At 42.1% G+C, this 72,089-nt stretch overlaps 1 pseudogene across 1 annotated transcript; it reads left to right on the forward strand.

Annotated features, from left to right (window-relative positions):
• Positions 1-20,221: 20,221 nt before the first annotated feature.
• LOC308104408 (tripartite motif-containing protein 16-like) lies at positions 20,222-32,708 on the forward strand (annotated as a pseudogene). The gene is made up of 5 exons: positions 20,222-20,292; positions 21,780-21,858; positions 22,528-22,610; positions 31,187-31,343; positions 31,510-32,708. The product of its transcript is annotated as a tripartite motif-containing protein 16-like (transcript).
• The last annotated feature ends 39,381 nt before the right edge of the window (positions 32,709-72,089 follow it).

Below are 72,089 nucleotides of genomic sequence, written 5' to 3' on the forward strand. Positions count from 1 at the left end.
CTCTCCTACGATTCGTTGCTCAACCTCGGCCTCTTACCTCAGAACTTCCCATCAGGGGACATCGGCAGGGGACCCGAAGATGAGTATGGGCCCGCCATTCCGCACACGCCAAACCATCTTCTGTCCATCTCTGCTGTGAGGTCCACCAGCGGCGGCTGCACTGACCAGAGTGACCCTCATGGTTCCCAGTGTTCATGTCCCCAGCGTACGGTCCCTCCATCACGTCCTGCGGCCCTACCATTCTCTTGCACACCGGAGAACAACAGCCAGATGAAGGATTGGCTACTCCAGAGATACGCCTCGTCCACCTTCAACACTTGCCCACATCGGGCATTGCCGTGCATGGAAGGGCCACCCATCGAAATACACATGGACCCTGCAGCCACACCGAAGGCATGCCACACCGCAGCCGTGGTACCTCTACACTGGCAGCAGAGAGTCCATGATGACCTTCTCCGTGACGAGGCCCTTGGTGTCATTGAACGTGTGCCATATGGTGTACCGGTGTCGTGGTGCCATCGCATGGTGGTCACTCGGAAGCATTACGGCTCCCCCCGCAGGACTGTGGATATCTCACCTCTCAACAAGTTCTGCAGGCGTGAGACTTTCGCCACTGAATCTCCATTCCACCTCGCGCGTCGTATCCCGAAGGGCACCTGGAAGACTGTCACGGACGCCTGGAATGGCTACCACAGTGTGCCCCTGCGTGAGTCGGATCGTCATCTGACCACCTTTATCACACCCTTTGGCCGCTGGCGCTACACGAGGGCGCCACAGGGTTTCCTGTCGTCGGGGGATGGCTACAACCGCCGTTTTGATGCTGTCATCTCAGACTTTGAGCGCAAGGAACGCTGTGTGGACGATACTATCCACTACGACACCGAACTGGAGCAGCACTGGTGGAGGACGATTGACTTTTTGACACGTGTCGGCCGCTCAGGCATCGTGTTGAACCCGGATAAGTTCCAGTTCGCGAAGAGAGACGTTGATTTTGCTGGCTTCAGGGTGTCGGACGCTACTATCGAACCACTCCCTAAGTACTTGGATGCTATCCGGGACTTCCCTGCTCCGGAATCTACGACGATATCAGGAGCTGGTTCGGCCTTGTCAACCAGGTGGCCAACTATGCCCAGTTGCGCGACACAATGGCCCCGTTCAAGCCGTTTCTCAGCCCACGCTGTAAATTCTCGTGGTCGCCCGAATTGGAGGAAGCCTTCCAATTATCCAAATGTGCCATCATTGAAGCCATCCGTGAGGGCGTGGAGATCTACGACATGCGGAGGCGTACCTGCCTCCGTCCCGACTGGTCCAGGCGTGGTGTCGGTTACTTTCTGCTCCAACAGCATTGCAGCTGCACCTCGGGCGTGCCGGACTGTTGCCCGGGAGGATGGAGGATCACCCTCGCCGGTTCACGCTTCCTGTCCCCTGCGGAGCAGCGTTATGCGGCCGTTGAAGGAGAGGCGCTGGCCGTGGCCTGGGGTCTGGAGCAAACACGGTACTTCACGCAGGGATGTGACAACCTTGTTGTGGTTACCGACCATAAGCCTTTGGTGAAGATTTTCGGCGACCGCACGCTGGATGAGATTACGAACTCACGTCTGTTTAGACTCAAGCAGCGCTCCCTCCCATGGCGCTTCGACATTATGCACCTGCCGGGCAAGAGCAACTGTGCTGCTGATGCGACCTCCAGACATCCCTCTCCCTCCGGCTCGGCAGATGGCCTCTCGCTGGGGTCACCGGGCATGCCTGACGACGTGGAGTCCGCGCATATGGCTTCCATACGCAACGATGCATGTGAGCTCGGTGCCATCTCCTGGTCCCTCCTTGCACGGGAGACTGCAGCCGACGCGTGCTTCAGCCGCCTTCTGTACTTGATTGAGCACGAGGATGAGATCGACGCGAACGACCCCGCCCTGACCGATCTGTCGCCAGTCTGTGGCTCCATCTACGCACAGGATGGCGTCCTACTGTATTGTGACCGCGTCGTTGTCCCTCCATCCCTTCGTGACAGAGTCCTTCGCAACCTCCACGCAGCCCACCAGGGGATTTCGGCGATGGAGCAGTGCGCCCGTGCCATCGTCTACTGGCCTGGGATGTCAGAGGCCATCCGGGCCACTAGGTACGGGTGTGCGGACTGTAACCGCAATGCACCATCACAGGCTGCCACGCCCTCTTTGCCGTCCTCGCCACCGTCCACCCCGTTTGAGGCTGTGTTTGCTCACTTCTTTGACTACGGGGGCCGCCATTATCTGGTTGTCAGGGATCGTCTTTCGGGCTGGGTGGAGGTCCTGTGCTCCACAGCGGGCAGTGTTATGGGAGGCTCAGCTGGCCTGGTTTGCTACCTCCGTTCGTTCTTCGGCTCCTTTGGTGTACCGGAAGAGCTTTCTAGCGATGGTGGCCCGGAGTTCATGGCAGGCCAGACACAAGACTTCCTCCGCTTGTGGGACGTCAGGCATCGTGTGTCCTCTGTCGCTTTCCCGCAGTCAAACGGGAGAGCGGAGGTCGCCGTGAAGACTGCGAAGCGTCTCCTGATGTCCAACACTGGCCCGACTGGCAGTCTCGATCATGATCGCTTTCTGCGTGCAATGCTACAGTTGCGCAACACACCTGACCCTGACTGCAACCTCTCGCCAGCACAGATCATCTATGGTCGCCCGCTTCGAGGTTCGCTTTCCTTCGTCAACAAGCTTGAGAAGTTCTCGGACTCTCGTGTCCGTCCACTCTGGCGTCAGGCGTGGGCGGCGAAGGAGGATGCCCTCCGGACTCGGATGTCCCGTACCACCGACTCGCTGAGGACTCACTCGAGGCCGCTCCGCCCGTTGGCACCTGGTGCGAGGGTGTTTCTCCAGAATCAACAGGGCCCCAGCCCTACCAAGTGGGACAGGTCAGGAGTGGTTGTGGAGTCGCTTGGTCATGACCAGTATCGGGTTAAGGTGGATGGCTCAGGCCGCCTGACTCTGCGCAACCGGCGATTCCTCCGTGGCTACACGCCGGCCACACCCTATGCCCCGCAGCAGCCTGTGGCGGCGTCGCCTCCGCCCCCTGTCTGCCAGCCTCTGCCTGTCCGCCCAGACCCGATGGTGCCCCGTGGGCTCCTTCTGCAGTCAGGGGATAGGCCTGATGATGCAGGTTTGGGCTCCTCCCCTCCGCTGCTGTCTGATGAGCCGGCCTCCGACCTCGAGTCCCGGGGCGACCCCATTCCCTCCGGTGTCGTCCCGGCCGCATCTCCCCGGGTGGCACGTTCGCCGCCGTCTCCGCCCCCATCTGCGCGGCCAGGCCGCATTAGGAGGCCGCCTAAGCATTACGAGCCTGAGACTGGCTGCTGGACACTGGACTGAGTCCTTTATTCTATTATGGTTTATAGCTTTACGGACTGGGGGGGATGCAGGGTGCTCCGCCAGCCACTAGGGGGCTCCATTACATTGGGTTGACTGTCTGGCTGAGTTAGTAGGCAGCCATTGTTGTTTATGTTAGCGTCATGAAAAGACAGACATGTCATGTTACTATGCTTGGAAGCTGTTCACTTTATTATTGTAAGTTTGCCTTCTTTATACTTACATATGAGGCTGTACACTGTATTATTGCAAGTTTGTCTTCCTTAGCTACATATGAAACTATGTCGTTTTTGTTACTTTGTTTAGTTTGCCTTTTCTTTAGAAATAGCCTACTTACTTTTGCATTTGTTAATTAGCCTATGTCTTTATCTGCTTGTTTGTTACTGCAGGGCTTCTTCATCTCTGTCATTAAAAACTGATTATTGACATTGAGGAGTGTATTTCTTCAGTTACCATCGCTACATTCCTGCGCTGGAGCAGGAGAGAGAGAGAGAGAGAGAGAGAGAGAGAGAGAGAGAGAGAGAAATTGCTTTTCTATTATTCATTCACAAAAATCACATTTGAAAAGTATTTGTTAATTTATTTCCTTGGCCTGCTGGCAGCATGCACAAGAAAGGATGCTGATTAGCTTAGACAATAAAGTCAGTCAGTCAGTCTGTCCACAGCTGACAGCTAATATTGCAAACTGCTGAGGCGGGGTGAGCTCCGAGGACTTTTCAATTATTCTTTTGGATGTTAAAATTTCAACACCTGCATAATAAGAATATAGACTCGTATAGGCTCGAAGACAACCCCAAGATGTTCAAAGAGATCAAGTCTTTCTTTGAATGCATCTCACTTCACTCCAAGCTCGTTACAATTATTCTTTTGGATGTTACCTTTCAAAAGCTGCAAGTTAACCCATTAAGACCTGGAACACATCAGTGTCATTTTTTGATTTGAGCTAAAAAGCATTATTTTACTCTTTAGCTATTTTTGATTTTTTTTTTACTCAAATCTTTGCTTCTGGGGGGTCCCTGGAACAAAATATTTTGAGATGGGGTGTTTGAAAGTATAGTATGCAATATATATAGAAGGATGACAGACATAGTGGTCAGGTTCAGGCTCTGTATTAAACTGAATGGTGAATGAATACAAGCCCCATACATCCGGGCTATATGTTCTCAGTGATACATGCAGATAACCTATCACATCGATATGTTAAACCAAACTGGGCCCCATTGTCCATAATTGCCTTGTCTGGCTGGCTTTGGCGTGACAACTGCGCCTTGCAACGTCTGATAACAGTCTCTGCGGTCAGATCAGAGAGTAGTTCAATTTCCCAAAAGTCTGAGTAATGATCGACAATGAGCAAATATTCCTTCCGCCCGTAACTGAAAAGGTCCATGCTGACAATCTGCCATGGCCTGGTTGGCAATTCGTGTGAGAGCATGGTCTCTTTCTGCTGGTTCTGCGCATACTCATTGCAAGTAGTGCAGGAGCTCACAAAGTCCTTAATCTCTGCCTGCATGTTTGGCCAATATAAGGTTTCTCTAGCTTGCCGATAACACGCCTCTCCCCCTATATGGCTGGTGTGTATGCATGCAAGCATCTCCGGGCGCAGGTATTTGGGGATAATAACTCTTGGCCCTCGGAAAATAATCCCATTCTGAGCACTGATTTCATCCCGATAAGGCCAATACCCTCTGATGATGAGAGGTGTCTTGTCTTTGACGTCTGGCCAGCCCGCCAGAACTGTAGATTTCTGTGAAACTCATTGCAACTGGCGGGGGAATGTTAGCTGCCATACTAGCTAGTTAGCACGCTGATTAGTGCAAAACCAACTAACGTAACTCGCGTCTATTGATTAAAAACGCAAGCCACCACTTCTGATGCCATGTTTGAAAGTATAGTATGCAATATATAGAAGGATGACGGACACAGTGGTCAGGTTCAGGCTCTGTATTAAACTGAATGGTGAATGAATACAAGCCCCATACATCCGGGCTATATGCTCTCAGTGATACATGCAGATAACCGATCACATCGATATGTTAAACCTGTAACATGGGGGTCGGCGGCCAAATATCATTTTGGGGGTCCTTGATATGAAAAAGTTTGAGCGCCACTGATAAAGAAACATATGTTTTTCAGAAAACTGTTGGGATCTAAGACATGTGTGGTGATCGGCTTCAGGTCTTAATGGGTTAAGGGCTGAGGCAAGACTTGAATACAACCTTACAAACTGTTGCTCTACCATTAAGCTACTGACATTTTCTCCAGCCACTGTCCCATTGTCCCCTGACTGTTGACTTTCAAAGGTGACCTCAACATCTTGTTAGGATTGGGCATGTCAGTGGTTCTCAAATTTTAATTGCAAGGACCCCGTAACTCTCAGAGTTACAGACCTGTAGCAGGGATCCATTTGGAATCCCCTCAAGGAACCCACTTCGTGAACAACTGGTGTATTGTATTGTATTTTAATGTATTGGAGTTCATGCACTCTGTGCTGGACAGGTTAGAGCAGCCAAGTACTTAAAGTGATATTTCACTTCCCCCCCAAAAAATATCATTTTGTGTCATTTAATTGTCTACTCAGGCTTTTGTGAGCACCCCAGACAGTTTTTAAGTTGCTCGATTCAGTATTTAGATATTTGATGTTAATTTTATCAGACACGCCCCCTTCCTATACAAACCCATTGTAACTTCACACCCCATTTTAACCATGTTAGATTCATCGAAACACCCGTCCTCATACTGTCCTCCTAATAAGTGAGGGGGCCGTGTTTCATGTTTCATTTATTTTTACAAATATTTTGAAAAAATTAAAAATTAAAAAAATAAATCAAATTAATGAAAAAAGTAATCAAATAAACACGGGCCCCTAACGTATTAGGAGGGCAGGATGAGACACTAGAACCAAGGACGGGTGTTTTCGATGAATCTATCATGGTTAACATGGAGTTTGAAGTTACAATGGGTTTGTATAGGAAGGGGGCGTGTCTGATCAAATGAATAATCAAATATCTGAATACTGAATCGAGCAACTTAAAAACTGTCTGGGGTGCTCACAAAAGCCTGAGTAGACGATAAAATGACCCAAATGTGTTAACAAAGTGAAATATCCCTTTAATTCCTTTTTGTAAATATACATAGTTTTGTTCCTGAAATGTGCCCTTCCACATAACAAGAATGTGTGCAGGCATTAACACACTGAAAAGGTAGTGAGGCATGTGATTACCAGTTGTAAATGGTGTGTACCATTGTTGGGCAAGTGCAGTGAGCTATAACCTACCAGTTATTGAACATTAAATGAAGCTTCCCTCACACCCTCCACCCCCCTGGGAAATGTAGCAAGCTAGGCCACAGCAACATGATAAAAGGAGAACCTTTAAGCCATTTATTTTCTTCAACATTGAAACCAACTTCATTCAACAACCACTCTCAGTCAAATTGTTTATCAAGTAATAACCTGTGCGCTCTGGTCTCACAGTTCCAATTAATGTAAAAAAAATTAAAAAAAATAGCTTCATATAATAATAAAAAAAGTGAGAGACAGACAAGAGAGAGATTGAGCGAGTCCAAAACCTCTAATGACCAAATGTGCATCCTGTCGAAAAAAGCCACTTTGAAAAATGAGGGAACTGCAATAAAAGTATGGGTAGCACTTTACAATAATGACCCGTTATAAAGCATTTATAAACGTTTATAAGCAGTTTGTAGACTATTAACAAATCATTAACAACCTGTTTGTTGACATTTGTAAATGATTATTAAAACCTTTATAACTACAGTTACAAATCATTTATAAGGTATTAGTAAGTAGTGACCATTCATGAATAAGACATTTATATACATCTGTAAATGATTATTAAATCATTTGTAACTGATGTTATAATATATACAAGCTATTTGTAGATAAAGAACTAATCATAGACAAACTATTTATATACATTGGTTAATGATTATGAAATCATTTATAATAACATTGTAGAACATTTAAGAATAATTTAAACATTATTTAAAACACACTAAAACAACTAGATTTTCTTCATCATTAAATAATGTAATATAAAGTGTAGGAAATCATTTGGAAATTATTCATATAGTGGTATAAATTTAGTTTTTTAGGGAGTTTTTTTTCATGTTTAGCAAATGATGCTAGACATTCGTAAAGAGTATGTAAATCATTTGCAGACGTTATCATGGGCCTGAGCCTAGTTGCTTCTTTTGGGCTTGTTTTCATAGACGCTTGTTTCTTTTGCAAGTAGCATTATGACCAGGGGGTATTTTGATGGTGGCCGTTTGTATCCACAATGTTTGTTTTGATGTGTAGGCTAGTAATGTCCTCCATGCTTAGCAGTTTAGCTTAGCAGCTAAAGCTAACTTGCACTGGGAGGTGGTGACTGCAGAGGCTCCAAGCTGCTACTCTGTGATTATGTTGTGATGAATTTCTTTGTTTAAATGTCAGTGTGTGTGCTGTGGCCAAGAGTTGCTACATTTTATATCTTAATAAATTGTTTTATACTTTTATACTCTATAACGTTACTTCTGCCACTTTTAGATGTCACATGTTTTACTAATCAATGTTAAACATGAAATAATAATGCATAGTCTTCACTTTACAACAAGGCCCATGATAACATTTGCAAATGGTCTACATACTCTTTACGAATGCCTTACGAATCATTTATTAAACATGAAAGTTAATTCTAGTAATTGTTTGGTGTCTGCATTCATGAAAGCCAGGTAGTTTGCAACAGGTAAGGAGAAAGTCACATTAACAGACAGTTGTAAATGATGAACTGTCTTCACTTTACTATAGGGCACATAATAACATGTACTAAGGATTTATAGATATTTAAGGAATGTTTTACAAAGCATATGTTAAACATGAACAAACACATTAACAGACAGTTGTAAATGATGAACTGTCTTCACTTTACTATAGGGCACATAATAACATGTACTAAGGATTTATAGATATTTTAGGAATGTTATACAAAGCATATGTTGAACATGAACAAACACATTAACAGACAGTTGTAAATGATGAACTGTCTTCACTTTACTATAGGGCACATAATAACATGTACTAAGGATTTATAGATATTTTAAGAATGTTATACAAAGCATATGTTAAACATGAACAAACACATTAACAGACAGTTGTAAATGATGAACTGTCTTCACTTTACTATAGGGCACATAATAACATGTACTAAGGATTTATAGATATTTTAGGAATGTTTTAAAAAGCATATGTTAATCATGAACACATTTCCCAAATTACAGACAAGTAAAATTGATCATGTGAAAATAATGATCTGCAGATACAGAAACAGGTTGTTAATGATTTGTTAATAGTCTACAAAATGCTTATGCACGTTTATAAATGCTTTATAATGGGTCATTGCAAATTATTTAATAATCATTTACAGATGTATATAAATGGCTTATTAATGAATAGTTTACTACTTACTAATACCTTATAAATGATTTGTAACCATAGTTAAAGGTTTTAGTAATAATTTACAAATGTCAACAAACAGGTTGTTGATGATGTTTTAATAGTCTACAAACTGCTTATAAACGTTTATAAATGCTTTATAACGGGTCATTATTGTAAAGTGCTACCAAAGTATGTCACTATATGCCACCCTCACATATAGGAGTGAGGTATCCTACAGTACAAACCCATAAACAATACTGGAAAATGCAACTGGACAAGGTAAGGGTCCCCAAATGCGTATGACCAGAACCAAGAGTGTCCTGTTTATTTAATAATTGCCATTAAAACCACAAAACAATATAACAATGCAAAACCAATAAGTCTAATTAAAATACAAAGGAGAACTGACTGGCTGCTGGAAGGGTCAGCTAGGCAATGACCCAACATACTGTACTATCATTGAAAAGAAATGTCTAAATCTATTATAAAAATATGGCACAGGTGGGACAAGCAGTGCTAGTGTTCCTGTTTCCCTCCTTCCTACAATAAAAAAGCACAACAAGAAATATCTGGTTAGCCCTCTACACAGACTCATACCAGACATTACAAAATAGAACAAAAATACAACAACAATAACACAACATGCTGTACCCTACCCTGTCAAAATATATCCTTAAGGCGCAGATATCTGCCCACAGCATTCTAGAATGGAGCTAACCATTTGAAGGACCTCTAGAAACCTAAAATAAATGAACCAAACAATGTGCCTAACAAATATATCAAAAACTCACTTAAAAAGACAAAAACATCCCCCTACCAATTACTGATTCAGGCAGTGTCCCAGTTCCCCCTCACAGGAGATACAATATATAATGCCACAGTTAAAGCACATTGTCACCATATTGACAAAATGTATAATTATATATATATATATATATATATATATATATATATATATATATATATATATATATATATATATATATATATATATATATATATATATTAATACACTCAAAATCAGGCTTTGGGGCAAAAGGGAGGCCGCAAAACTGCTCAACCCCTTTACGGCCTCCTCTTAAAAGGGTATACTGTAGCAGCTACACTGTCTTTTCTTTCTTAACCCCACAAGGTCATTGAGGTCTATACTTGTGGTCCCAAAAACAAGGCTGAAGACCAGGGGAAATTGATCGCTTTCCACTGTAGCCCCCAATTGTGGAACGATCTTCCACCCCATGTTAGAGCGTCTTAAACCTTGCCTGTGTGTTTTTTTTTAATCTTTTCTCATGTTTTTTTATTCTTTTTATTTTACCCTTTATTATCACATTTACTCAGTTTTTGTTATATTTTAGTATTTGTACTGAGCATACAGTGTTTTGGTTCACCACTAGTTTTTTTTAAATGCTCTATAAATAAAGTGGTTTGGATTGGATTTCTTTCTCTCCAAACAACAATCCTTATCCACCCTCTCTTTTTCTCCGGTGAATAAAAGGTCAGGAAGTGGAAATGAAGTGATGAGAAAGGTGCAGCATTTGAATTGGAGATTAGTCTGACCAAATAATGGAAACAGGGCAGAACTTGTGCACGCGCGCACACACACACACACACACACACACACACACACACACACACACACACACACACACACACACACACACACACACACACACACACACACACACTACAATGCATTCTCTCTCTTGTAGTTCTGATCTCTCTCCTAAAGCAGACCCCCATCTCAACATTCCCTCCTGCATCCCAGATGAAAAGCTCTTTCTATTCCATAAGACATCAGGAACCATCCAATTCAAAAGGCATTGTTATGCACAATTGCACATGCAAATAGTTGCTGGTGCAAGACGGAGTGTAAAAGGAAAGACAACATTTGCTTCGAATAATATTCATTGCTTGTGCAAAACAAACTATTGAGGAAGACCATTTATCGTCGGAATGTGGTTTGCGTTGCACAGGTAATACAGTAAATATGGAGCATACAGATGCCTGTTTAGACTTTTTCCTTTTCTTTTGATCAGAAACCATCCAGTCATGATGAAATGAAGGACTTCCTAGAAGTGCTGATGAAACAAAGATGAGTCAACTTTGAAACAAACAAACAAACAACAATAAATCATACTCGTTTATAAAGGCGAACTTTGTCACACTACCCTTTCGCTTGCAAGGATTTTCAACACAAAAAGGGACTATGTCATTTTTGTCAAACGATACTTGTCAAAAGGGACGTGCCACAAAGATGATGAAATCAATTAGTGTGAAATACTCGCACAAACTGTTATCTGATAGATCAGCCCCAAATGGATAAACATTTTGGAGGCCCTTGACATCATAGATATAGAAACCTAGATACCTCATTAGCCTCTGCAGTTCATTGGAGCGACCTGTATCGCGGCCGCCATTTTGAGGCAAGCTTCCTGACTACTGGCCAATCACAGCGGGTCTTTTCCGGGACTTGTCAGAATCTAGTTGCATACAAATATCCAGTTATCTTTGTATACACAACCAAATTCTGCCAAGTCCCGGAAAAGACGCGCTGTGATTGGCCAGTAGGCCAGTCTATGCTTAGCCTCGATCTCCAGGCTTTTATTGTTTAGTTTTGCTAAAAAATAAAAGCCTGGACCAGCGCGTCAGTGTACCCGATATAGGAAGTGTTTCATTTCCCCAATCAACCAGAGTGCAGTGGGCGTCGCTCGTAATGTTGTGTTGACGGGGAGGGGGCTGACGGACAGATAGGTGAACCAATGGGATCACACGCATTCTCTAGGTACGAAAACAGGTGGGCTGGTGCAGCCTAGTCTATGCTTGACATGACAACATATGAGAACCACTGCTATAGACAGCATTCCTTCACATGGGTAATGCCATCGTCTGACCTCAGACCAGTTAGAAGTTCACAGAGGTCGTATGTGACATCCCTCCAGATAAGATTATCTCTGACCTTAGATCAGTCAGAACATCCCAAAGGTCGTATGTGACATATTTCTTGATAGATCTCTGTGGTTCTTTCTTCAGCTGACCTTTTTCTCTCCAACTAATTGACAGGAGAGCCCGGCTGACGTGACAGGAGGCAGACCACTGTCATTAACCCATTAAGACCGGGAACGCATCTGATAGCGTGGCACCGAGTGCCGCGATATGAGCTTGTAGATCTGCTATTCGTTTTTGCAAATCTTTGAATATATGTATTTTTAAAGCGAACATTTGAACTCAAATCTTTGCTGGGGATTCTACAAATGTCTTCTAAATCCTTTTTCATGTCAAGGACCACCAAAATGATATGTATTTGGCTGTGGACCCCCAGCTCAAAATATGTTGTTCCAGGGACCCCCCAGAAGCAAAGATTTGAGTTAAAAATGTTCGCTTTAAAAAAATAATAATATACATATTCAAAGATTTGCATATATTTTCACGAATTTTCAAAAAATAGCAGATCTACAAGCTCATAGCTTGAGCTTGAGCTATGAGCTTGTATATCTGCTATTTTTGAATAGCCGAATAAATCTTGAAATGACAAAGGCTCCCGGGCTCAATGGATTAAGAAACACACAGTGTCCTTTCCAGGGGGGGCTTGAGAGGAATGCTAATGCTAAACAGCCAGCATTCTGACCTACTTGACAAGGACATTTCAATACCTGACACAGTGAGAAGGTGACTACATTTAGACACAGCAATAGAGGTCATTATGCTACAAGCTTTGTCTCTTAGTTTTCAACATATTTTCACTTATTCATTTTTATCAGCCTTATGTGAAAGGACACATATGTTGACACATTTAAACGTAGCTTTGCCAACATGCACAAAAGCAGTGGTGGAAAAAGTACTCACATTTCTAACTTAAGTAAAAGTATCAATACTGCATTATAGAAATACTCTGTTACAAGAAAAAGTCTGGAATTTTAAATTTACTTGAGTAAAAGTACAAAAGTATTGGTATCAAAATGTACTTAAAGTACCAAAAGTAAAAGTAATAAAATGTTTGAAAATAGCTACAAGCTCGCAACGCGTCGCAACGCGTCGCATCGCGACGCATTGTGAGCTTGTAGATCGGCTATTTTCAAACAGCCTAGGTATAAATAGGGCTGAAGTGGTTAATGCATGTTTTATAACATAATAATTTATATCTGAAAAGTAACAAGTAACTAAAGTTTTCAAATAATTGTAGTGGAGTAAAAGTACAATATTTGCCTCTGAGATGTAGTGGAGTAGAAGTATTGAAAATGGAAATACTCCAGTAAAGTAAAAGTACCTCAAAATTGGACTCAAGTACAGCACTTGAGTTAATTACTACTTTACACCACTGCACAAAAGACACTACTGCTGCAAAGTCATGGCCTAATCAATTATCTAATAGAGGAGGGTACCAATTACTCTTAATGTAATAATCAATATGATAGCCTAGTGATACTGTATGTGCGTGATATAATTCAGTCACAATGTGCAGCATATTCACGGGTGGTTTGACATGAATAAATAAATGCAATTCACCTGGTATCATTGTTGGCCAATGCAATAAAACATTTGGAGGAATTATGAATAGGAATATTCACTGTGAACTATCCTTTACAATATCTGATAGCCCCGAACAACACAAGCGATACTGTTGTGACATCTCATCTTACTTAGGGGGGCGGCCATAGCTGAGTGGTTAGTGAGCCCGCCTAGGGAGCCAGAGGCCCTGGTTGCCCCAAGTACGATTCCAGGCCACGCCAACATATGTGTCGATGAAATGAAATTTGTCCCTGAGCAAGACTCTTAACCCCTAATTGCTCACAGGCCCTCATTGGAAACAAGCCCGCAAGGACTTTCATGAACGTCCTGTTAAAAGGAATTATCCTTACTGTATGCACTGTTAAAAGTCTCATGCTAATATAGAAACTTTTTTTCTTCTGGAGTTGCTCAAAATAATCCCATGAACTCAGGCCAGGAAGACAATCTCAGTAGAAAAGCTGTACTTGACACTCAGCACATCGCTGGGAATAGTCTCACATCTTCAGACCATCAGAGATCTCTGTCTACTGATACATCTGGGGAAATCTAAAATGTATTGAATAGGTGGCAGAGAAAACCAGCACTACCAAACTCACGTCCACTGCTTCGAAAAAACAATCCTGATACCGTCCCATATGAATGAAAGCCCTAAAGTATTTACATTGAATCTGTGATGCTGTTATTTATTTATCTTATTTTCCCAGATTTGTTCCACACCCTTTCATTGAATTTAGATGTCACCAGACATATCAGTAAGCAGAGATCTCTGATTGTCTGGATACATGCGACTACACTTGGAATTACTTGATAGTAAGGATAAGCAGTGAGTACAACAGTGTTAGAGGTCAGGAGGAAAACAATGTGTCTTGCAGGCTGGCTTGGGAGTCCCAGCAGATCAGGGGGGCCTTGGCCTGCAGTTGCCCCAACAATGATGTGACTTTATCAGGGAATGTGTTTATATGGGAGGTCATGGTAAAGATCAGCGGTGGAAAAAGTACTAAATTGTTTTATTTAAGTAAAAGTATCAATACTGCAATGTATAAAACCCATTTGAAAATAGCAGATCTACAAGCCCACAATGTGTCACATCGCGACGCATTGTGAGCTTTTAGATTGGCCATTTACAAATGGACGAAATGTATATAGGGCTGGGAAATTCTCCTTTAAAGCCTAAGTCAAGGAGCTTTTTAATACAATCTCCCCCGTCTCTCCTACAAGCCAGTGAATTGTATGGCTTCATTGTGTGTTTCTCCAGTGACTTTCTCCCCCATGAACGTCTCCTATTAAACTAAAGTGTTCATTTTGACACAGGGTGGTCAGGGTGGTTCTCCCACTGCAAACATGTCTCTCTGTCCTCTTTGTTCCTTCTGGACAGACCTGAACTGGCCATCAGGAGGGTTGAATCCCAGAGGACCGGTCCGTTCCAGTCTGAAGTGGATCAGTGGTGAGTTTAGCCATTTAGAGTTTAGTTTAGTCTCTAAAACAGTGCTCAGTGGTGCTCAAAGTGGGGTCCAGGGACCTTTATGGTTCCTGGAGGGCTTCCAAATGGACCCTTACAGGTCTGTAACTCTGAGAGTACACAAATGGAACTCGCATAGGGGTCCTTGAAATTCATCTGACTCTGCTCTAACACAAACTGACAACATGGCCAGTAAAAAAAATGCACCTCAACTTGTATGAAACTTTCTGAGACTTCCTTGACTTGACCTTTGTCTGCATAAAACAGCAAGTCTATCTATGTACGATCACTGCATGAACATGCAGCTAAATCACTGAATCATTGTGTTGTGTTTATACCATCAAGCTGGACTGCTTCTAGACCAATAAAACAATAGTCAGCAGCTAATTGAAGTGGATGAAGTGGTCGTTCGTCTGTTGATGCATCGTCACGTCCAACACTGACAGCACCAGTCACTGTGTATTTAAAGGGTAAGACCACTTTGGTAGATGTTTGGGTTGTGTAGTTACCTTGCCATGATGTAACTCCAAAGGTGGACTAGAAATCAAAAATAATTGTTCCATTGTTTAGAAATTGATAATTCAAAATATGCTCCTCATTGACTTACATTGTGCGATAAAACAGCTCTCAAAGTCACTCTTTTAGCATGTAAACGAACACAAACAAAGCTGATTCAGACAATATAGAACATCACCAAACCCAGTACTGTTTGTTTTTTTAATAAAAATGTCAACTTCCTGTTGATTTTTCTATTTGAAGATCCGGATCCGGATCCGCGGATCCAGTCCGGGTTTTCTTCTTAATAAAAATAGCAAAATCAACAGGAAGTTGACCTTTTTATTAAAAAAACAAACAGTACTGGGTTTGGTGATGTTCTATATTGTCAGAATCAGCTTAGTTTGTGTTCATTTATGTGCTAAAAGAGTGACTTTGAGAGCTGTTTCACTGTACAATGTAAGTCAATGAGGAGCATATTTTTGAATTATCAATTTCTAAACAATGGAACAATTATGTTTGATTTCTTGTCCACCTTTAGAGTTACATCATGGCAAGGTAACTACACAACCCAAACCTCTACCAAAGTGGTCTTGCCCTTTAATCTGTTCCCTGATTCATTACAGTGGATCATATCTCTCTCTCTCTCTCTCTCTCTCTCTCTCTCTCTCTCTCTCTCGCTCTGTTAGTTAACTAAACCTCCTCTTCTAGCAGCTATTTTTTTATGTGAATGATTAAATCCTATCAGAGCTCTTCTCATGCACACTGCCTCATGGGCGACAAAACCAACAGTCATACAATGACACAGGTCTGTTGTCATGGAAACATGGACCGTAACACTGACAATATTTGTCCACTCAGGATTGTGTGTAGATTTTACTGTCTAATATGAATATTGTTGCTGTCGTGTGGAAAACATGTATGTCCAAAACTGTTACTTTTCAGGAAATTGTGATCAACTATGTCTGCTAGTTTTGCACACCATTAAGTTTTGTATGACCGTCTGACCACTTAACACGACTGCTCTAAGACTTTATTCCATTTCCTAAAGGACGACATAAAGGTAGCAGGGTGACAGAGATAACGGGTCCTGTCTTAGCCGATATACTGTACATACATGCATACATATAATAGCCGATCTACAAGCTCACAATGTGTCGATGTAGATCGGCTATTTTAAAATGTTTATCAAAATAGTAAAATATGGCTAATACGTTTAAGGGGATAATCGGTAAGGCGGCGTGCAAGATAGGGTCTCCTTCTCTTGTGTGAGAAATGTTTCTATCACAGTTACCTCCCCTGCACTCAAGAACTTAGTGGATTTATTTGTTCTTTCTTCAGGGACTAGATATTCATAATATTTGCGTAATTATTAACAATCCTTAAAATCTTGGCAGCCTGGGGAGCTATATGAATGTTTAAGTGAGAAAAACCTCCTCAGCGCTGCATCACAGATGTAAAGTTTTTATTATCAAAGCTGCTGCATTCCAGATCCTGTCCTGTGTGGGTTTACCAAAATCTGTTAAAAGGATCCCTGTTTAATACGCCTTATATGCCTTAATACGTTATAATTGCCCTCTACAACTAAAATTAAAAATTAAAAGCACCTTAAATATTGTATTAATTTTAGAAATAGTTCATCTTTTACTCAAGCGGGACAATGCCCGTCGCAAGTTGATGATGTCATTTGTGCATGTGTGGCCTCGCCCTATGGAATTTATGGAATGCATGTGCAAATAAAAACGTAATACTTCCTAAGGCTAATATGAGCATCAAATCAATATTTTAAATGTTTTATTTTTACAGAACCACAAGAGCTTGTAGATCTGCTATTTTCAAACATTAGTACTTTTACTTTTGGTACTTTAAGTATATTTTGATGCCAAAACCTGTGTACTTTTACTCAAGTAACATTTTGAACACAGGCCTTTTACTTGTAACAGAGTATTTTTATATTGTGGTATTGCTACTTTTACTTAAAGATTCATTTCATTTTTAAGTTTCAGTCTGAAGCGTTGTCTCAACCTGGTCTCAACCAATCAGAAGGTCCCATCCCTTCAGGATATGGGACGTTGGAATCTCAATCACTGCAGCCGTCAGCAACAGGGCTAGTGTTTGTTTACAAGTGAAAGAGAGGCGGCCAGTTAAGCACGTTTGCTACTACGTGGCTTATTTCTAACCTATAATGTTTTTCAGATACATATTTTAGTGTGCAGATTAAGTTTAAAATGAGTAATACACCGTCTGGACTCTGGATGTCATGGTGCATCTTGAATGAGATTCAAAACAGAGTATCTCTAATTAAAATCAGCTGTGTTTGAAGAACGTGCAGCTATGGGAATCAAACAGGTGGATGTAATCAAGATTCATTTATACTAGACCATACCCGTAGGGGGATATGAGCACCCAAGCCCTGGTGAAGGGCGCAGGCGAAAGTACAGACCTTGCTGCCTGTTTCTCGCGCGAAACCTGGCAACGTTATCTCCCATTGTTTGACACATAATGGCTGAGATTTGATGAAATTGAGAAACGGGCTTCACAGTTAAGTTCAGATGGTAATGGGCAATGGCTGTGTGCAAAATCAGAGCAATTGCTTCAGCCAGTGAGGAGAACCGGGCAGCTTCACCGACGACTACAGATGCGACTACTCATGAACGTTGATCTGCAGTATGTCATCACGCAGCACGTTTTCCTTTACAGGAAGTAATTAAGATTGGCTTTTTAGGGACTACAAATACACAAAAATGTAAAGAACGGATATGCTCTAAAAGTGCTCTAAAACATATTTTTTATTTCACTAGATCGTATCTGAGTTCTTCTTCCACCACTGGACCTCAGGCCCCTAAGGCTATTAAAACACCATGGACAGGTTTGCCATCATATTTTAATATAGTCTGTCTGGTTCCAGACAATTATGGATCCTGCTCTTTTAATATATTTGTTGCTTCTGACTGTGATGCATTTCCACCAGCAAACTATACGGCAAAGAACAAAAACACCGTATCCAGAATGCTGTGACACATGCGGGAGTTTCCTACTGACACCAAAGGATGTGAATTAAGCATCTGACGTCTGTGGGTGGAAACACCATCAGACCCTGCAGCTTTGTTGGCTTAAGACGCCTTAAAGGTTTAATGACATTCACTTTTACACCACATTCAAAGTCTATGTCATGGTCCTTCAAAAGTGTACAAAAAGTTTTAAGTGAAAATTCCATTCCAGTGATCCATGGCAGGTGTTTTTCTCTCACATTTCTAAAGCCTTTTCAACTGCAATGAAAAAAGAAATCTTTGCCTGCGGGTGTCGCTGGTGAGGGATTTTGCCTGTCAATCATCGCCTCTGCTCCGCCCCCCCCCCAAAGGAAAGGATAGGGGAGGAGAGTGGGCGGGATTAATCGACTGTGACCTCACTGTCGAAGGGCCAAGCTCAGATTACTTTTCAGCCTAATTATTCAGAAAAGCCCAGACCACAGAAAATCCACTGAATGTTCTAAGTTCAGGTTTTTTGGGTGTAATTGAGGTCATAAAACCCCAAATAAAACATTGAAAATAAAAAAAGTGAAAATGAATGTCATGATACCTTACAGAAGGCAGACTGACACCATTTAGATGTGCTAGTGTCATCCAGGATTCTCCCTAACAGGGTATAACTATGTTCATGGACTATTGAAAAGTCATGCTTATTATCCCTACTGGCAAAGACAGCCTTCTTTCTGTTGATAGCTGCTATCACTTCACTGGTAACCCAAGGCGTGTTGTTAGAAAAGCATGTAACACTTTTGACATGAGATAACGATTTCAACAGTTAATATAAGAGGCGATCTTATCCAATACACTGTACTGCACTGTCCACGCCACTGTTATCTTCCTGAAAAACACTCCACTCAAAAGCAGTGGTGTAAAGTAACTGAGTACATTTACTCTTATAAGTACAATTTTGAGGTACTTTTACTTTACTGGCGTATTTCCGATTGTCTATACTTTTACTACTCCACTACATCTCAGAGGCAAATATTATACTTTTACTCTACTACAATTATTTGAAAACTTTAGTGAGTTACTTTGCAGATATAAATTATTACAATATAAAACATACATTAACTACTTTAGCCCTATTTTCTACCTAGGCTATTTGAAAATAGCCAATCTACAAGCTCACAACGTTGTGAGCTTGTAGATCTGCTATTTTTAAACATTGTAGTACTTTTACTTTTGTTACTGTAATTACATTTTGATACCAATACTTTTGTACTTTTACTCAAGTCAATTTTGAATTCCAGACTTGTAACAGAGTACTTCTACATTGCAGTATTGATACCTTTACTTAAGTAAAACATTTGAGTACTTTTTCCACCACTGCTCAATAGACAAGTGGTTATCTCTTCACATGCGTCATGGGACCACATAGGTACTGATTTGATCTAAACAGGCTGTTTCTGGACCAGTGGGGGGTGTTTGGCAGTCAACAAACTCACAGTGTGGTCTGCTGATGGACCGTGAGTCAATAGTGTTGTTGTTCCTGGTTGGACAGCTTATGGATTGTTTGATTCATGGCAGGGAAGAGGAAAGAGTCCAGTGATTAAAATCCCCATAGATGATGACCGGTGCATCTGGTGAGTTGTGTTGCAAATCATGTCTGTCTCGGTGGTCAATTGGAAAGGAGAGAGAAAAAAAGAAAATCATAGTTATTTCAATTCAAATTCAATTCCTAAGATAATTTTGTGCCAGTTTCACCACTTTCAACCTGGCAGACCTATTTTAGCCATGTCATTATTGTCTAAATCTTTAAAAAAAAAAATGTTTTAAAGATAATTGAAAATAAAAACATGGTGTTTGTCTGTTTTAAAGCCATTTCACAATTGAAAGGTTTTAGCCAGAGGCTATGGCTACAGTATGTGGGTGTCCTTGGCATGGAAGTATTTGGGAACCCCTGATGTAAACATGCACTCTCATTCACGTAAAGGCTGACACCTGCACAACATTTCTTGCCTGACTTAACATGGTCTCTGAGAAACACAGAAGCCTGCCCTCCAGGAATGAACGGTCATGCTTCATGTACTGTATAGGCAGGTAGGTCATCAACCTTATTTACCACAAGAACGCACATATAGACCCCTTAACAGACGACGTCACACTGGTTGCAAGCGTCATACTGGTTGCAAATGAAACCCATTCTGTCAGGTCTCGCTAGGGCGCGCAGCACTAGCCAACACACAAGAGGCGGTTGGGGTGCACCCCGAAACAACAGGTTGAGAATTGATTGCATGAAACAATCACCTGTGCATCCAGTCTCAATGTTGGTAAACAAATAATTGGTCTATAGCAACAGTAGCTAACTCAGGCTTGTAGCGCTGTTGTCTGCTGGTTCTAAATCCGGTTCAATGATTGAATCAAATGGACCGTCACTTTACGGGTCCATTTATACACTGTCAGAGTTAAATTGGCCAAATGCATCTCACACCGGGGGTCCTTGAAATGAAAAACTCCAGTCTGCCGGTCACATCAGGCACAAGTTGGAGCGGTTCCTGTCAGTTGTAGGTAATTAGTATGGATCACTCCTCCCTGCACTTGTAGCACTCTGCACACAATCATTACAAACAACCACAATAAACGTCCAAACCGTTTAATCCAAACATGATTGCACCACTTACAATGCTACTCAGCAGAGATAACACGCCAATCAGAGTGCTTTAAACACATCAAAACAATGTTGATACAAACAGAGACAAAAGCACAGGTAACTTAGTCACTGACAGGGGCAGTGCCATCCAGGTGGAGACCACTGCTTTAATGACAGACATCTTTAGACGAAAGTGACATAATTCTGGATGCAGGCTGGCAGCAAATTAGACCATTTCACAGTCAAATGGAACATAATAGATCTTCACTCAGGCTTACATGTCAAGTACATCTGCATCTCTGCATTATATATTATTTTATGCATGTGTTTTATGCATGTGTTTAACCTCTTAAACCCTATCCTCCATATTGTGGGCATGTCATAACAGTCGAACATTCTGCAAAACTAGCGGTGTTGGCCACGCTACTTTAACAAGTAACTGGTTATAGTTATTGCTCTCAAAAAGTAACTGGTTACTTCACTAGTTACTGCATTTTAAAAGTAACTGGTTATGGTACTTTTGCTTTAAGTGTATTTACAATTAATGTCGCCTGAAGAGTCGGAAAGGCACATCTGAATACATGTATGTTGCTGAAGCACAAGATGACAACTCTCAACTTGAAGCTATAGCTCACTATAATGAAAACTAGTACACATAGGTCTTCAACAACAACATTGAAATCATGTCATTTTAGTTTTGCCTGGCTAAAGACTGGAGCAGACGGCTCAACATGATCTTGAACACGCCTCCATGTTGAAGAACGTGCAGTGCATGCATGCAGGCGGGCTAAAAACCTGGTTTAAGTTGTTTCAACCCATAGACAACTTTTCCCAGACGTTGGAACTTCAGGCATTGTAGCATGAGGGATTGCATTTCCTTTTTTGATAAAATACAGAAAAAGGTAAGAATTGATTGCGCTGATCGTCCCCTCTTAAGAACAACACAGAGCGAGCGAGTAGTCCTGCTGTTCTGCAGCATGTGGCATGTGGAGAGTGAAGTCGCAGACACAGCTAGTGTGAGAGTAGAAGTCGGATCATAATGAACATTTAATCCTCTGAAGTTGTCGGCTCTTTATACATAAAGTAACAAGTAACGCGGCCATTAAAAAGTCAGAAACTATAGCAAACTGGAAAAAAGTAACTAGTTACATTAAGTTATCGCAAAAAGTAGTGGCGTTACTTTGTAACACGTTAGCCAACACATTGGAAACTAGGAAAACATTCAGTGAAAACAGTAGATCAAGCTCTGAGCTTGAGCTACAAGCAAAGAGATTTGGTGCAGAGTAAAAAAAATAAGGGGCCAAAAATAGACCGTTGGGGGACCCCAGTCACTGAAGTATAGAAAGTAAAAGTGCAAATGTCTGGATTTTTCTTCTGTAAACAGACCTTATTAACATGCTGTCTGGGATAAAAAAGCAAACATCTTTGACATCAAGGTCATCATTTGAGAATTAATCAATGTCCAAATCTGTCCTTACATGAGTACTTCCTGCATGGGTTTAGCCTGACATTAACCACACTCTATCTCACTTTCAACTTGAAACGTCTCTCTTTGACCATGTGCCACTGAGGATAATTGGGATGTGGTCATAAACTGTAAGAGAGTCTAAACCACAGAGAAAAACATAAAGTTGAGAGGATGCTCAGCCAACAATCCTTCCTGCGTTTAATGTGTCCTGGAACAGAGCCAGCACGTCTCTTATGAATATGGAAAGAGTGGCATTCATCCCTCACTGTTGGGACTTTGCCATCAGGACCATGATGAGAAGTGTGGGAGGAATGTGTTGATTTAGAAAGTCTCACCTGAAATGAATCCACTGAGACTCACAGTAATGCTCGTAAAAGGCTTTCACACAACATTGGATGCATTGGACAAACACAAGTACTGAACCATTGAGGATGTCCTGAAATGCATGTAGATGCATCTATCATCTGTATATTTGGCACTACCACTGGATTTGCAGGTATTTACAGCTATACGTGTGAACCTTGTGTAGCTACTAAACAGATGACTGAAGACACAGTAAAGAGGAGTAGTTCTAGTGGAAGGGATGATTTAATCTTTACTGAGACACCACTGTTTATGACCACTGCATGCACCACTTGCAGTATGGACTAACTTATTGTCTCCGCCAGGTCGAAAGGCATGGCACGAGAGCAGGGCCGGATTTATAGGAGTTGAGGCCCCTGGGTTGAGGCCCCCCTGCGCACGCGAAACATTTTTTTGCAGGCTTTTTTCCTTTTATTTCGGGTTTTTGTTACTTTAATTCGGTTAATTCGGTAGGGTTACTTGCCCCACATTTTTCAGATCAGCCTATCATAGCGCCACCATGAGGCAGGCTGGAGATTACTCTGAGAATAAAACACCATGCTATCTACTTAGATAACGCCCAATGCAAAATCCTTCATATTAATATATCGTTGCTGTCGGGCAGAAACCAGCTATCTCCATTTTCATGTCATGACGTCACTGCCAGTAGAGGGTGCTTTCCGCAGGTTCATGGCTTTACTTTTTGTATTGATATTGATGTGTATATTTCATAAACATAGATACAAATCTAGGTCATATATTCACTCTACAAGTAGCCTACAGTCAGACAGAAGAAGTGGATTGAGACAGAGAGGTGGCTGTTGGCTGACCGGGGTGTGGGGTTAAAATTAACATTCTCTTTGTTGTTTACCTGGGAGACAGAGGTCTACTATGTGTCTCCCATTCCCCCTTCCTGCTTCATACAGGTGCAAATCGAATCAGGGACTCAAAGTGTGATCTATTGTTTGTCTGGGTGGGGTCTTACTTTTCAAGGCTGACCCCCACCCACTTATTAAAAATGTGGTCAATGCTATAAAGACTATGACATGTAAGCTTGTAGTGTGTGTGCCACTCCAGGCCGTTAGGCTGTGGAGATGGTTGGCTGTTCTGTACTGTCTGTACTGTCTGAATAAACTGGAAGCAAAGAAACCTCACTGACTAGTGAAGACTCAAATTCATTCTACAACCCTTCATACTCACCACTGGAACAACGAACTGTCTACAATATGGCGTTGTTGGCAACTACAAAAGTGCAATAGAGCCTTTAAGTCTGTGGTTTTCAGATACCACATATGGGTTGTCGGCAGTGGAAAATATACCACATATGGCGTTTAAGTCGGCAGTCGCGTTGGTTTGTTTTTTTGGGTTAAAAAAAGTCTCCAGGGATACTGAGCCAGGCGTCGAAAGAACGTGCGGCGGGAGATGTCTGAATTTTTTGCCTTGCGGTGGGTGGACGGATCGTGTTTTCTTCCTGAGACGTGGGGGGACCGCCGTGATGGTGATTATGGACATCGGCACGACATGACGACAACTTTTCGAGAATCTACAGGGAGAGGACCTCATGACCAGATCTAGGACGGCTGCACGACTCATCTGGCTACACAACTTATCTTCTGCGATCGCTAGAAGGGCGCGCTGCGGTGCTGACGGCAGAGCGGGGAACCTGTGGATGGACGGGGTTCTTCGTGGCGGGTATGTTGTGAGGAGAGGACAGCGGGTGCCAGCAGAGTGGAGAACTTGCAATGGAGGGGTTCTTCGTGGGGAGTGTGTTATCACGTCTCCTGCGGTCGCAAGTAGAGCGCTCTGTTGTAAACATGCAGCTATCTGTTGGACAATCTGGGAACGGCACTGGAACACGGCTGGGGTGAGAAAATGACATTGGGGGAGACTGCAAGAGAGACAGTATCGAGCGGAACGCTGCGCATATGGGACCTGAGGTTATGTTTTTGTGATAAGGGTGGTTTAACCTATGGGGCGATGGTTGCCATGGGAAGTGATGTGGGGATGTTGTTTCACTCTCTGGTCTCTTGTGTTTAATGTGAGTTTACTTTGTGGGTTATTGTTTCATTGGGGCAGTGTTGGAATAGTTACTACAACATAGTAATATGTTACTTATTACATATTACTTGTTTAAAAAGTAATGTAGTTACTTTACTTATTACTCCCTGCCAAAAGTAAGTAGTTACTTATTACTTAGTTACTTTTTTTTTCTCGCCCCCAGTAATTGCATCCTTTCTCCCCAAAAGTCTGACTTTGCATTTTCAACATTAGCAGTTGTTTTTTTTCTCTTTTCTGCAGCCTACGTTGTAAAATCCTCATTGTTGATTTAACTCTGAAAAGTGTTCTGTACACATGACGGGTCCATTTGGTTCTATTTGTACACTCATTTCAATTATATTAACACTAAGACTTTTACTGTGTATGAATTCATAACTTACAGACTAAATGAAAACCATTTGACTATGAATTGAATACTAAGGACCTCAATGGAAACAAGACCGCAAGGACTTTTTTTGAAGTATTTTAAATGTATTTCATGTATTTTTTGCCTAACAAAATATTCAAATTCAAACACCTGGGCTCAAACAGATAATGACTCATCATGAGACACAATCTTTGAACAACTTCTGTTGTTTATTAAACAAAATGTATTCTAATAAAATACAAAAATAAAAAGGCTCCCATAGCAACACAGATCATCGTGGCAGAATGTAGGAGCAAATGCAAGTAAAAAAAAATCAATCATTCTGTATGACTGCTGAAAATAAAGTGCTTAATTTCTTTGTAAACAAAAGTAATTCTAATAGAATAAAAAGGCTCCCATAGCAACACGTATCATCCACCTTAAGGCTCGTGAAAAAAAGTAATAAATTACTTTTTGAAAAAAAGTAAAGGTAATAATATTACTCAAAACGTGAAAGTAATTAGTTACGTTACTAGTTACTGGGAAAAAGTAATAATATTACTTTAAGTTACATATTACTTTAGTTACTTTCCAACGCTGCATTGGGGGTACACTGCCTTCTTTTATCCGTGTAGGCGCTTCCGTTTGTAGTTGTCATATGTGCTTGATGGTACGGTGTAAAACTTAGGGATAAGTATTAGGCTATCTTTGAGTATATTTTGGTGACTAGGCGGGGGGGACATTGATCTTGGGGGGTGGTGTTATCGCTTGGTGAGCGTAATTCGACTGTATGCTGTCAGTGTTCTCACTGGCACACTGGTGCCGTGAGAACAACCTCTCTCTTAACGTCGACAAGACCAAAGAACTGATCGTGGACTTCAGGAGGCCGCGGAGAGACCATGCGCCCATCCTCATCGACGGTGCTGCAGTGGAAAGGGTCAGCGAGTTCAAGTTCCTCGGAGTACACATCGAGGAGGACCTCAAATGGGAGACGCACTCCACACACGTGAGGAAAAAGGCTCAGCAGCGACTGTACTGGCTCCGCCGCCTGAAGAAGCTCGGAGTAGGACGTCGCATCCTCAGGCTGTACTACAACAGTTCTGTTGAAGGCATCCTAACAGGCTGTGTCACGGCCTGGTACGGGAACTGCACTGCCCGAGAAAAGGTCAGCCTACAACGAGTAGTGCGATCGGCAGAGCGGATAATGGGAATCGAGCTCCCAGCGCTCCAGGAACTGTACAAAAAGCGGTGCGTGGTCAAAGCCAAGCGCATCATCAAGGACAAGCACCACCCAAGTCACAGACTGTTCAACCCCCTACAACGACCGCGACCGGGCAAGGGGCTCTACCGCATTATCAAGAGTTCCACCACCAGATTTTGGTGTAGTTTCAATCCAGCTGCTGTCAGAATGCTGAATGGGGCATAAGCCTGGATGAGTTCAGCAGCCTGACAGCAGGCGGCGCAGACTTTTCTGGCTCTTCCTGAACACACCTGTGGATTATACCAGGGACAATGACTTGGACTTTAGCCCCCCCTCGGACACACCTGTGGACTACACCAGGTACAAATGACTTTTTGTTGCACTCCCTCATGGAGCTACATGCGGATTATACTAGGGTCAGTCCACTCTAGGTGGACACGCACTGACCTTTTGCACCTTAATCCCTTGTATAACGCACTGACTTTTTTTGGGTCTTTTTATTGTGCTCCTTTTCCTCTAAGCACCTTAACGTCCTTTGTCTATCATGCACAGTATAAGTATAACATGCACAGTATACAATACATTGCTGCTATGCTCAGGCACCTTAGTTTAGTTTTTTAGTTTTTTTATTATCTCAGGTTTTGTAAATATGTAGATAACTTGTCTGGCCTTCTGTTGCTCTCTTGTTTCTGATCTCCTTCCCACCTGCCCCCCACCCTCTTCTTCTCCCCCCCCCCCTCTTCTTTCTATGGAAACTAACGTTGCGATGGGAACGATGTACAAAAAAGAATTTCACCCACTTTTTTACCTTGTAAACCTGTGATGTGACAATAAAACTGATTCTGATTCTGATTCTGATTCTGATTCAGTGTCAGCTTCCACTGGGTGGTGGCTGTGTAATGTTTTATCCTGGAGTTTAAAAGACTAACAGAGGGATCCTGCACGCTAATTGGACTTGGGGAATACGTTTTCTGAAATGTATTGTAATTCACCGTCTCGCTGTACTATGTAATCTTGGTTCTTGTATGTGCATTCTTCTGTATTGATGTTGTTTGCTGTTTTGGTCTTCCTGGATGTTTTATTTTTGTCCTGGTTGGGGTTCCAGTCGCTTTTCATGGGGGGCGGTTCTTTGTGGTTCTTTTGAAATATATGTGTTTGTGGAAGACGTTTAAGGTCTCCCATGGGGGGTCTGATGTGTATATTTCATAAACATAGATACAAATCTAGGTCATATATTCACTCAAGTAGTGAATATACAAGTAGCCTACAGTCAGACAGAAGAAGTGGATTGAGACAGAGAGGTGGCTGTTGGCTGACCGGGGTGTGGGGTTAAAATTAACATTCTCTTTGTTGTTTACCTGGGAGACAGAGGTCTACTCTGTGTCTCCCATTCCCCCTTCCTGCTTCATACAGGTGCAAATCGAATCAGGGACTCAAAGTGTGATCTATTGTTTGTCTGGGTGGGGTCTTACTTTTCAAGGCTGACCCCCACCCACTTATTAAAAATGTGGTCAATGCTATAAAGACTATGACATGTAAGCTTGTAGTGTGTGTGCCACTCCAGGCCGTTAGGCTGTGGAGATGGTTGGCTGTTCTGTACTGTCTGTACTGTCTGAATAAACTGGAAGCAAAGAAACCTCACTGACTAGTGAAGACTCAAATTCATTCTACAACCCTTCATACTCACCACTGGAACAACGAACTGTCTACAATATGGCGTTGTTGGCAACTACAAAAGTGCAATAGAGCCTTTAAGTCTCATTGGGGAATCTTAGATCGCTTCATATAAGAACTGTGTTCCAAAAATAAACACACCACCCTGGCGTTTTTACTCATATGGATATGAAACATCGACTGAAGGTGTAAATGTACACATTTACCCACAGAGTAACACAATATAAACACTAGAAACGAGTCAAACAACCCAAAGACTACATTTCCCATGAACGCGGCTGCTGTGGGGACAGGGATTTCATACCCGGAAGTAGTAGTTCTTAAGACTTTTAAGGCAGAATTAATTCCATTTTCGCCAGAAACAGGCTGTATCAAATATGAATGAATATCATAAACGATGCAGAGCCACCCCCCTGACAAAAACGCCAGGGTGGTGTGTTTATGTTTGGAACACAGTTCTTATATGACGTGATCTAAGATTCCCAGAATGGGGATTTCAACACAAAAAATAAAGCCACAACCTCATGGAACAGCGCCCTCTAGTGGCAGTGACGTAAGACTTCGGTGCTCTATAGAACACCCTTTACATCTGTGTGTGTGTTTTACAAATATTGAACCAATGAAATGTATTAATAAGTGCTTCTGACTAAACCTCCTAGCTCCATTGGATCCTCAAACTGTTGAAAAACCACCTAACTCTGAGTTAGTGTTTTTTTCAATCATTGATTAGAATGACGAAGTCAGACGGGAAAAAAAACTATTTCCAATTCAAAAACCTCTCCACCTGAGCTGTATTTGGGTAAAGTGATGATAATATAAGGACACATTCAAGTATCTGACAATGTATAGTCACCATACCAACTTTAATGAGGCAGTATTGTGTTGTTCTAAAAACATGTTTGTTTTTTTCATTTCCTGAAAAGTTAATATTTTTAAAGCTGGTTTCTGCCTGACAGCAGAGATATAATAGTTTTGTTTTCAATTTGGCTTTTGTATCTTACACAATGTCCTAGTTATTTGTATTTTATTTAGGCTATATCATTATGAAATCGTATTTTTTTAAATATTTGAAGCTTTTAAGAAAAAAATGGTCAGGATTTAGAAGGCGTTTTTAGAATCGGTCTCAGGTCTAAGTGGGTTAAGAAATCATTGACAGCTTCTGAGAAACTTTCTTTATGATTGTATGGATTACATATCATCTTTCTCTCTCATAAAAAGTATGTTAATCATCTCTGAGTCTCCAACACACGGCAGATAACAGGGTTGTAATGGCCTCCAACGGTACACGTCAATGTGTGCAAGGTTTAAGGTTCAGGGTTTTTATTGTCTCCGCCAGGCCGAAAGGCATGGCGAGAGAGTATGTTTTGCACCCTGTCCGTCCGTCCGTCCACGCGTGTGTCCGTCCGTCCGTCCGTCCGTCCGTGTGTCCGTCTGTGAACACGTTATCTCCGGCACTGTTGGCTTGATCGTAGCGAAACTGTGCACACACACTCCCTGGATGCCAATTCAGAACATTTGCCCCGCTTTTTGCAAAGCACATTTTTTGTCCAAACGTCACGCAAATCGGTACAGAGTATCTCTATAGTCATTACACAAAACGGGTCTTTCAGATTTTTCATATTCCATCCTGATTGGCTAAAAATGGCATCCAAAGTTTGCAGAAGTGCTCCGTTTTGAACAAAATGCCTCAAATCATGAACACAGCTTGCAATTCCTGTGAAATGTTGCACACACATTCCCACTAGGTCGAGGAAGACATGCCACTTGAACATTTTCAAATCAGCCTCATGGTGGCGCTACAACATGCCGATTACTGTTTTTACCTATAACTGCACCGATCTGTGTAAAACTTTGTATGTGCACTCCCTAGGGGTCAGGGAAAAACCTTTGCCCTGCATTTTTCACATCTGCCTTTTATAGTGCCACCAGGAGGCCGACTTGTATAAAACATTTTTTTTTATATTACTCCTTTTATCCAAATTTCACGCAAATCGGTAGACATGATCTCTATAGTCATGTGATCAAGACGGAGCTGTTAAATTTTTCATATTCCATCCTGATTGGCTAAGATTGACATCTAAAGTTTGCAAGAGTGGCCCTTTTTGAACAAAATGTTGCTAATCATGAATGCAGCGTCCGATTGCGGTGAAACTTTGCACGCACATTTGCACTACGTTGACAAACAAATGCCACCCTTTCAACATTACCCTATTATAGCGCCACCAGGGGGCCGACTTATATAAAACTTATATATATATATATATAAAATATATATATTTTTTTTTTTATATTACTCCTTCAGATTTTATCCAAACATCAGACAAATCGGTACACATGATCTCTATAGTCAACTGATCAAGACGGATCCGTCCGATCCGCCTGATTTTTCACATTCCAGCCTGATTGGCGAATTCCGAACATTTCTGCCCCACACTATCCTACCTGACCTGGTGGAGACCTGTGCTCCGAGGAGCACTTTTTCTAGTTGTCATATGAACTTAAAATACAGCTGACTTAACAGTGCAGGCAGTGAAATGCTTGTTCTTAGATTCTCCTCAACAATGTGACAACCATTAAAATAACATAAAAAATTGTCATAATAAAGAAAAACAAATGTTTGAAGGATAGAGGATTTTAATTTGGAAGTTCAGTGATTAAATCATTTTACTGTTAATATTGGGCCCGATTCACTAAGCTGTTTACATCCATATTTTGAGTGTAAACAGCGTTATGGTCTTAATTGGGGGCATGGAGCAATGTAAAGAATCTTCCATATGAACGCACCTCTGACCTTCAGGCAAAAATGAGGAACAACTGTGATCTGCACATATCAGGAATTTACACATGCCTTTGTGAATTGCACGTCGGTTTTTGCATAGAGAAAATACACCCTCCTTTAGACATTTTATTTACACCCATCTTTATACTGATATTTACGACCCATCCTTTAATGATATTTGTTGCTTGCCCTCCCGCCCTCTCTCTCTATTACACTCACAAACCACCCACACACAGACAGACACACACACACACACACACACGCACGCACGCACGCGCGCGCGCCACACGTCAGTTACAGCCTCCCATGTCACGTGATTTCTGGGAAAGTAAAACCAAACTAAACTCAGTCTGTTCATCAGTTGACTGTAAAATGGCACACCAAGCAGTTCAACTGGATCAGGATCAGTTCTGCTGTTCTATCTGTCTGGATCTACTGAAGGATCCAGTGACTGTTCCCTGTGGACACAACTATAGCAGTAGGTGTATTGAGGGATACTGGAGTCAGGATGATCAAAGAGGGACATTCAGCTGTCCACAGTGCAGCCACACGTCCAACCCAAGACCTGTTCTGAAGAAAAACACCATGTTGGCTGACATGATGGATATACTGAAGAAGACAGGACTCCAAGATGTTCCTCCTGATCACTGCTATGCTGGACCTGGAGATGTGGCCTGTGATTTCTGTACTGGGAGAAAACTGGAAGCTGTGAAGACTTGTCTTCAGTGTCTGGTCTCTTACTGTGACACTCACCTCACAACAGAAACACAAGCTGGTCAAAGCCTACAGCGAGCTTCAGGAGAACATCTGCTCTCGTCACAACGAGGTGAGAAAGCTTTTCTGTCGTACTTATCAGCAGTGTATCTGTTCTCTGTGCTCCGTGGAAGAACACAAAGGTCACAATATTGTCTCAGCTGCAGCAGAAAGGACTGAGAGACAGACAGAGCTTCAGCAAAACATCCAGCAGAGTATCCAGGAGAGAGAGAAAGACGTGAAGGTGCTTCACAAGAAGGTGAAGTCCATCAATCACTGTGTTGATAGAACAGTGGGGTACAGAGACACCATCTTTAAGGAAATTATCTCTTCCATTGAGAGAAGACGATCTGAGTTGAGGGAGCTGATCAGAGACCAGCAGAAACGTTATGTGAGTCGTGCTGAAGCACAGAGGAAGCGTGTGGAGCAGGAGGTCACTGAACTGAGAAGGAGACATACTGAGCTGGAGCAGATCTCACACACAGATGATCACTTCCATTTTCTACACAGTTACACCTCCCTCTCAAGGATCAGTGAATCTTTGCACCCAGTCAGCAGCAATGTCCGTACTCTGAGATACTTTGAAGACGTGACCATGGCTGTGTCAAAGATGAGGGACAAACTAGAGGAGACAATGAATAGAGTGGATGTTTCACTGTCAGCACCAGCAGAACCCAAGACCAGAGCTGAGTTCTTACAATATTCATGTCCAATCACACTGGATCCAAACACAGCATATCACCTACTGTCTCTGTCTAATGGGAACAGAATAGTAACATGCATGGAAAAACAACAATCATATCCTCATCACCCAGAGAGATTCACTGTATGCTGTTAGGTTCTGAGTAGAGAGGGTCTGACTGGACTCTGTACTGGGAGGTAGAGTGTAGTGGAGTCTATGATATAGCAGTCTCATATAAATATATCAGCAGGACAGGAGGTTATAATGAAAGTGGATTTGGATCCAATGATAAATTTTCGTCTTCAGTGTCGGACAGGACGTTATACTTTCAGACAGGACGTTATACTTTCAGACACAGAGGCATTAGTACTAAAATCCCAGGTCATGTGTCCTCCAGAGTAGGAGTGTATCTGGATCACAGTGCAGGTACTCTGTCCTTCTACGGAGTCTCTGACACCATGACTCTCCTCCATAGAGTCCACAACACATTCACCCAGACCCTCTATGCTGGATTTAGGTTTTGGGGTGGTGGACACACTGCTGAGTTGTGTGTCCTCAAATAGATCAGCCTTTGAGTTTGTCTCTCGACTGATAATGACTTGATAATAATTTATAATTCAATGATCAACATTTTCAGTTTTTGTTAAAGGGTAAATTAAATTGGATTTGTTAATTTTGTTGTTTGTTGTTAATCTATTGTATAATTTGTTAATCATCTCTCATATTCATGACAATACATTTTTAGGTACCAGTTTCCATCATGCGGTTGATATGAAGTCATTTTATTTTGTGGGTTTGATATTCCAAAAATTACATGTAATTATATTGATTCATGTTTTCATGTTTAAACATATCTGAATAAACATAATGTACAGACCTTTTGAAATGAAATGATTCTATTCAATTGAATGGACCAATAAATGTGTGTATACGACTGTATGTGCATTGTGTTTAATTATTTCATGACTGTACTTTAACCTGCTGTCTTACTATCTTTATTGTCTTCGCCAGGCCGAAAGGCATGGCGAGAGTGTGTGTTTTGCCCCCTGTCCGTCTGTCCGTGTGTCTGTCCGTCCGTCCGTGTGTCCGTCCGTCTGTCTGCGACCAGCTAATCTCCGCCACCGTTGGCCGATGTGTCCGGAATTTCATATTCCATCCTAATTGGCTAACATTGGCTTCCAAAGTTTGCAGGATAGGTCAGTTTTGAACAAATGCCTCAAATCATGAACGCAGTGTGAGATTTCCGTGACATTTTGCATACACATTCCCACTAGGCCGAGGAAGAAATGCCACCCTTTTCACATTGGCCTGTTATAGCGCCACCAGCAGGTCTAATTTAGCAAAACACATTGTTGGAACAAAAGGCCTCAAATCATGAATGCATTGTCCGATTGCCGGGAAAGGCCTAAGAAGAAATGGCACCCTTTTCACATTGGCCTATTATAGCGCCACCAGGAGGCCACAATAACCTACCTGACCTGGCGGAGACTTGTGCTCCGAGGAGCACTTTTTCTAGTTTTTTTATGGCTTAACTTTAGTTGATATTGAAATGTGATGTTTGTGTTATTTGTTCTTTTGTAGCATGCACCATAAATAAAATATAAAGAAATAACAAAGAATTGACATTCAGTTTGTTCCTACAGCACCACCAATAAACTGAGGCATTGTTGGATTCACGCTCACTTCTTTTCATCAGAACACCTCTCTTGGAGATACTCTGTAATGTAATGCAGGCTTATATTGTTGTGGAACTCACAGGGCATGTGGCAGCAGGCCTGGCTTAACGGAAGGGCTTTAGGTGCTGAAGCACAGGGCACCAACCTTGGGGGGGCACCAAACGGCTTGGAGAAAGTGAAAGAAGACTGAACTATCAACGAAAAGCGCCAAAATGTAGAAGCAGCGGCTGCTGAAGGAGCGCTAAAACAGTGAAACGCGATGGTGAAGCGTATCTTTTTTCAGCGCTGCTTTTCTCCCCAATGTAGTCTTTATTATGCCAATTGATTCCTCCCCCCCACACACATGTCTGTGTTGTCACTGCTGTTGTACTGACTCACCAGTGAGGAGCCCCCACTGGGAGGACGTAGAGCCTTCGTCCTACTCCTCCCGGCCAACACTCCCTTGTGAGCTCGTAGATCGGCTATAATTGTGTGCACGACACAGCACTCAATTGGGTATAAGCTTTACTGGAGATGCAGCGTACAGCATGGATTTATACCGAGGGCAATTCTTTCAACATAAATTTGTGTTTTTTTCCCCATAATAAATGCTGCATCCATGGTCTGGAGAGGGCACATTTTTACCGACGGGTAAAAGGGCGAGGGCACGAGCCCCCTTTCATGTCTGTGTGCACATGCCTGTCGTGCAGTGACAATTATTACCCTCCCCATCCGGCTTCCCTTTCCAAAACACGGGCCAATTGTGTTTGTGTAGACACTCGACGAAGCCGGATACACCACGGTGGATTTGAAACCACGCTTCTATACTTACTTAGTTTTACAATGAAATGAATTCTCACCGGTTTAAATATTCCGCCACCATGTCTGTCAACAGCTTCCTGCAGGTGCTTATAGACATGGCCTCATGCATCCTCCAAACAGATTGTACAACTTTTATTTAAATGTAAAATCAGAATACTTTTTCTAGGAACTGCCAGCTGGTGCCAGGGATCAATGCAGTGGTCAGTGTGCCACCTGTCACACTGACAATTTTCAGTGGCAAAAAATAGAAGTGTAAATAAGAGACACTTATTACCTGAGGCGTCTCCATTTAGACAGAGCTCTGTTGACAGTCTGTGCCTGTCACCATCAGACTGTCTCCATCATGCAAGCCCTACTAGGGTTACATGTCGGCAATTCTCTAATCTCTAGTGGATACCAAACATTCACGGGAACATCTCCGGTGTCACATTTGCATCGGCATGTTTATTACTCACAGGAGCAGCAGCAGCGTGAGCGAGCAGCAGCAGCGTGAGCGAGCAGCAGCAGCGTGGAGCTCCCTTGGGAGTGCTAGCTGTGCTAAGCTATCCGGATGGAATACAAACAAACAATTAAAGAGTAATAGAGTGCTGCTATGGAGGAAGAATACACCTTTAACAGTATACACGACTAATAGTAATAGTAAAGTCTAGCTCGGTGTGGCTCGTTTTTAGCCAGGATCCGGGTTGGATTAGGCGGGGCTTCTACCGCAAGAGCAGGGAACACTCCATCCAAGAGCCCTGAACTCTCTACGGGACCAGTCTTTCATAGAGACATGTTGGCTGTTTGTAGAACAAACTTTTCCTAGCTCGGTGTGGCTCGTTTTTAGCCAGGATCCGGGTTGGATTAGGGGCTTCTACAGACCGCAAGAGCAGGGAACACTCCATCCAAGAGCCCTGAACTCTCTACGGGACCTGTATCCTGCATGATGGCGGCAGCAGCCGGGCGTGGGGCTGCCAGCTTCTCCGGCCGTACTAAGCCTGAAGTTTACCGCACGACAGATAATAAGGTGATTGTGGAAGATGAACTATTGAACTTCCTTGTCATCAAAATTAAAACTTTGAATCATGATGACATTGTCTTGCTGGCCTCAAATAACTTCAACTCGGAGTGGATCGAAGCCTCGAAGAAACTACTGTTTGAGATGTGTCCTCAAACGGTGCAGCGCTGTGTTGCTCATAAAGGAGCGCAGAAGGATGCTAACAACATAAAAACATGCTTGAAGGTGCTAAATGAATGTGGGGAGAATATACCAAGATTCGTATCCCACTACCTGGATGAACTCCCACCAGTATCATATGACCACATTGATGTTTCAACATTGCTGGGGCGGATGGAACAGCTGAATAAAGATATGTGCTGTGTGAAAAAAACGCTTGAAGCTCAAACAGATGCCTGTGAGGGGCTACGGGCGACAACCATGGCCATCGACGACCGAGTGTCGGCAATCGAGAGGCCCCGTGGACAGACCAGCGTGGACCCAGGGGCTGGGTATGTGAGGCCATGCAAGAGACCGAGGCCAGCAGCTGAGAACGCCGACCAGGAGGTAGCAGTGGCTGGAGGAGGCTCCAGCAGCGTAGTGGGAGTTGTGTCTACACCACAGGCACCTAAGTCTCCCCTATGGTCCCGGGTCGTGAAGGCAGGACACCGACGCAACAAGGCGACACCAGAGCAAACGCCAGCTGCACGTCAACGTGGAATACAAGTGTTAAGTTAATACATTTTCCTGTGAACTATGACCAGTGTAAAATGTGGTGCACTGTGAGGTATTCGGGAACTGTTATACTGAAAGGGAGACCGGAAGGGGAGGGTCCTCACTTGATGTCTGTTTGTGTAACGTGCAAGTCGAAGCGGCGAGAGAGCCGGCAATAAACAATGTGTTGAACCGACAAAGTTGTCTTATTCAGTAACATTGGTAGCAGAAGATGGCTGGTAACTACAGAGTCCCACCAGGCTTCTACGAAGGGAAGCCATATGAAAGTTGGAAGAATGAAATCGCAATTTGGGCCAGGGTCACAGAGCTCGCGAAAAAGAAACAAGCCCTTGCGGTGGTTTTGGCGCTATCGGGCAGTGCAAGAGAAACGGCGATGGAAATACCCGTGGATGACCTAAATAAAGACGATGGTATGACTATTTTGCTTGCAAAGCTCGACAATTTGTTTCTCAAGGAAGAGAAAGATCAAGTCTATGAAGCTTACTCGAGCTTCGATCGGATAACGAGAGACAACAGCGTGTCCATGGCAGAATATATCATTGATTTCGAGCAACGCTATTCTCGGATGCGGAAGTACAAAATGGAGCTTCCCGACGCAGTGTTGGCTTTCAAACTATTGGATACTGCTTGCTTGGATATGAAAGATCGCCAGTTAGCTCTCACAGCATGTACAGATCTAACGTTTGCGTCCATGAAGTCAGCATTGAAGAGGATATTCGGAGGAAAGACGGCAGCCTCCAGCATGGGAATCAATCAAGACGCTGCGTTCTTTACGGCGGAGCAGAGACGACAGAAGGGCAGGCCTTGGCCTCAAAAGGATCAACAGAAGCCAGTGCCTGGCACAAATCCTTTGGATAGGTACGGTCGTAGATCAAAGTGCGCTGTCTGTCAATCAACTTTTCATTGGGCAAAAGATTGTCCGAATAAAAGTGAGTACGTCAAGCTAACTCAAGAAACTGAAAGTAATACAGATGCGTTAGAGGAGTGCAACATTACTCTGTACGCTAAAGAGCCCGCCAGTGGAGCGCAAATATCACCCACAGCAGCAGAAATCTTTATGACAGAGTGTTTTGGTTCAGCAATAATAGATACTGCATGCACACGCACTGTGTGTGGGCAGGGGTGGCTAGATGGTTACGTCACTAAACTGAGCCAGAACGAGTTAACTGATATACAAAAAAATGAAAAACTCAGTCATAGACCATTTAAGTTTGGAGATGGAAAAGTGGTCTATTCCACTAAATGTTTGAAAATTCCTGCTAAAATTGGACAGACCAGATGTCACATTGAAACTGAGGTAGTTCCAATTGATGTTCCACTGCTTTTAAGCAAAGCCTCAATGAAAAGAGCAGGGACAGTACTGGACATGGAACATGACAGTGCAGTGATGTTCAACAAACCTGTACAACTTGACTTCACAAGCTCTGGTCATTATTGTGTGAACATAATAGACAACAAAAGTGAGAAAAACATTACAGAGGAGGACCAGGTCCTGGCAGCTACAGAGGACAACATTCCTGAAGAAAAAAAAGAAAGTCAATATGAGGATGAAAGTCAAAGTGAGGATATACTGATCATTTCAGAGAACATGAGCTCAGCTACTAAACAGAAAATGACACAAACTTTGAGCAAGGACAGGACATAGCTGACAATGACATGGAGGTCATAGAAAACAGCATACCTGTGGTGCAACAGGGACTGAGACAAATGGAGACAACAACACAAATGGATGATAGCGTGCAAAATGAAACGGGACACACAACTGACAATACAGGTACACATCATGGTGGTATTGAGCACAGAGCAGGTGTCAGTCTGAAAACAGGACAAATTGTGAAATACACAGACAGAGGTGTTTTACACACAGCTACAGTTTTGGGGCGTGCAGGCAAAGCCATGGGCAAGTACAAGAACTGGTACAATTTGCTTTACATTGAACCCACTAATGTTGCAGGCACTACAGATTCAGCTGACATGTCAAGAGTTGAGAACCTTGAAGTAGTAACAAATGATGTGCCATATATATGTGATGATGTTTTTGAAACTATGATTTGTCACTGATGCTAATGTCACACATGTATGTGAGGATGTGTTTGTAACAAAAGATGTATCATTTGACTTTGCAAAGCATGTTGAGATAAAGAACTGGAAGGATAACAATGTGTTTGAGGAAGTTAATGATGAGGGACAAAAATGTGTTTCTACCAGATGGGTGTGCACCCTCAAAGAGACACTCACTGGACCAGTACCTAAAGCACGCCTTGTGGCTAGAGGTTTTGAGGAATTACAAGTGTCAGAATTGCAAAAGGATTCTCCCACATGTGCTAGTGAGTCACTTCGACTACTTGTGGCAGTGATTTGTCAAAGAAAATGGACACTTCATTCGATGGACATAAAATCTGCTTTTTTGCAGGGAATGACACTGTCACGTGAGATTCAGACCTCCTGAGGCTGAGAGTGAAGGCACATTATGGAAGCTAAAAAAGTGTGTCTATGGACTGGCAGATGCCTCTCTCTACTGGTACAACAGAGTAAAGGAAATAGTGCTGAAAACAGGAGGAAAGATCTCCAAAGTTGATCCAGCAGTCTTTTACTGGCTAGATAAGGACTGTGCTGTGTCTGGGGTTCTAGCCTGCCATGTGGATGACTTCATATGGGGAGGCACACAAAGTTTCTCCACCACAGTGATACCACAGCTCAGATCTGAATTCCAAATTGGACGTGAGGAACATGAAAACTTCTGTTATGTGGGAATAGACTTTGTCACTGTGAACAGAAAAGTACAAATACACCAGGAAAACTACATACAGCATTTGCAGCCCATACTTATGGATCCTTCACGGGCTGTGGAACAAGACTCACCTCTCTGTGAGAAAGAAAGAGATCAACTCAGGTCAAAAATAGGTCAAATCCTCTGGGTTGCAAGACAGAGCAGACCAGATGTAATGTTTGATGCAAGCCACTTGGCGTCAAGCATAAAAAATGCAACTGTCCAAACTATTCACGAGGCAAACAGGATAGTGTCTAAACTTAAATCCAAGAAAGTCATTCTCAACTTCCAATACTTGGGCAGAGACAGTGCCTTGAAAATGATTACGTTCAGTGATGCCTCATTTGGAAATCTTTCTGATGGGGGCACACAGGGAGGACACTTTATTGTGCTGATGGGGGAAGATGGAAAGTTTTCACCCCTTTCTTGGCAGTCTAGGAAAGTCAAGAGGGTTGTACGTAGCACACTTGCAGGTGAAACACTGGCAATGTCAGAAGGTATTGATAATGCTGTCTTTCTGTCTACACTCTTCTCTGAACTGACTGCTGGTAATGTTGAACATGCTGCACCAATAACCTGTGTCACGGATAATCATTCACTGGCTGATGCACTCAAGTCCACAAAGTCAGTCACTGAAAAGAGACTCCGTCTGGAAATCAGCAGCATCAAAGAGCTACTCCAAACTAAAACAGTTGAGCGGATCTTGTGGCACAGAACAAAAGAACAACTTGCGGACTGCCTTACAAAAAAAGGGGCTTCACCTCTTCAGTTACTGAAGGCCCTTACATACTTGAAGGGACAATGGGCACTTGAAAGGGCTTGGACTATAAAAAATTAACAACTTTAAGTCTTAAGCTGTACTACTTTTTCTTTGTTTTTGTTCAAAGGTAACATGTTTTTTGTTGAATTTATTGCAATGCTTTTTTTTTTTTAAAGACAGTGAGTTTGTTAAGTTAATACATTTTCCTGTGAACTATGACCAGTGTAAAATGTGGTGCACTGTGAGGTATTCGGGAACTGTTATACTGAAAGGGAGACCGGAAGGGGAGGGTCCTCACTTGATGTCTGTTTGTGTAACGTGCAAGTCGAAGCGGCGAGAGAGCCGGCAATAAACAATGTGTTGAACCGACAAAGTTGTCTTATTCAGTAACAACAAGCACCACAGAAACGGGAGAGGAAGAAGACGCCAGGTATTGTTGGAACTGGCCCTGTGAGTTCTGACATACATGTCATAAACACGAAGATGGTGAGTGTGTTTGCCACTAAGTTCGCCCCACAATTGGAAGCTAACATGCTAGCTGTGTATCTGAAAGAGAAACTTAACCGAACAGTTACTTGTCGGAAGATTGAGTCGCATCATCAGAGTAGATTCAGCTCATTTCACATCACTGCTGAATGTAATGAAGTGGCTGAAATGTATGACCCAGAACTGTGGCCAGCAGGCATCTATGTGAGACGATATTATGAGCCAAGACGGCCAGCTACCAGTGGGTCGCTTATAGGTGAAAACACTGCAACGAATAATATAAATAAAGTGATCGCTCCTGTACAACACGGGGATCAGTCATCTACGGATGAAAATGCCCGTAGTACATAAACAGAATGATGCGGGTGGTGTCTTATAACACACGGGGCCTACGTGTGGGGCACAGTGCTGGTGACAAAGCGAGGCGGCTGGTTGTGGACAAACTATTGGAGGAATGTGACATTCTGTGCTTACAAGAGACATGGTTACCTAAACAAGACCTAGAAAGGCTGAATTCACTGCATGCTAACTTTCATGGAGTTGGAGAGTCTACTACTGACCTCTGTGATAGAATAGCTCATGGTAGAATACCAGGTGGTGTGGCGATTCTCTGGAACAGTAAATATGATCCTCTGGTTACAGTGATTAGACTAGAGGTAAACTGGGCCATTGGTATAGAGATCAAGTATGAAAATAGGTAATTTATTATTGTAAATATATACACACCTTATGAATCATATCAAAATGAAGACGAATATCGCAATAGATTGGCATTTATTAATGCATTCATCAAGGACAATGCCACAACCTGTGTCTATATCATTGGTGACCTGAATGCTGATATATCGGATGACAAATCTCTGTTTGGAAAATGTTTACTGCAATATTGTAATGATAATAATCTTATATTGACAAGTAAATCACTATTACCTGAGAAAAGCTATACATATATTAGTGAAGCATGGCATACAGTGTCATGGCTCGACCACTGTATATGCACAGCTGATGCACATGCTTCTATTGATAACATAACTATCTGCTATGATCTGGCCACCACAGATCATATCCCGATTATAATGACCCTAAATGTTGAAAATATCTCAGCTATAGCTGTGGATAACAGTAAAACATACACAGGGAGGCTGGATTGGACTAAGCTAAGTGAGAAGGATATTAATCACTATACCTCACTCACAGACAAATCATTAGACTCTGTTAGACTTCCTAGAGAAGCCATGCAGTGCAGTGACATCAACTGTAAAAATGTGCATCATGGTAGAGATTTATGTTCTACTTATGATGTTATCATTAGCATTTTAAATGCCTCAAGTAAGGGTCTTTACAAGGGTAAGAAAAAGGAGTTCAGTATAAAACCTGGTTGGAATGAATATGTGACTGAGCTACACACTGCTGCTAGAGATGCTTTTAAAGTATGGTCAGAATCAGGTAGGCCAAGACAGGGGTCTGTGTTTGAACAGAAACAGGCCACTAACGCCAAATACAAGTATGCTGTCCGATTCATTAAAAAAAATGAGGACACAATGAGGGCTGACTCGCTTGCCAGAAAGCTGCGCAACAACAGCTGTTTTGATTTCTGGCAAGAGGTCAAAACCTTAAACAGTAGTAAAACTTTCTTACCGTCCTCCATTGAAGGTGTGTGTGGGTCTGGCAACATTGCAGAACTGTGGCGGCAACACTATTATGAGCTGTTCAACTGTGTTAAGAGTGACTCTTTTCTGGTGGAGAAGGTTGACCCCACTGAAAATGTGACAGTTAGAGCTGAGGAAGTCTATAACACTATAATGAAGCTAGAAAATAACAAAGCTTGTGGCCCGGATCACATCTCAGCTGAACACTTAAAATATGCCAGTCTGAAGCTTGCTCCTATGCTTGCTCTATGTATTACTGGTTTCCTTAACCATGGTATCTTACCAGATTCCATGTTAGCTGTACTACTTGTGCCAGTTATTAAGGACAAAGCTGGGAAAATAAATAGCATTGATAATTACAGACCCATTGCTTTAGCTAGTATTCTCTCCAAAGTATTGGAGAAAATCCTGTTGGACAGACTGGATAGGTATATTACCACAGCTGACAACCAGTTTGGTTTTAAAAGGAAACACGGCACTGATATGTGTATTTTTGCTTTAAAGGACATTATTGCAAAATATAGAAGCCAGAATTCCACCATGTTTCTGTGTTTTATTGATGCTTCTAGGGCATTTGACCGGTTGAATCATTTCAAATTATTTGACAAAATGTGCCAAAGAGGGGTACCCAAGTACATTATAAGGATACTAGCCTTTTGGTATGCACATCAGACTATGCAGGTGAAGTGGGGAAATACTGTGTCCGAACATTTCTATGTTGGTAATGGTGTTAAGCAAGGGGGGATTTTATCTCCTCTATTATTTAATTTATACATGGATGGTCTGTCTAGGAAACTGAACCAGTGTAAAACTGGATGTGTCATAGGTGACTCTGTAGTCAACCACCTTATGTATGCAGATGATTTAATTATCTTTTCCCCGTACAGTGCAGGCTTACAACAGCTTCTCAGGGTTTGCTCCCAATATGGCATTGATTTTAATATTAAGTATAATGCCAAGAAGAGTAGCATCATGATTGTGCGAAGTAAAGATGATAAAAAGGCAGTATTTCCTAATTTTATTCTCAGTAGCAACATACTACTTGTGTGCAGTGAGATTAAGTACCTAGGACACTGTATATCCGATGATCTCTCTGATGACAAAGACATCCATAGACAAAGATGCAAATTGTATGCCCAGGCAAACATACTAATGCGGAAATTTCACAAATGCTCTGTACATGTCAAGGTATCACTCTTTAAAGCCTTCTGTACACCATTGTATACGGCTCACTTATGGAGTAACTACAAAGCTAGCAGCATGCGAAAACTAAAAGTAGCATATAATGATGCTCTACGGTTGCTGGTGAGGGTACCAAGATGGCACAGTGCCAGCCAGCTGTTTGTAAACCTGGGGGTACCTACCTGTCAAGCCCTGTTAAGAAATTTAATGTACAAATTCATATGTCGTCTTGAAAAGTCTGACAATCATGTTATTAAGATTTTAATTAACCCTGTCAAGAGTTCTACTCGGTTCTCTTCCACGATATGGAGACATTGGCGTAACAGCCTCTACTGACTTTGAAAAGCTGTAGTTGGACTGTTTTTATGTGTTTTTTTCTTTCTTTTTATTATTTTATTGCTTTTACTGTGTTGTTTTGCTGTATGGACCCTGAGTCTGAAATAAAGATTGAATTGAATTGAATTCGACATGGCGCCATCCCGACATGTCGGCAATTCGACATGTTGCCATTTCGACATGTCACCATTTCGACATATTCTAACTGTGGGAGTGGAGGCACTTTCCATAGTTTTCAAATGACCCACCATTCCGACTTGACTTTGGCCAAGGGTGAGACCTCCGTTGGGGCCGTCAGCATCGACGTTGGGACCTCCATCCTCCGACGCTGCCATGATGCAGCCCCGACCCGCCGACGCTGCCATCGACCTGCACCGACCCAATTCCGACCCACCGACCCTAACGACCATATCTGCAGTCTTCTGGCACAGCTGTTCACCCCCCCCCCCCCCTGCGTGTTTTTTGGTAATTTATTACATATTTTTTTCTTATTTTCTGTAATTTATTTCCATGCGCGTAGTTACGCACGTAAGATAATCTATCTATCTATCTATCTATCTATCTATCTATCTATCTATCTATCTATCTATCTATCTATCTATCTATCTATCTATCTATCTGTCTGTCAATTAAACTATCATCTGTCACAAGGCTTTTCAGCCCAAGGACCCCCTAGCTGAGAGAGAGATGAAGCAGGGACCCCCTCTTTATTGTATATAAGCTCACAACGTCTCGCGCTGCGAGATGATGGAGCTGGTAAATCTGCTTGTAGATCGATCTGTCTGTCTGTCTGTCTGTCTGTCTGTCTGTCTGTCTGTCTGTCTGTCTGTCTATCTTTAAATCTATCTAAATATCTATCTATCTATCTATCTCAAGCAATATGTACAGCTGCCCCCCCCCCCCCCCCATAAATAATATCAGTCCAGTAATGACAGCCCCAAATGTAAGCTCCCAACGCGGTGATTAGCAACATGTTGTTCAACAAATAGCAGATCTACAAGCTCGGTTATTGTGAGCTTGTAGATCTGCTACTTTCAAATAGTGTATGTATAAAATCGGTCTGAAGTGGTTATTGTATGGTTCATAATATAATGATTTATATCTGCGAAGTGTAGGATTATTATTATTATTATTATATTATAATTAAAGTAAGCCATCGGTTAGTGTGATTGAGTGCGCTCCCACGGCCTGGGTCTGTCTGTCTGTCTGTCTGTCTGTCTGTCTGTCTGTCTGTCTGTCTGTCTGTCTGTCTGTCTGTCTGTCTGTCTGTCTGTCTGTCTGTCTGTCTGTGGGTGTGCGTGCGTGCGTGCGTGCGTGCGTGCGTGCGTGCGTGCGTGCGTGCGTGCGTGCGTGCGTGTGCGTGTGCGTGTGCGTGTGCGTGTCTGACTGTGCAGCGTGTGCGCACAGACAGACAGACATCTTTCCTCTACAAATGAGACTAACAAGTCAGTCGAATTCCATGCTATCAGCTTGTAGATCTGCTGTTTTTGAAAGCATCTCTCTCCTATAGTCAATCAGACGTCTTTTGTTATTACCATTCAGGTTCAGTCCATTAATGTTGTATTCATAATAATAAATAAAAAAATATTATTATTATCATGCTATTATTATTTTATAAATATTATTAATATTATAAATATTATTCATATTACTACAACTACTATTACGCTATTGTTATTATTATTATTATGCTATTATTATTATTATTATTACTACTAATATTATTATTATTATTACTACTACTACTATTACGCTATTATTAATATTATTATTATTATCATTATTATTATTACATTAATGTTGATGTTCTGTCACAGCTCACTGTTGCACGCACGTTGATTGACGGGTCAGTAATCACGTAGGCCTACTCAGAGACGCTCACATGCTCAGGTTCCTCAGATGTTTTCTCGTTAATTAACCCACATCATCTCGTCACATCTCACATGAAGTAGTATACGCATCAGTGGTGGAAAAAGTACTCAAATGTTTTACTTAAGTAAAAGTAATACTGCAATGTAGAAATAGGCCTACTCTGTAACATGTAAAAGTCCAGAATTCAAATTTGAGTAAAAGTATCCTACATAGCCCAAGTATTGTTATCAAAATGTACTTAAAATACCAAAAGTAAAAGTACTCGTTATGCAGACATAGCCGCGGGAAGACATTTTAAGCGATTTATTTTTTTGCGGTTCTGGGCGGATTGGGTTAATTTTTTTGCGGTTCTGGGCGGATTGGGTTAGTTTTTTCCCCAGTTTTTGGTTACTTTATTTCGGTTTTAGGGTTAGGATTAGGGTTAGGTTAGAGTTATCTCTCCGCGGACACAAAAAACAAACACTTCAGCACCACGGACAGTGGACAGCGACACTGTCACTGCCGTTGCATAAACCCCTGCCAGAGGGGGGGGCGGTAGGGGGTGCGGTACCACCTGGGGGGAGGGGGGCGGCCGCACCCCCAGCACCCCTACTTCCCGCGGTACTGTATGCAGAAGGTCCCATTTCGCAAGTTTTCAAATGTATAAAAATCCTTTGAAAATAGCAAATCTACAAGCTCACACAATACAATTATTTATTTGATGTATTTGACGCAGCTGGGCTGGAATGAGTTTACAAGCAACAGCTGTGCAAACTGAAATATTGGCACTAATTTATGGAACAGTGACCAACATTCCAACGTGTCATTGTAAATTGGCAGCCTATGCTGGATGGGTTTTCATTTCACCTGTTGTCATGTTGTCATAATAAGACAATGCCTGAGTTCTTGCTTGGATCAGCACTGCACTTCAACGTGGTTGGAAATATTTGGTCCTATACCCTTTCATCGTGTTGATCAATAATAGCCTACCATACTGCAGTGAACTGCTGCGCTCTCCAGCCCATGCAAAATGTAGGCCTACACGACAGTCATGGCTCATATTATTAACTTTATTATATAACCTAACAAAGCATTATGGTTTCTTGTTTCTTTTAAATGTTTTGTCCATGGTCTGGTAACGTTATTGATTTATAAAGCCCGCTGATCTGACGCACGCACATAGCATCCTAGCCTATTTCAGCTCCTTCTAGTCAGGCCATAAATAATAATATTCAGAATAATGTTAAGGGGGGAAAGGTATTATTATAATTATTATTATTGGTGGTGTTGTTATTATTGTTTTTTGGAGTTTATCACAAGCCTAGTCTAGTGCACCTGACGTCAGTAGACAGCAGCAAGACAAGACAGACAGCTGACAACAAGCTGCGTACTGCACTAGTGAAGTTAAACAGTCATCTTTGTGGAAATGTTTTCCACTGCCATTGGCCGCGTTTCCCAAAGAGATTCGTAGAGATGCTGCGTAGAGATCCTGCGCAGGTACTACGACGGGTCTTACGTGTGTCCACACAGGCTGCGCAGTACCCTAGCAGGCACGTATATATATATATATATATGTTACAGGGAAATTGGCATTCCAGGGAAAATGAAAGGGGTACGCTTGTTTTCACCACCCCTCAGGCAATTCTGTAGAATCAACGCTAGAGGGCAATGCAAGCCAGATATGAGCCCCACACCACACACGCATGCACAAACGAGCACGCACACACGCATGCGCACGCGCGCACACACACACACACACACACACACACACACACACAGCCTCATTCCATGCAGTTGAAGCACAAGGGGGCGGGCCTGGCGGGCTATGTTAGTGCAGTGAGTGGCACTTGGGCCAAACGCAGTCCGCACAACATCATTTACGATTCTGTGCCTATCGGTACATAACTCGGACGGCGCTTAAGTCGACTAGCAGACCATCGGCCGGTCGTCGCGGGCACTCGCGCCTGGAGGCGCTCGGGCGCGACTCCTCGGCCTCAAGGTCTGCTAAGGCGGCGCGCCTCAGTCATGGTCCAAAACTATACTTTATCAGCGAAAAAAAAGTAGTCCGCGGTTGTTTGAAAAAGTAATGTCCCGAGCGGGAGTCAAACCCCGGCTCCCAGTGGTAGTGGGTGGGGAGTCCAATGATTATCGAAGTGCGCCACTGAGCCTTGTAATAGTGGTGTAAAGTAACAAAGTAGATTTACTCAAGTACAATTTTGAGGTATTCGTACTTTACTTGAGTATTTCTCTCATATTATCCATTTCATTTTCAGCGTTCCCCTAGCGTAGCTTCCTGGTTGTTATATTGTTGTTGTGGTCGTCGTCCTCGCATCAAAGCCCCGCCTCGCAGCACCGCCCCGCGCCTATAAAAGTAGCGCTCCCCTGTCAATTTCCCTGGACTGCCAATTTCCCTGTGACATATACACACACACACACACACACACACACACACACACACACACACACACACGCACACACGCACACGCACACGCACACACACACACAGGGCGGGCGGCTGCGCTGCTTCTAGCCCTGGTTCAGAGCGTCTGAACCAGGGCTACGCTGCTTCGTCCTCTATGCATGAACCCGAAGTTTACAAATTGTACTCTCACGGATGATCCGATCGTCTGATAAAAATATTAAGCATATGCCAAGTTAACTAAAGGTATATAAATGATGCTGAGCTAAACATGTTTCCTTAATTTAGAAGTTTTATAGTTAAACGTTATGATGAAAGTCCCCAGTTCCTCTCACAAAGTGACAGCTGTTGCGCTCGCCATGTTTATGAATGGTTAAAAAATCTTTTGAAACTAGCAGATCTACAAGCTCACAACGCTTCACAAGCTTGTAGATCTGCTATTTTCAAAAGATTTTAATACATATTAAATTTGGGAAATGGGACATTCTGCATTCCTTTACTTTTGGTATTTTAAGTATATTTAATTTACTTGCATAATGGGGACACTTTAGTGTTTTATTTACCTTGTCACCTCACCGCTGTAATTTAATTCATAAATATATTATTCAAAAGTTGTATTTGGAGTGGACTGCTTCAGGACATCTGACAGTTGGCTCTGGTATTTTTATGATCCATTTCACTTTCGCAAAGGGTGTTTAAACTGCTGTGTAGCGTAGGACAGCACTACGTAGTTCATGTAGGCTTTACGTAGGCTTCGTCCAGGAGGTCTTTACGTGCATGCTGTCTCGCGAATGTAGTTTTAGCACACACGTAACGAGAACCTACGACGATGGTATCTCCTGAAGCCAGTTTAGATGGCACGTAGGGCACACACAGCTGCTACTAACGAAGATAGTGCGTGGCGGGGTTGCTACTGCGCAGGTGCGTGGAGGCTCTTACGCAGCTTCTAGGCTACGCACGAGCTCAAATTCGTTTGGGAAACCCGGCCATTGTGTCTTAGAGTGAATTTCTCTTGTGCTGGTTTCCAATCAAATGTATTTAAAAGAGAACGTTTATAGAATATAGAGTTAACAGCTAGATAGATAGATAGATAGATAGATAGATAGATAGATAGATAGATAGATAGATAATCACTTATGTTGCATGCATGCAAGTAAATCCAACGTGCGTAATTTGACGGTGCGTAAAGTCCAGCCTCTGTGTGCAAAACTGTTCTTATATTTAAAATATACAGCTCTCAGGGGCACGGTGGCACAGTCGGTAGTGCTGTCGCCTCACAGCTAGAAGGTCCTGGGTTCGATTCCCGCAGGGGACGCTGTGGGCGCTTGGGGCGTGTTCTCTCCTCCGCGTCATCAGTGCCCATACCCTAGGTGGGGTTGGCGAAAGGGCCTTTCTGTGTGGAGTTTGCATGTTCTCCCCGTGTCTCCTAGGGTAGGTACCCTCACAAAAACATGCAGTAATCCTGGTCACTATACTGCCTCCCCCTGGCCAGCCGGGGCGCCTGATGGAGGGGAAGGGAACTGGTTGGAATAACGTGTTCCTTCCACGCGCTACGTCCAACCAGGGAAACTCTCCCCTGTCAGGTGACAAGAAGGTCAGTTGGCTCTCATGCATTGAAGGAGGCATGAGCTTGGCCCTGGCCTCCCTAGGTTGGCAGAGGGAAGGTAGTGCCCAGGATTACATAGACAATTGGCACTGGGTGTAAAAAATAGGGTTACAAAATCGCGGGATAAAAATTTAGAATAAAATATACAGCTCAAGCAATTCATTATTAGTTATAAATTACTAGAGTCTCGGGGGCCCCCTCGACCCCAGCCGCGCACGGGGCTTTGCGTTTGTTGGTCCCTCCGTGTCCCTGTCTCTGTGTCCGTGTCGCTGCAGCACAGAGTGGGCAGTAGAGATGGGAATTATGGCTCTTTTAAGGGAGGCGGATTGTGCGTTCCTTGCAAAGAGGCATTGTGAATACTGGCTCATTTATGGCTCAGGTATTATAGATACGGAAAAATATATATAAATATGTATGTATTGATATGTCATAATAGTATGTATGTTTGTATTGTAGGTATCATTTATATGTGACTGTAAGTATGTGTTATTGTGTACTATAATACAGCATATGACATGATATAATAATATATTATTATATGTAATAATATATAATAATATAATATATAACATCATTAATACAATATTTATTATAGTATAACATATAATATACTTAATAATACATATTATTGTAATGTGTAATATTATGATATGGAACAGTTTATTGCAATAATAATTGTAGTGTGTAATTTATTTATATATAATAACATAAATGGAATATATATAAATAGCCATATAATATTCATCATATGTCGCACAGACGCACACACATTAAAAGCCTCTACTTTTTCTTCACGGCGCTCGTGACTCAAAATGAGGTGTTTTTGTTTGTGTGTTACGCACTGGATTGGAACTATTTTTGCAATGTTATTCTTCACAGTTGACCTCAAAGAAAGGTAGGCCATAATATTGTTTTGTTGTTGTTGCTGGCTGGGTGAAGATCATAGTGGGAGGATGTGTGTGTGGAGATTTAACCTGCGCTGCTTGGTTGTATGCTTTATCCAACATGACAGCATGTAAACAAACAACCAATGTCATTTACAACTAAACGTTGCTGTCAAGAATGTTTTTGAAAACATTTTAAGTGAGAAATAGACGACGCAATAACCGAAAAGTGATTCTATTTGATCCACTACACTCGTTGTTTATCGTGGCTCAACAACGGGGGAAATAGCAAAACGCTCGCCCCAAAACACAGTCGCCCCGGGGCAAATCCGGCGGTATTACAGGCAAATCGGCAGTATATAGAATGGGGGGCGAGTGTGTTTTGGGGCGAGTTTTTATTTATTTTGTCATTTGTTTTCCGAGGCAACAACGGGGGAAATAGCAAAACGCTCGCCCCAAAACAGAGTCGCCCCGGGGCAAATCCGGTGGTATTACAGGCAAATCGGCAGTATATAGAATGGGGGGCAAGTGTGTTTTGGGGCGAGTTTTTATTTATTTTGTCATTTGTTTTCCGAGGCGTACTTGTCCGCCCAGCCCAATACTTATGGAATACTTTCATTGCCGTAAGCAAGGAAATACTTCGTTTTGTTGTTACTTTTGGGTAAATGTATTTATGTATTTATTAAGTAGCCGTGTAATAAGCGGGATAATGGTGGTTAATCGCCCTGAAGGGCTTTAAATGTCAATAATGACCCCCATGCATTATCCCTTGCATAGTTTTGCAGCGAAGACCGCTGATTTCAATGGCCGCCACTTCGTGTTGTTTCGGCTGTGGCCGTCGGCGTTCGGTTGTGCTGACTGTAAACGGTGCGAAAGTGTTTCCCTGTCCGGTGTGGTCGTAATGTGGTGAATAGAATTAATTATGTTGCGAGGTGGAAAATGTGTAGTGAGCAATGAGAAGTACCCTACGCCACCCGTAAATTCAGCGTGCACGTTGTGGCTGGTGTTGTGGTGAGATGTCAGATGTAGTTGTTGTGTTTAGTCGAAATCAATGCTGTGGGTATGGCGTCAGCAGGCGAGAGGTCCAAATGAATGGAATGGCTGTGGGCGTCAGCGGCGGAAGTAGCAATTCTTCCTTTATATAAGTAGATGAATGTATTATTAATGATTTAAAAGGGGGGGGTGTGATCCTCAATGCGCACACAACCAGGGATTTTATCTTTCACAGAAGTGATGAGGATTTGGAATCCTTCATGAATGAATCTTTCCACCTATACGGCACGGTGATTGGTTTTAATATTGTAACGGGACGCGCAGATGTTTTATGGCTAGGGCTGGTGTCCGAAGACTCGAGGAGGGCAACTTTGCCGGGGGAACAACCCTTGTGCATTGCTAAATCCCCAAACGGTGTTTAGAAAATTCGTCCCAAGATATATGTCCACAATTGTATGATATCCGCATTACTGTCAAGCCTGCATCTAGCAAAACTTAACCATACTACATTTTGGGCAATCACTTTTACACACCTGTATGAATTAGTAGAGGCCAATCACTTTTAGTACAGAACCAGAGGGAAATCACTTTTACGCACAGCTCCTGGAAATACTTAGAATTCAATCATTTTTACTCATATCACCTGTGTGGGATAGTATAAAGGACAGTACCTCATGGCCTAACTTTCTTTCCAAGACAGCCACAAACACATACATGATGGCGTACATGCAGATTGCAAACAGTCGGGGTGGCAGAGCTATGATACTGGACGACTACCGTTGCCTCACCAATAAAGTTCGTTGTGCTAGTAGAGGTTGTCGGGTCTATGTGACCACTAATAATTTCAATGTTGAGGCGGATGATCCGCAAATTGCAATAATTAATGCTCCTGGCCAACATGGTCATGCAGAGGAGGCGGATTTGGTGGCCACCACTGCTCTTATAGAGAAAATGCTTCGCCACGTGGCCGCTGATCCGTCCCAACCTTCTAGAAGGGTCTATGACAGGGTAAAGACATAATCTGTAGCATAATGCTTTTGTTGTAATACTTTTTCTCATTCTTCTCCAAGTCAATTATATGAACAAAACATAACCCTATAATGTTATTTAATCAGATCCTGGCGCAGGCACCAAATGTTGCGGCTATGCCTCCATTTGAGGCCGTTAGGTCGTGCCTTGAGCGCAGACGGGCCAGCCTCATGCCCCCCATCCCCAATACCCTCCGAGACGTGGCTGTGGAGGGAGAATGGGCCGCGAGCTGGGGGGGGCGACGATTTTCTGTCGAAGCACAATGTTGCCAAAAACTACCTTGTCTTAGGGACCGACGAGAACTTCACGAAGCTGGCCCAGTGCCGACAGGTAAGAACCCCTCCCCCATGAAAATCAGTCAAAATGAAATCTATAACGATTGATGGAAATATTAGGCTAATTGTTATAATATGTTTTGACAGGCCCCATCCAGTTTAATGAGACCAATATTTGTTACAATGGGTAACTTAAGGCCCTTCCATCATTACCTTGTCTCATTTGCAAGGTTAGACTAAACCAGGGGTGCAGGGCTTGATGATGGAGAGGGCCACTATATTTCCACACTAACCTTTTTTGTAAATGAGTGCCCTACTCCGTCATTCTATGTCACACAAAAGTAGCAAAAATAGCCGATCTACAAACTCAAAAAGTGTTGCACTGCAACGCGATTTTTGAGCTTGTAGATCTGCTATTTCATTTCATTTGCATTTATTTATGCTTATGTTGACTTTATGAACATTTATGCAAATACATTAGATATATTTTTATAAAATATTGTTTGTAATACTTGTCATTAGGCTACTAATACAGACTGAAGTAATTAAAGCAGGTCATGTTTGCATGTTTGGAATTGTAACAACTGAAATCAATGATATATCAGTATTCAGATATAACCTGCAGGAGGCATTAAGTGAAGGTGAGGACCACATGTGGCCCCTGGGCCCTGACCTTCACTTAATGCAGCCAGTGGGTTAATATCGTAATTACGGGGCCAGAGCTCAGCTCTGGACCTGTTTTATTATTCCCTGTATTCTGTTTCTTCTGCCACTTTTCGCAGTTCTGGGTGAACCGTGCTGTCGCTTTTTACGAAACTCGGCCATATGGTAGATGGTCATGAAAAACTATCAAGAAATAAATCTCACAATCTTTCGTCAAAAGGTGGCGCTATAGCACTCAATTGAAAATGCCAACTTTGAACAGGTACAACTCATGCCCTGTTTGACCTACAGCCATAAAACTTCAATACACACATGCGTCTACTCATGATGAACAACTTTAACCCTCTGACTTTTGACCTCTGACCTTTAGATCTCCCACCATTTTGAATTATATGAAAAACAGTTAAAACCTATCTCCTCCTGGGATTTTTGAGTAATCTGCACGAAACGTTTTACACATGAACTTTGGACCTATGCCGACAAACTGATGCAAAAGATTTTCCATAAGTGAAAAAATGAAGCTTTAATGAGCCAATGAATATTGCAGTTTTATGACAATTATTCATCTGCCCCTAACACATACATGCAGACTCACATTTCTTTGAAACTTTGCGTTAATGTTGAGGGTCATTCCAAATATTACTGAAACCAATCTTACTCCAATTGGTCAAAGGGGGGCGCTATAGCGATTTTTTGAAAGTGCAAACTTTTAAACAGTCATGCCTCGTTTGGCCGACAGCCATTAAACCTGCTTACACATGTGCCTTGACTCATGAGGAACACATGTATCACGTTGACCAGTAAGCTCCGCCCTTAGATTGTCCGCAATTTTGAGCAGTTTGAAAAACACTTAAACCCAGGATGTTTCAGCTATTTGCGTGAAACTGTATCATCTGTTTGATCTCCTTTTTCACAGGTTCTTGTCTGTTGCTCCAATGGCTTCTCCCTTAAACGTGTGCCTCACGACCGCAAGGTTGCCGGTTCAAGCCCCACTTCATATAGACTCATTTAAGTTGAATTGCAAAAAACATGACTGTGTCAATGAATACATGTGCAAACGGTAAAGATAACATGAAATGCTTATTTGAGAGTATTTTGTTGTTGTTGCTGGCTGGGTGAAGATCATAGTGGGAGGATGTGTGTGTGGAGATTTAACCTGCGCTGCTTGGTTGTATGCTTTATCCAACATGACAGCATGTAAACAAACAACCAATGTCATTTACAACTAAACGTTGCTGTCAAGAATGTTTTTGAAAACATTTTAAGTGAGAAATAGACGACGCAATAACCGAAAAGTGATTCTATTTGATCCACTACACTCGTTGTTTATCGTGGCTCAACAACGGGGGAAATAGCAAAACGCTCGCCCCAAAACACAGTCGCCCCGGGGCAAATCCGGCGGTATTACAGGCAAATCGGCAGTATATAGAATGGGGGGCGAGTGTGTTTTGGGGCGAGTTTTTATTTATTTTGTCATTTGTTTTCCGAGGCAACAACGGGGGAAATAGCAAAACGCTCGCCCCAAAACAGAGTCGCCCCGGGGCAAATCCGGTGGTATTACAGGCAAATCGGCAGTATATAGAATGGGGGGCAAGTGTGTTTTGGGGCGAGTTTTTATTTATTTTGTCATTTGTTTTCCGAGGCGTACTTGTCCGCCCAGCCCAATACTTATGGAATACTTTCATTGCCGTAAGCAAGGAAATACTTCGTTTTGTTGTTACTTTTGGGTAAATGTATTTATGTATTTATTAAGTAGCCGTGTAATAAGCGGGATAATGGTGGTTAATCGCCCTGAAGGGCTTTAAATGTCAATAATGACCCCCATGCATTATCCCTTGCATAGTTTTGCAGCGAAGACCGCTGATTTCAATGGCCGCCACTTCGTGTTGTTTCGGCTGTGGCCGTCGGCGTTCGGTTGTGCTGACTGTAAACGGTGCGAAAGTGTTTCCCTGTCCGGTGTGGTCGTAATGTGGTGAATAGAATTAATTATGTTGCGAGGTGGAAAATGTGTAGTGAGCAATGAGAAGTACCCTACGCCACCCGTAAATTCAGCGTGCACGTTGTGGCTGGTGTTGTGGTGAGATGTCAGATGTAGTTGTTGTGTTTAGTCGAAATCAATGCTGTGGGTATGGCGTCAGCAGGCGAGAGGTCCAAATGAATGGAATGGCTGTGGGCGTCAGCGGCGGAAGTAGCAATTCTTCCTTTATATAAGTAGATGAATGTATTATTAATGATTTAAAAGGGGGGGGTGTGATCCTCAATGCGCACACAACCAGGGATTTTATCTTTCACAGAAGTGATGAGGATTTGGAATCCTTCATGAATGAATCTTTCCACCTATACGGCACGGTGATTGGTTTTAATATTGTAACGGGACGCGCAGATGTTTTATGGCTAGGGCTGGTGTCCGAAGACTCGAGGAGGGCAACTTTGCCGGGGGAACAACCCTTGTGCATTGCTAAATCCCCAAACGGTGTTTAGAAAATTCGTCCCAAGATATATGTCCACAATTGTATGATATCCGCATTACTGTCAAGCCTGCATCTAGCAAAACTTAACCATACTACATTTTGGGCAATCACTTTTACACACCTGTATGAATTAGTAGAGGCCAATCACTTTTAGTACAGAACCAGAGGGAAATCACTTTTACGCACAGCTCCTGGAAATACTTAGAATTCAATCATTTTTACTCATATCACCTGTGTGGGATAGTATAAAGGACAGTACCTCATGGCCTAACTTTCTTTCCAAGACAGCCACAAACACATACATGATGGCGTACATGCAGATTGCAAACAGTCGGGGTGGCAGAGCTATGATACTGGACGACTACCGTTGCCTCACCAATAAAGTTCGTTGTGCTAGTAGAGGTTGTCGGGTCTATGTGACCACTAATAATTTCAATGTTGAGGCGGATGATCCGCAAATTGCAATAATTAATGCTCCTGGCCAACATGGTCATGCAGAGGAGGCGGATTTGGTGGCCACCACTGCTCTTATAGAGAAAATGCTTCGCCACGTGGCCGCTGATCCGTCCCAACCTTCTAGAAGGGTCTATGACAGGGTAAAGACATAATCTGTAGCATAATGCTTTTGTTGTAATACTTTTTCTCATTCTTCTCCAAGTCAATTATATGAACAAAACATAACCCTATAATGTTATTTAATCAGATCCTGGCGCAGGCACCAAATGTTGCGGCTATGCCTCCATTTGAGGCCGTTAGGTCGTGCCTTGAGCGCAGACGGGCCAGCCTCATGCCCCCCATCCCCAATACCCTCCGAGACGTGGCTGTGGAGGGAGAATGGGCCGCGAGCTGGGGGGGGCGACGATTTTCTGTCGAAGCACAATGTTGCCAAAAACTACCTTGTCTTAGGGACCGACGAGAACTTCACGAAGCTGGCCCAGTGCCGACAGGTAAGAACCCCTCCCCCATGAAAATCAGTCAAAATGAAATCTATAACGATTGATGGAAATATTAGGCTAATTGTTATAATATGTTTTGACAGGCCCCATCCAGTTTAATGAGACCAATATTTGTTACAATGGGTAACTTAAGGCCCTTCCATCATTACCTTGTCTCATTTGCAAGGTTAGACTAAACCAGGGGTGCAGGGCTTGATGATGGAGAGGGCCACTATATTTCCACACTAACCTTTTTTGTAAATGAGTGCCCTACTCCGTCATTCTATGTCACACAAAAGTAGCAAAAATAGCCGATCTACAAACTCAAAAAGTGTTGCACTGCAACGCGATTTTTGAGCTTGTAGATCTGCTATTTCATTTCATTTGCATTTATTTATGCTTATGTTGACTTTATGAACATTTATGCAAATACATTAGATATATTTTTATAAAATATTGTTTGTAATACTTGTCATTAGGCTACTAATACAGACTGAAGTAATTAAAGCAGGTCATGTTTGCATGTTTGGAATTGTAACAACTGAAATCAATGATATATCAGTATTCAGATATAACCTGCAGGAGGCATTAAGTGAAGGTGAGGACCACATGTGGCCCCTGGGCCCTGACCTTCACTTAATGCAGCCAGTGGGTTAATATCGTAATTACGGGGCCAGAGCTCAGCTCTGGACCTGTTTTATTATTCCCTGTATTCTGTTTCTTCTGCCACTTTTCGCAGTTCTGGGTGAACCGTGCTGTCGCTTTTTACGAAACTCGGCCATATGGTAGATGGTCATGAAAAACTATCAAGAAATAAATCTCACAATCTTTCGTCAAAAGGTGGCGCTATAGCACTCAATTGAAAATGCCAACTTTGAACAGGTACAACTCATGCCCTGTTTGACCTACAGCCATAAAACTTCAATACACACATGCGTCTACTCATGATGAACAACTTTAACCCTCTGACTTTTGACCTCTGACCTTTAGATCTCCCACCATTTTGAATTATATGAAAAACAGTTAAAACCTATCTCCTCCTGGGATTTTTGAGTAATCTGCACGAAACGTTTTACACATGAACTTTGGACCTATGCCGACAAACTGATGCAAAAGATTTTCCATAAGTGAAAAAATGAAGCTTTAATGAGCCAATGAATATTGCAGTTTTATGACAATTATTCATCTGCCCCTAACACATACATGCAGACTCACATTTCTTTGAAACTTTGCGTTAATGTTGAGGGTCATTCCAAATATTACTGAAACCAATCTTACTCCAATTGGTCAAAGGGGGGCGCTATAGCGATTTTTTGAAAGTGCAAACTTTTAAACAGTCATGCCTCGTTTGGCCGACAGCCATTAAACCTGCTTACACATGTGCCTTGACTCATGAGGAACACATGTATCACGTTGACCAGTAAGCTCCGCCCTTAGATTGTCCGCAATTTTGAGCAGTTTGAAAAACACTTAAACCCAGGATGTTTCAGCTATTTGCGTGAAACTGTATCATCTGTTTGATCTCCTTTTTCACAGGTTCTTGTCTGTTGCTCCAATGGCTTCTCCCTTAAACGTGTGCCTCACGACCGCAAGGTTGCCGGTTCAAGCCCCACTTCATATAGACTCATTTAAGTTGAATTGCAAAAAACATGACTGTGTCAATGAATACATGTGCAAACGGTAAAGATAACATGAAATGCTTATTTGAGAGTATGTTTTTTCAATGTATGACGTACTTCATTGTGAAAATAGCCGATCTACAATCTCACAACTTTTCAGATAGCAACGTTTTGTGAGCTTGTAGATCGGCTGCTTTCACTGGTTTCGGTTTCGAGGAGACATACAATTTCTCTATTGGTAAATGGTTTGTGAACGAGTGATCTTAGTGTTAGTGTTAGTGTGAATTCTTTTTTCACTGGTTCTGGTCTGTTGGTCCAATGGCGTCTCGCTTCAGCATCAGCCTCTGGATCCAAGGTCGCCAGTTCAAGCCTCAACTCTTGCTGGCTACTTCTCAATTGTATCGCACAAAACATGACTGTATCAATTAATGCATGCGCAACTGCTAAAGGTAACATGAAATGCTTCTTGGAGAGAGTATTTTTTGCAATATATGACAAAATTGTGAAAATAGCCGATCTACAATCTCACAACTTTTCAGATAGCAACGTGTTTCGGAGCTTGTAGATCGGCTGCTGTGTTATCTCTTTTTTCACAGGTCTTGTTTGTTGGTCCAATGGCTTCTCCCTTAAGTGAGTGCCTCATGACTGCAAGGTTGCCAGTTCAAGCCTCACTTGATGCAGACACATTTAAGTTGAATTGCAAAAAACATGAATGTGTCAATGAATACATGTGCAAAGGGTAAAGATAACATGAAATGCTTATTTGAGAGGGTATGTTTTTGCAATGTATGACATACTTCATTCTGAAAATAGCCGATCTACAATCTCAAAACTTTTCAGATAGCAACGTGTTTCTGAGCTTGTAGATCGGCTGCTTTCACTGGTTCACTTTTATCTTCAACAGACAACCTCAGCCTGGACAAAGCTATAGCACTATAGGTAGTGTTGCAGCCTGTCAATCCGAAGGTTGAGGGTTTGATTCCTGTTAATGGCAATAGGTTGACACGTCCAATCAATCCATTCTGCTTCCATCTTTCTCTCTCTTCAATCTATTGTTTCCATGTCTCTCTCTCTTCAATCTATTCCGTTTCCATGTCTCTCTCTCCGCCCTTAGATTGTCCGCAATTTTGAGCAGTTTGAAAAACACTTAAACCCAGGATTCTTCGGTTATTTGCGTGAAATGGTATCATCTGTCTGACCTCCGTTTTCACTGGATCAGGTCTGTTGGTCCAATGGCTTCCCGCTTAAGTGAATGTTTCATAACATCAAGGTTGCTGGTTCAAGCCTCACTTGGTGGAGACTTCATTTAAAGTGCATTGCAAACAACAAGACTGTATTAATGAATACATATGCAATTGATAAAGATAACATGAAATGCTTATCTGAGAAGGTATGTTTTTGCAATGTATGACATACTTCATTCTGAAAATAGCCGATCTACAATCTCAAAACTTTTCAGATAGCAACGTGTTTCTGAGCGTGTAGATCGGCTGCTTTCACTGGTTCAGTTTTATCTTCAACAGACAACCTCAGCCTGGTCAAAGCTATAGCACTATAGGTAGTGTTGCAGCCTGTCAATCCGAAGGTTGAGAGTTCGATTCCTGTTAATGGCAATAGGTTGAGATGTCCAATCAATCCATTCTGCTTCCATCTCTCTCTCTTCAATCTATTATGTTTCCATGTCTCTCTCTCTCAATTAATGCATGTGCAACTGTTAAAGGTAACATGAAATGCTTCTTGGAGAGAGTATGTTTTTGCAATGTATGACAAACTTCATTGTGAAAATAGCCGATCTACAATCTCACAACTTTTCAGATAGCAACGTTTTGTGAGCTTGTAGATCGGCTACTTTCACTAGTTTTCGTTCCGAGGAGACACAAAAATGCCTTTATTGGTAAATGGTTTGTCAACCAGTGATCTAGAGTAGTTCGGGACACAGAGGCTTGGTTCATAATGGACGGAAATACTTATAAATATCAACAGACACTACCAGTAATTGTGTCAATTAATACATATGCAATTGATAAAGATAACCTGAAATGCTTATTTGAGAGGGTATGAAGTATGTATGACAAACTTCATTGTGAAAATAGCCGATCTACAATCTCACAACTTTTCAGATAGCAACGCGTTTCTGAGCTTGTAGATCGGCTGCTTTCACTGGTTCACTTTTATCTTCAACAGACAACCTCAGCCTGGACAAAGCTATAGCACTATAGGTAGTGTTGCAGCCTGTCAATCTGAAGGTTGAGGGTTTGATTCCTGTTAATGGCAATAGGTTGAGATGTCCAATCAATCCATTCTGCTTCCATCTCTCTCTCTCTCTTCAATCTATTATGTTTCCATGTCTCTCTCTCTCTTCAATCTATTCTGTTTCCATGTCTCTCTCTCCGCCCTTAGATTGTCCGCAATTTTGAGCAGTTTGAAAAACACTTAAACCCAGGATTTTTCAGTTATTTGCGTGAAATGGTATCATCTGTTTGACCTCCGTTTTCACTGGATCAGGTCTGTTGGTCCAATGGCTTCCCGCTTAAGTGAATGTTTCACAACATCAAGGTTGCCGGTTCAAGCCTCACTTGGTGGAGACTTCATTTAAAGTGCATTGCAAACAACAAGACTGTATTAATGAATACATATGCAATTGATAAAGATAACATGAAATGCTTGTCTGAGAAGGTATGTTTTTGCAATGTATGACATACTTCATTCTGAAAATAGCCGATCTACAATCTCAAAACTTTTCAGATAGCAACGTGTTTCTGAGCTTGTAGATCGGCTGCTTTCACTGGTTCACTTTTATCTTCAACAGACAACCTTAGCCTGGACAAAGCTATAGCACTATAGGTAGTGTTGCAGCCTGTCAATCTGAAGGTTGAGGGTTCGATTCCTGTTAATGGCAATAGGTTGAGATGTCCAATCAATCCATTCTGCTTCCATCTCTCTCTCTCTCTTCAATCTATTATGTTTCCATGTCTCTCTCTCTCTCTTCAATCTATTCTGTTTCCATGTCTCTCTCTCTCTCTCTCTCTCTCTCTCTCTCTCTTCAATCTATTCCGTTTCCATGTCTCCCTCTTCAATCTATTCCCTTTCCATGTCTCTCTCTCTCTCTCTTTCTCTTCAATCTATTCTGTTTCTCTCTCTCTCTCTCTTTCTCTTCAATATATTCCGTTTCTCTCTCTCTTTCTCTTCAATCTATTCCGTTTCTCTCTCTCTCTCTTTCTCTTCAATCTATTCCGTTTCTCTCTCTCTCTCTTTCTCTTCAATCTATTCCGTCTCTCTCTCTCTCTTCAATCTATTCCGTCTCTCTCTCTCTCTCTCTCTCTCTCTCATAATTATGTTCTTTTAGAAAGTGAGCAACAGCAACAGTCCACCTGGCCTATTCCCATGGATTGGATCTACCCACCTCACCTGCTGTCATTCCCTCTCAATCCATAATCACACCTGCCCTCACTCACTCCTCATTAGTCTCTCTCTCTCTCTCTCTCTCTCTCTCTCTCTCTCTCTCTCTCTCTCTCTCTCTCTCTCTCTCTCTCTCTCTCTCTCTCTCTCTCTCTCTCTCTCTCTCTCTCTCTCTCTCTCTCTCTCTCTTTCTTCCCTGGCCCCGCTTATCGCTGCTTGCAGCTATATTTGTTATTATTATTACTATTATTATTACTATTTCATATTAATAATATATTATCCCTAACTGGTAAAGTTGAGGAAATCTGATTAGGCCTCATTAGCATAGTGGTATGTTAACATACATTTCATGACAACTTAATTGTAATATAAAAAGTATTTGTATTAATGCCAGTAACCAACGTGTAAAGTTTCATGGTGATATCCATACGTTAATTTCTATTAGTCTAGAACAGAAGAGATATCTATCCCAAATCAAGGGCATACAAATCTGATCCTAGGTCCTAGGCCTAGACTATATCTTTTTTTCAGAAAGTTATTTTCCACAATACTGTAAGCAAGTTTGCTCATTTCCAAATTCATGAACATCTAGTCATGTAGGAATTAAATATTTGAATTTTGTTTTAGATCTACATGGACGGGACTTTTAAGACGTGCCCTAGGCCGTTTTATCAGTTTGTAACTGTCCATGGCCTGTACATGGGGGAGAGGGCCATCCCTTTCTGTATGGTTCTGATGAGCGGCAAAACAGAAGAAATGTACCGCAGTGTGCTACGGCACATCCAGCGAAAGGTCCGCCGAGCCACTGGACAACGGTAGGCTATGTGTGTGTGCATGTGTGTCTGTCCGTCCATCCGTCCGTCCGCCTTCCTGTGTGTGTGTGTGTGTGTGTGTGTGTGTGTGTGTGTGTGTGTGTGTGTGTGTGTGTGTGTGTGTGTGTGTGTGTGTGTGTGTGTGTGTGTGTACATTCATTGTATCCTTGCTTTATATTTTGTGTGGGAAATAAGAGTAACACATTTATCTGTCTGTCTGTTTCTGTCTGTCTGTGTTTCTATCCTTCATCCCTCCTGTCATATATCTAAAAGATGGATGCCAGCCAGAGTGGTGACGGACTTTGAGATGGCTGCAATGAATGCACTACGTGCTGAGCTACCAGGAGTCCGCACCACTGCGTGCTACTTCCATTTTTGCCAGAGCCTGTGGCGCAAGATCCAGGAGCTTGGCCTGTCAGGTCAGTGGCAGTGTATTAACAGCACACAAGTCATTTGGTTGATAGATACATGCTAAGATGGCCTGGGAGACCCTTTTGATATTTTGAATGCATGATGTCATCAGGCCTACAGCATCACAGCTATGATTGAGTACAGTAAAACCGCACGCAAGCTTCAGAGAACAGAACGCGGGGCATGTTGACACCCCTTTAACTTACTTCCCATTGTGGTGTGTATATTGATTGTTCATGAAAATATTAGTATATGTCCCAGTACATATATACAATAATATATCTGGAATTAATGCATTGTGCCTCCAAAATGTATGTAAATGTAGGAAGTTAGTGTATTGTAAGTTGTATGTTTATAACAATGCAATTTAGTACTTTGATCTGTCAATTTTCAGGGAGTTAATTTATATTTCTTTACACAACTTTTGTAGCTCCATACCAGCGCGACCAGTCGCTCAAAGGTTGGCTCAGGAAGGCCATGGCCATCGGATACCTGCCTCTTACGGTTGTACGGCAGAACTTCCAACTCATGGCCACATCACGACAGACCAGACGGCTGACGCGTGAGCACCCAGAACTGGAGGACTTCATAGAGTACATGGAGCACACTTATGTAGGGAGGAATGCCATCTTCCCCCCAGCCGTCTGGAATGTCTATTGCCGTGGGTCGGATAATAGAACCAACAACCGCGTGGAAGGTAACAACTCATTTCTTTACTGTAATGGGTAACATAAAAAAATATTAAATATTCTCTTTACAATTTGTGAGGAGACAGGTGGTGTGTGGTAGCCTTGTGAGACCATCCTGATCTCGCAAGACCGGACGTTATTGCTTGAAGATAAATCAGGATACTGTACACTTAAAAGTGTCATATAAAGTCATATTGGGGAAAAGATAATAGCCTAATAAAAATAAAGAAAAACTTTTCCCACTACTCCTTTTTCTGTCATGATGCCATATGGTTCAATATAGATACGTATGGCATCATGACAGAAGGGCACTGATAAGCCAAAAGTGAGGTTACATCTGTGCATCTTCTCACGCAGAATTGGTTCAATTAGCTAAATGTCACTGAGCAATGTATGAAAAAAGGTCAATGGGCCGCATGCCTTTTGTGCTGTATTTACACATCTATGATTGTTTCAGGTTTCCATCACAGATGGAACGCCAGCTTGAACCGACGCCACCCCTCCATATGGGTATTCATCCGAAGACTTAAGGACGAACAGCGCCAGGTGGAGACCCTGTGTGGGATGAGTGAACGCGGTGAGCGCCCACCACCTCAAAGGAGAAAGTGGAGGAGGCAGGAGGAGAAGCTGACGCGGCTGCGGAGGCAGTACCGGAGGGGTCAGAGGACCATAGACCAATATTGGGACGCTGTCCAGTACCTCGTGGTCAACTTCATTGAGTAGGTTTCCACCCCACCACCACCAGCCGCCCCCCACCACCACCACCACCACGTCCTGCATGCCTGCGAAGGAGGGAGGGAGGGAAACCTCCTAGTCCTAGTTTGACTTTTTTTTTTCTTCAATATTTTGGTTCAAAGTGGTTGTTTTTGTATTTTGCTGAGTGGCCCCTGAGCCATCGAAGTTGAGTAGCCCTGCCCCTAATAGCGGGATGACATTGGGATGCCTTTTTCTGTTTTTTTCAATTGGGTGTGGTGGTTTGTTTTTCTATTTTGCCGAGTGGCCCCTGAGCCATCGAAGTTGAGTAGCCCTGCCCCTATAGTGGGATGACATTGGGATGCCTTTTTTGTTTTTTTTCTTAACCCTTAAGTTCTGTTTGATTCACTTTGTATTCACTTGTTGATGTTCGTGGGTCATTTTGACCAGGGTGATATTTGGTTTAAAAAAAATATATATATATATATATATATATATATATATATATATATATATATATATATATATATATATATACACACATAAAATTGAAACAAATCATCATCATACATTGACTTTGTCGCAATTTGTGGAGTATGGGTGTAGTGCAAAAAACAGTTTGACATGTTCATCACTGAAAGTATGAGTTGTATGTTCAGAGTGACTGGCAGGGGGTGAACAGGCAAGAGAGCCACGTGTCAGGTTGCTGACTTTACAAGGAGGAGGACATGAGAGCTACTTAGCCTCTACTGGGCATATTTAATGAAGTATGTGTGCTGTACAGGAAAAAAAAACTCTTCGCATTTATAATTACATCCAATAAACTACTAAATAATAGCAAATTCTATTAATATTTCAATATAAATAAGGAGTAAATATTCATAAGGAAATCATATAGGCTAGTCAAATAATTCATGGTCAAATCATTCAAAATCTCCAATTCATAACTTCATGTAATTAATCAAATAAGATAGGCAAAATACAATAGACAGTTAAGCAGTAAGCAGGATAAACAATTGATTCTACATTTCATAATCTATAAACCAAAGGGAAAAATCATAACTTAAATACTTTTTAAAGAATGTCTCTAGGGGTATTGTTCAGGTGGGAGTGACTGACAGGGGTGAGCAGGTAATGGTCACCGGTCAGGCTGACCATATAAGGTGAATGAGAGGAGGCAGAGGCAGAGAGCTCGATTTAACCCCGGTGTGGTATATGTACTGAAGGAATTTGTGTGCTGTACAAAGGAAACAGAAATACAATATTTTTGCATTAATAATGATATCCAATATAAATAATAATTAGCAATTCAATTCATCTTCAATATTACGATAAGGAATAAGTCATCACTATTTATAATGAAATCATTCATAATGTCATTGAATTAAAGCATCGAATAATATATAGATAATAAACAGTTAAGCAGGGAAACAATTCATTACATTTCAATAAGTAGTAAACTAAAAGGGAATAAACAACTTAAATGCACTGCTTATAATTTCAGGAATAAACAAATAAATAGGTGTGAATCACTCAATGGACCCTTCGCTAAGCCCCACCCACTCCACTCTGTGACTGGTGGTGCGAAGTTAGTCACACCCAGGCCTGGCAGCGCCCATTGACTTGCATGTTTCCCCTTAAAAATAATCGATCATTTCAGGAGCAAGAGCTTCAAGATCTCTTCTAAATCTAGTCAACAAGGCCTGCAGTAGGCTATGCACTGGACAAATGTGCATGACATTATTTCAATAAACTAAAAACATGGGAAATGTTAGAGGGAGTAATAGCCATGGATACACGACGGTCGACTGTCACGACCGTCATGGATGAACTTCGACCTGGTGTTTGCACTTTCTCCATTTATGGCCCGTACATCTACATAAACGTTAATATTTCAAATATAAAGTGCTTATCCCATGGCCTTGGATGTTACATGTATATACGGGCTCTCAGAAGTACCTGTATCATCCGTATTGTTCAATAAAATACATTTTAATCTGATCGTGGCCATTTTCTTCATATGCTTTCAACTGAGTGACCCTATCGGTTGGTAGGTGTATTGCACTCCAATACATTATGAGAAAATGGCCACTGATCGGATTAAAATGCTTTTCATTGAACAATACAGAATATACGGGTACTTTTGAGAGTCCCGTGCATAATTGTAACATCCGTGGCCATGGGGTAAGCACTTTATATTTAAAATCTGAACGTCTATATAGATGTACGGACCGTAAATGGAGAAAGTGCAAACACCAGGTTGAAGGTGATCCTTGACTGTAACAGGAGTTTTCATGTACCGCAGGGACTGCAGTAGCAGTTAATAAATAGACAAACAAATGAATTAATATACTTTAACGTGCGGAATCCGAAACAGGCAGCGCTGTGATTCTGAATTTTGTTACGATTACGGTGATTAGTAGCCTATTATTGACACCACCTGAGCGAGTGAGTCGTGTAACTTTCCTGACGTTAAGCTGTGTACAGTATGTGTTCAACAACACAGCCATGAAGCCTTGCAGTTTAAGTGCAGATTTCAGTTTGGGAAAAGCAGCCTCCAACGGGTTTGGGTACGTGGTTCATAGTCACCATTGCGTTATCGTGGTATTCCTATTCTTGCTATTATGTTGCAAATGATTGTGTGTGTGCGGGCGAAATAACATTGACAGCTATGGCAGGTGACGAAAGCTTGAAACGGAAGGAGTGGCGTAGGTGTGTTTAAATAGTCCCCAGCAGCTGAGTGGGGCCGGAGAGCAAGCTGCCATTCAATCATGATTGATTTAGGTGATTGAGATGACATCATGATTTCTCCATGAGTCTTTTAACAACTTTGCTTTTGAGGAAAAAAACAACAACAATTAAATAGGTGTGGATTGCTTCAGTCAATGAATCAACAGCGGTCGTTAGCTCCCCACTGGGAGATCAGACAAACTTGATGGCCCATTCGCGCGCACATAAAAGGTGATTAGGATCAAAGGCACTTAGTTTGTAGACAGACGCACAAGCCATGAATGGATGCCAGTGATCGTAGGTTTCGGTGACTGTCGGGAGGTTTGTAGCGAGCTGTGTGCGGCCGGAGAACGAGCGGCCATTAAATTATGATTATTATGATTATTATGATTATTATGATTATTGTCATAAAATAGCTAAACAATCCATGTTTACGCACAGCAGCCCAAATACATGTCATGGTCCAGGTCCACGGACAGTTCATTCTTCAAATAGGCCAGTAACATTAGTATTTATCTGATGAAGGTAAATACTATTAGAACTATACAGTTCTTATAGTATTAAATAAGGTGTTTAGGCTATTTCAATGGCATTCGTCCTGGGTTGTCAAACAGAATGATCACAACACCGTCACCAAGTGATCCAGTTGTCACTGTGCCTACGATGTTATTTGTTATTATGATGGTTGCAGTCACGTGTAATTGCGCATGACACATGCGTGCCACACATGTCTGTTTGATTATAATATTATGATTATTATGATGATAATTATTATAATACAATACACATGGGACGTTATACAAGCATTATATGATTTTGTTTTGATATTATTTCAACGGGGCATCATTCGAGAAGGCTTTCTGTCCATCAGTCATTCACTGTTTGTCATTTTAATAATAATATGAATAATAATAACCATCTTATTGATATGCGCGGACTTTTGATTGGCTCTCTATCCGTCAATGATTCATTGTTTGTCAGGATAATAATGATTGGATCCGTTGAAATCATATTCAGATGTGCATGCTGCCTGCATATAGATAGATAGGTCGAAATGGCGGGACTCTTGAAAAAAAAAAGTGCCATGCTGCCAGTCCGACACTGTCGGAATGGCAGGTTGTTTATGGAAATGGAAAAGTACCGCTACTCCGACAATTAGAAGTCAATGTCGGAGTGGGGGGATGTCGAAATGGAAGGCTGTTACCCCCTTGTAGCAACTCATAATGTAATAACGGCTCATAATGTAATAACGGTTCATAATGTAATAATTTAAATGTAATAAAAACTCATAATGTAATAATCAGCTCATAATGTAATAAAAAAATGAGCGCATAACGTAATAACAGATTTTTCTATAATGTAATAATGTAATAATGTGTTACATTATAAATCTCACGTAGCCGCTTATAAAGTAATAAAAGTTCATAATGTAATAATGTCTCATATTGTTGAGAAAAGTAAAGTGTTACATCATAATAATCATTATCAGTATCATGGTCAGTATCAGTACCATGGTCAGTATCATGGTCAGTACCATGGTCAGTATCATGGTCAGTATCATGGTCAGTATCAGTATCATGGTCAGTATCAGTATCATGGTCAGTATCATGTCAGTATCATGGTCAGTATCATGGTCAGTACCATGGTCAGTATCATATCAGTATCATGGTCTGTATCATGGTCAGTATCATGGTCAGTTTCACGGTCACCATGATACTGACCATGATATTGATATGATACTGACCATAATTAACCATGATACTGGCCATGATACTGGCCATGATACCGACCATGATACTGACCATGATACTGACATTACACTGACCATGATACTGACCATGATACTGACCATGATACTGACATGATACTAACCATGATACTGACATTATATTGACATGATACTGACCATGATACTGACATTAAACTGGCCATGATACTAACCATGATACTGACCATGATACTGACATTAAACTGACATGATACTGACCATGATACTGACATTAAACTGGCCATGATACTAACCATGATACTGACCATGATACTGACATTAAACTGACCATGATACTGACCATGATACTGACATTAAACTGACCATAATACTGTCATGATATTGACATGATACTGACCATGATACTGACCATGATACTGACCATGATACTGACCATGATACTGACATGATACTGACCATGATACTGACATTCTACAGACCATGATACTGACCATGATACGTACATGATACTGACATTATACCGACCATGATACTGATCATCATACTTGCCGGGAAACAACAATCTGAGCCGTTATTGTCTCCGCCAGGCCGAAAGGCATGGCCAGAGAGTATGTTTTACCCCTGTCCGTCCGTCCGTCCGTCCGTGTGTCCGTCCGTCCGTCCGTCCGTCCGTCCGTCCGTCCGTGTGTCTGTCTGTGAACAGCTAATGTACACACATTCCCTGGATGCCAAAGCCGAACCTCTGCCCCAAAATGTTCAGATTGTCCTGTTATAGCGCCACCAGGAGGCCGATTTGTGCAAAACACATTTTTGGATATCACTCCTACAGATTTTGTCCAAACCTCACGCAAATCGGTACACAGTATCTATATAGTCATGTGATCAACACGGATTTCTCCGATTTTTTATATTCTATCCTGATTGGCTAAGATTGGCTTCCAAACTTTGCAGGATTGGTTCGTTTTGAACAAAATGCCTCAAATCATCAACGGAGCGTGCGATTGCCGTGAAATTTTGCGCACACCTTCCCACTAGGCAGAGGAAGAAATGTCACCCTTTTCACATTGGCCTGTTATAGCACCACCAGCAAGTCTAATTTAGCAAAACACATTTTTGGTACAAAATGCCTCAAATCATGAATGCAGTGTCCGATTGAAAGGCCTAAGAAGAAATGGCACCCTTTTCACATTGGCCTATTATAGCGCCACCAGGAGGCCACAATAACCTACCTGACCTGGCGGAGACCTGTGCTCCGAGGAGCACTTTTTTAAATTACTGTACATTATGCAGTGTTATTACATTATGAGTGGCTACGCAAGGTTCTTAATGTAAAACATTATTACATTATGGGCTCATGATTTTATTACATTATGAGCTGATTATTACATTATGAGCTTTTATTACATTTAGTTTATTACATTATGAGCTTTTATTACATTTAGTTTATTACACTATGAGCTTTTATTACATTTAGTTTATTACATTATGAGCTTTAATTACATTTAGTTTATTACATTATGAGCCGTTATTACATTATGAGTTGCTGTAGCAACTCATAATGTAATAACTGCTCATAATGTAATAGATTTACAGTAATAAAAGCTCATAATGTAATAAACTAAATGTAATAAAAGCTCAACATGTAATAATCAGCTCTTATGTAATAAAATCATGAGCCCATAATGTAATAATGTGTTACATTAAGAACCTTGCGTAGCCACTCATAATGTAATAACACTGCATAATGTAACTAGAAAAATGCTCCTCGGAGCACAGGTCTCCGCCAGGTCAGGTAGGTTATTGTGGCCTCCTGGTGGCGTTATAATAGGCCAATGTGAAAAGGGTGCCATTTCTTCTTAGGCCTTTCAATCGGACACTGCATTCATGATTTGAGGCATTTTGTTCCAAAAATGTGTTTTGCTAAATTAGACCTGTTGGTGGTGCTATAACAGGCCAATGTGAAAAGGGTGCCATTTCTTCTTAGGCCTTTCAATCGGACACTGCATTCATGATTTGAGGCATTTTGTACCAAAAATGTGTTTTGCTAAATTAGACCTGCTGGTGGTGCTATAACAGGCCAATGTGAAAAGGGTGCCATTTCTTCTTAGGCCTTTCAATCGGACACTGCATTCATGATTTGAGGCATTTTGTTCCAAAAATGTGTTTTGCTAAATTAGACCTGTTGGTGGTGCTATAACAGGCCAATGTGAAAAGGGTGCCATTTCTTCTTAGGCCTTTCAATCGGACACTGCATTCATGATTTGAGGCATTTTGTACCAAAAATGTGTTTTGCTAAATTAGACCTGCTGGTGGCGCTATAACAGGCCAATGTGAAAAGGGTGGCATTTCTTCCTCGGCCTAGTGGGAAGGTGTGCGCAAAATTGCACGGCAATCGCACGCTCCGTTGATGATTTGAGGCATTTTGTTCAAAACAAACCAATCCTGCAAACTTTGGAAGCCAATCTTAGCCAATCAGGATAGAATATAAAAAATCACACCCAGTGTGAAGTGGGCGGTGTGGTCATCACAGTGGTCATCATAGTGATGGAAGCTCACTTCAAAAAAGAAATACATTTATTGAAAACAATCTTTATTAAAGTCATATTCTGATGTGACTTGTGTCTTAAGTGCAGCGGAGATTCTTTTGTAACCTTGACCAGATCTGTGCCTTGCCACAATTCTGTCTTTGTGTTCTTCGGGCAGTTCCTTCGATCTCATGATTCTCATTTGCTCTGACATACACTATGAGTTATAATGTCTTATATAGACAGGTGTGTGCCTTTCCCAATCAAGTCCAATCAATATAATTAAACACAGCTGGATTCCAATGAAGGTGTAGAACCATCTCAAGGATGATCAGACGAAATGGACAGCATCTAAGTTATATATACGAGTGTTACATCAACGTGGTATTATATTAATTTCATCATGTGTCTCACTAGCCAATCACAGCACGTGACACATACACCCCTAGTATAACATGATGAAACCCAGTGTGAAGTGGGTGGTGTGGTCATCACAGTGGTCATCATAGTGATGGAAGCTCACTTCCAAAAAAAATGGATTTTTGGAAGTCCATAATCTTATTTATAGGTTATTAATGTCATCATGTGTCTCGCTAGCCAATCACAGTGCTGAATAGAGTCAGCCAATAGAGTCAGCCAATCACAGTACAGCTAGGGGTCTACTAATGAGCCAATCACAATGCAGGAAACTAATACTAATGAGGTGTCCCAACCACACTTATAGGGGCGGCTACACCGCCCAAAAATCGGAGAGATCCGTGTTGATCACATGACTATATAGATACTGTGTACCGATTTGCGTGAGATTTGGACAAAATCTGTAGGAGTGATATCCAAAAA

Source organism: Gymnoscopelus braueri (assembly GCF_963280865.1).
Source record: "Gymnoscopelus braueri genome assembly, chromosome: 17".
NCBI classification, from domain to species: domain Eukaryota; kingdom Metazoa; phylum Chordata; class Actinopteri; order Myctophiformes; family Myctophidae; genus Gymnoscopelus; species Gymnoscopelus braueri.